Source organism: Pan paniscus, chromosome 7, assembly GCF_029289425.2.
Source record: "Pan paniscus chromosome 7, NHGRI_mPanPan1-v2.0_pri, whole genome shotgun sequence".
NCBI lineage: Eukaryota > Metazoa > Chordata > Mammalia > Primates > Hominidae > Pan > Pan paniscus.
In genome coordinates, this window is record NC_073256.2 from 103,587,518 (window position 1) to 103,659,524 (window position 72,007).

The window sequence follows — 72,007 nt, forward strand, 5'->3', positions numbered from 1 at the left end:
AAGTGAAGTGGCACAATCTCAGCTCACTGCAACCTCTGCCTCCCAGGTTCAAGCAATTCTCCTATCTCAGCCTCCTGAGTAGCTGGGACTACAGGTGCCTGCCATCACGCTGGGATAATGTTTGTATTTTTTAGTAGAGAGAGACGGGGTTTCACCATGTTGGCCAGGCTGGTCTCGAGCTCCTGATCTCAAGTGATCCACCTGCCTCACCCTCCCAAAGGGCTGGGATTACAGGCGTGAGCCACTGCGCCCAGCCAAGATATATCATGTTTCTTATATGATCCATTTCCTTGTCAGAATTAATTGGTAGTTAATCTAATCCAAATTGGTCTAAAGAATCCATACCAATGAACCACCTGAATGAATGAGGAGTAGCTAATGTACTCAAATGAGCCAGTTTCCCCACCATGGGATTTTTAGATTTTATACTGGAGAAATACCAAATCAATTTCATTTCAGTGATTGAAACTATAAACTGTAAAATTCGTTGGCAATCATGTTTTCCATCATGTTTTGAAAAGCAACCTGCAATGAGGAAGACAAATAAAAATATAGAGAAATGCGAAGATGAAAGACTAACAGAAAGAAAGATGAGTGCTAGCAACATTTCGATCCTTACTTACTTCCGATTGTTCCTGAGACCCAGAAACATTATTTCTCTCAAGATCTGAGATAATCAGTATTTCTATAATAAAATTTCTCTTTCTGCTTAAATAAATTGTAGCTGAGTTTCTGTCATTTACCATTAAAAATGTCTGATTAAAACTGAGAGGAACATGTTTATATGTTTAGAAAAAAGTCAGAAGAAAGGTTGAAGATACAAAAAGACTGAGAATTTGAGAGTATGTATATCCAAGATAGCAATCCTGTTTCTGCTTCCCTCTGAGGTAACAGTCCCTGCCCCAAATCACTATTCTCTTTATGACCTCAATCCCTAGACATAGCTGTTTGAATCATGAGAGGGCACCTGCCTTCCTTCTACATCCTAGATGAACTGGTCTGAGCATGTTCTTCTGTGAAGTTTATAATTGAGATGTGTGGACACTAAGCTCATAAAGAATCAGGGCTAAGACTATGATGGGTCATATGCAAGCTGATGCTGAGGAAGCCCACCATAAGAACGGAGAATGGAGCATTCTGCAGAGAGCAGAGGTGACTGGGCCTCTAAAGGGGGTGGGGGTGATTGAGGGAGTAGACACTTTTTGTTTTTTTAATAGAGACAGGGTCTCACTCTGTCACCTAGGCTGGAGTACAGTGGTATGGTATCATAGCTCACTGCAGCCTTGAGCTCCTAGGATCAAGTGATCCTCCCATCTGAGCCTCCCAAGTAGCTAGGACCACAGGCATGTACCATCATGCCCAGATAACTTATTTTATTTTATTTTTGTTTTAGAGACACGGTTTTGCTATGTTGCCCAGGCTAGTCTTGAACTCCTGGCCTTAAATGATCCTCCTGCCTTGACCTCCCAAAACACTAGGATTACAGGTGTGAGGCCATCATGCCTGGCTCCTGGGAATAGATGCCTTGATTCATGCCAATCTGTACATTGTTCAAGGGTAGGAGCTTTGGAATCACTTAAATCTATCTCTGAGCCCTGGCTCCCCTATCAACTTGTGTGACCTTGAACAAGTTACTTAACCTCTTTAAAACTCATTTTTCTCATCTGTAAAATGAAGCTAATAGTAGTATCGTTCTCACAGGATTGTTAGAATCAGAAGAAAGATGCATGTGAAGTGCAGAGCAGTGTCTCACAGTAAACTCACAGTTAATGCTAATAACATAGCATAATCATATCCAATGCTACATGTAATAATTATAATCAAATACAATGACATAAAAGGTAAGCTCTTTCCAGTTCCAATTCTCATTAATCTCAGATACTGTCTTCATTTCTCAATGAAATCTGCGTATCCTTGAAATATCTTTTCTTTCTATTTGCTCTGGTTAGACTAAGAATTTGTTCTTGACAAACACAGTGAGAATGTTTGCATCCCAATCCCCAGGGTGAGCTTGGACAAGTTACTTCCTTACCCGACATTCAGCAACATTGCCCCCTCCATCCGTCCTGAACGCTCTCTTCTCTTGGCTTCCGTGACCAAGAGAAGCCAAGGAGTCTCCTGGCTTTCCTCCTACCCACTGGCCATGGTGTCCCTCTTATCCTGGCTCAGCCTCTTCTGCTTGTCTTTAAATGCTGCATATTCTCAATAATCATTCCTAAGTGTCCTCATTTTTCTCACTTTGTATTTTCTCCCTAGGCTATAATATCGGTGCATGGTATCAATTATCATGTAATTGAAACTTTGACTCCCAAAAGGTTATCTTCAGCCCAAACCTCTCCTAATCTCCAAATCTGCATATCTCACTACCCACTCAACATTTTACCTGGAGATCTGAACGAAAGATTCATCAAAATCTACAAATTCAAAACTGATCTCATGATCTTTTCCTCTAAAACTATTTCTCCCGACCCAAGGGTTTTCTATCTTGATACCACCACCCATCCACTCTTCCAGTTTTGCAAGCCAGAGACCTGTAGACATCATCTTCTGCCTTGCGTCTTAGTCCATCAAGACTTGTTGATTTTACCATCAAATTGTTTCTTGACTTTGTCAACTGCTTATTCTCTATTGCCATCACTCTTATTCTAGCCATCATCATCTTTCTCTTGGACCCTCACACTGTACTCAGAAATTGTCTCATTGCATCCCATTTTAATCCATGCTATAGTCAAAGTTTTATTTTAAAAATAAAAATATGTTCAATGCAATAGCTTTCCATTGCTCTTTAAGATAATAATCAAACTCCTTATGGCATGCAAGGATCCTCTGTGATCTAGCCTCTCGGGAAGAAAAGGAGTGCGTTGGATCTGGCTCATACTGGCTGGCACCTGCATGCAGATGGTTAAATATTTTGGAAATTTGCAAGCTGATTGCTGAATCATGGGATGTGGGGAGAGTATGTATCCTGTGGAAACTGGCAAATGCTACAAAGGGTTTTCCCCACACCTCCCCTCTCTCCTCCATGCAGGAGAACCAGTTTAACAGCACTCGGTTCTCTCTCCAGGCTTAACCGTTCTTTCATTCCGTACTTTAACCACATTGACCAACTTTAAGTTTCTCTAACATGTCATAGTTCCTTATATTTAAGAACTATCAAATATATTGGCTGCCTTTCCCGGAAACTATAAACTCCAAGAAGTCAGTGACTCTCTGTTTGCCAAACATTAAATCCTCAGTGCTTTTCAGTGCCTGGCGCATAGTTGGTGCTAGGTAAGTACCTATTGAATAAGTGCCTGCCCTCACATGGATTTTACAGATCTCAAAACAATGTGATGTCTGTGATAATGCCCTAAAAATGATGAAATAATACATAGATATGATTATGGATATTAAAATGTTTCCTGAACAAATAGATTTTTTCTATTTTTATTAGTTTTTTCTATTTTCCACTTAAGATGGTATCACAATTTATTTTCTAAATGATGAAATGTTTGTTTCTCTAAAGCATCATAATTGAATCATGATATTAACATGTATTTAACTTGAATTAGATATGACTTTTGTTATAATAAAATTATGTTCCCTAGCAAGAAGACTCAGGCAAAAAAAATGTTTTTAATTATGTCAGAGTAAATGAGGGTGATATTTTCAATGGAGTCTTTAAAAATTCTTCTTTCCTATTTTAAAATTAGCTTTCCAGAAATGCACACTCTATTCTTTATATGCTGATACAGCTAAAACATAATAGTAAACTATTTTCTCACGAAGAGATTTGTTTAAATTATCAGAACTCTCTTGGAAAACACTTCCAGTAACTTATTTAACTTGAATTCTAATGAAGTGAAAATTGCATCATCATCATAATTATTAAGATTATATCCACTGGCAAAATTTTTCATTTATATGGAAAAAATATGTTCATTGTTATATTGGTATTTTTAACCATTCATACATTTTTCATTCTTCTCTCTTCTCCTCCAGTGAATATTTTTTTGGTCTCTACGGTACTCAAGGCAAATTATATTTAGTTTAACATGTGAACTAATTAGTAAAGGCAATACTTTTTGCAAATATCATATTTTACTTGGTATATCTATTTCTCCCACATTATTGCATCTTAATTTGGGGATACTAAAATTCTCCACCATGGGATAATATGGGCTAAGAGTTGCTACTATTTTCCATAATTAGTGGTTGTTGTTTTTTAATTTTTATACAAGGTGTGATTTAGTAGATATGTTTTAGATTGACTTTGAGGATCTAGTCAATCTCCCATGGTTTCAAGTCCAAATTATCTCCATATTAGGCATAACAGAAACAAAGATGCTACATAGAATAATCAGACTAAGTGGTCAACTCTCAGTTCATGAGTTGGCCTCTCCCACTGGTTTTCTTATTCTTGTATCTGGATGTCATCCAGTGATGCAATGTTCCTTGCTTGTAAAATTGCACATTTATGCATCACCTTATTAAATTTGCTTGTGTGTCTATCATTCTGAAAGTGCTTCTTGTTCTTTAGTGAAGCATTGTTCTAGTTATGTGTTGCCTTTTCCTGTCAGTACACACTATTTGTTGTAATTAGTCTCTGGCTTCAAGTCTATACAAAATGAGCAGACATTTGCACAGTCTTTCAGTTGCATCTGATCATTGTGGACAATAAGCCAATGATTTAGACAAAAAATAACCTCATTCTTTTCCTTAATAAAAGAAATAGTTTGTACTTTTTGCTTGGATCTTATTTGTACTTCATCTGTCCTCATGTTTGTCTAGATAGATTTACCTTATATAAACATTTTTCTCTTTTATTTATTTATTTATTTTGAGAGAGGGTCTCACTCTGTCACCCAGGCTGGAGTGCAGTGGCACAATCTCGGCTCACTGAAACCTCTGCCTCCTGGGTTCAAGCAATCCTCCTGCGTTAGCCTCCCGAGTAGCTGGGATTACAGGCATGCACCACCATGCCCAGCTAATTTTTGTATTTTCAGTAGAACAGGGTTTCACCATGTTGTCCAGGCTGGTCTCGAACTCCTGATCTCAGGTGATTCACTTGCCTCAGCCTCCCAAACTTCTGGGATTACAGGTGTGAGCCACTGTGCCTGGCCTCCACCTTTTATTTTTAAACCAAGCATTATAATATAAATACCAGTAATGTTGTTCTGTTCAAAATTTAGTATTTTTCCTTTTTATGTGACTTACAACTTGTACATCTTATTAGACTTTCTCCCTCAAGCTCATGCACTACACCAGGCAGAGAAATTCATGAAGATAAGCATTTAGGTAATGGCCCTCAAAAAACAAAACTGGCTTAATGTAAAATCGTTGTTGTTGTTTTTTTTCTTTAATCTTCCCCAATTTAAATCTTTTAATTTAAAAGTAAACTTTACTGTCGAAAACGCAAACTTGGGGAGGGCAGAAAGATCACACACAAGGCTGCCACTTCACACCTGGAGGGTTGCACGGCAGCCAGGCAGAGGCGCTCCTCACTTCCCAGTTGGTGCAGCAGCTGGGCAGAGGTGCTCCTCACAATGATTTTTTTTTTTTAATTATCATTAGGTACATGGTTCATGTTTGTAATCCCAGCACTTTGGGAAACTGAGGCAGGAGTATCACTTGAGCCCAGGATTTCAAGAACAGCCTGGGAAACACGACAAGACCTTGTCTTTACAAAAATTAAAAAATTAGCCAGGCATGATGACACGCACCTGTAGTCCTAGCTGCTCAGGAGGCTGAGGGGAGAGGATTGCTTGAACCTAGGAGGTTGAGGCTTCAGAGAGCCATGATTGCACCACTGCACTCCAGCCTGGGTGATAGAGTGAGACCCTCATCTCTAAAAAAATTTAAAAATAAATAAATAAATAGTACATTTTCAAATACTATGTCCAACACACCTCTGGCATTTACTCCACTCTTGCTTTCTCCAATATTCCCTAAGCCCCTCAGATTAGGCCAAATCTCTTCGTTAAATGCTCTTATAATACAATTTTCTTTTCTTCTTTTTTGAGACGGAGTCTCACCCTGTCACACAGGTTAGAGTGCAGTGGCATGATCTTGACTCACTGCAACCTCCACCTCCCAGGTTCATGTGATTCTCCTGCCTCAGCCTCCTGAGTAGCTGAGATTACAGGTGTGCACCACCATACCCGGCTACATTTTGTATCTTTAGTAGAGATGGGATTTCATCATGTTGGCCAGGCTGGTCTTGAACTCCTGGCCTCAAGCAGTCCACCCGCCTCAGCCTCCTAAAGTGTGGGCTCATGTCAGCATGAGCCACTGCGCCTGGCCCTTACATATGTAACTTTTAACTCAGTTTGTAATTATATATTTATTTTGAGATCAGTTGATTACTAAGTTTCCCTGTAGACTGTAAGCTCAAGGAAGGCAAAGCTTGCATTAATTAAGGTACAGGCTAAAATGCTTTAACAAATAGAACTCCAAATAATGTCACTTATACAAGCTGCACATATATAATTTTTTCATATAACCTTCTAGCACTGATGGGATTGCTCTGCTGCCCTCAATATGTAGCTTCCATCTCTCAGTCAAGCTGCCAAGTTCTTGCTACCTCTTTGTCAATAAGAAGAGGAAAAGGATGAGAGGTGCATAAGTTGAATACTTTAAAAGCTGAGCTCTCTAAAGTAGCAAACACTGCTTCCACTCATTACATTAGCCACAACTTGGTCACATGAGTACACCTAATAGCAAAAGAACCTGCACACTGTAGGCTTTAGCTGGCAATTATCAATACTAGGGAAGGAGAGGAAATTAAATATAGGGAGACAGGCCAAACACGGTGGTTCACGCTTGTAATACCAGCATTTTGGGAGGCTGAGCCAGGCAAATCACCTGAGGTCAGGAGTTCAAGACCAGCCTGGCCAACATGGTGGAGGTTGCAGTGAGCCGAGATTGCACCACTGCACTCCAGCCTGGGTGACAGGGCGAGACCCTGTCTCAAAAAATAAATACATAATATAAATATAGGGAGACAACTAGCTGTCTGCCACAGATCTGTGTCTTATTCATGAACACAGTGTCTCTGGAGCCTACCACAGTGCCTGCTCCAGAGCACCTGCTCAACAAATACTCATAAGATGGATTGATGAATGGACCTCACATCTTCATGCCATCACTGACATCACCCATACCTTATTCTCACCCCTTCCCTCTCCTCTACCCAAGGCAGCTGTGGATCCAGGAGACCAGGAGACCCAGGAGATTTCCAGAAGCATGAGAGTAACTGTATGTACAGGTTACAAAGTGGCTTTCTTGCAAGGGTGAAGCTGGTGAGGTTGACTGGTATCCGTGCTATGAGAATCTTTACGGGTTTTTTTTGTTTTTGTTTCTGTTTTTTATTTTTTTTTTATTTTTTTGAAATGGAATTTTGCACTTATTGCCCAGGCTGGAGTGCAATGGTGCGATCTCGGCTCACTGCAACCTCCACCTCCAGGGTTCAAGCAATTCTCCTGCCTCAGCCACCCAAGTAGCTGGGATTACAGGCATGCACCACCATGCCCGGCTAATTTTGTATTTTTAGTAGAGACGGGGTTTCTCCATGTTGGTCAGGCTGGTCTCGAACTCCCAACCTCAGGTAATCCACCTGCCTCAGCCTCCCAAAGTGCTGGGATTACAGGCGTGAGCCACCGTGTCTGGCTGAGAATCTTTAATTCCTGAAATGAAGTGAAGACTTTTCAGAAGATATCCAGGTGGGTGGGTTTTCCAGGTCCAGTCATCTTTGCCACATCATCCACCAATCTAAGTTGAAAGTGTGGCAGTTTCCTCTTCTAGTTGAACAGAGAGGTTGTTGAAATGAAAACACACACATCTCCAAAAACCCAACATTAATTCTGAGTGATGGTCCTGTGCAAATTCAGAAAAAGAGAAAAAAATTTTGTTTTTCACAACTGAGCTACACTTCTCATTATCAATGAAAACAGATGGGAAATAGGACAATGACTCTTCAAGGAAAATGTAATTGCGACTGTCTCTATGCCCACCTAGCACTTTCCATAGCACTTTTCATGTGGTATTATAGTTAATGACATTGTGAGATATTTGTGAACTGAAAGCATATCTTGTTTTTATTTATATTTTCCCAAGCATTGAGTAGCACATATTAGTACTCAACAAAAGTCTGTTGAATGAATCAGTGAATGAATGGAGAATTAATGAATAAGTTAATGAATCTCCTGGGTTATTGTGTTAAAAATGTAACTGCAGGAATAAGAGGTAACTAGAAGAATAAAACTTCTGCCTCCCTCCTCTTGAAAGAAACTGATCTCAGCAACTTGGCAGGGCCTTTGGGAAGAAAAGGCGTTGGCCATTGTAAGAAATATTTGGAAACAAGGGAAGAAGACAAAACTATTTTTTTGCTTAGCCTAAAAAATGTGAAATAGTAATTCAGTTATGGAAGAAAAAGACATTTCCCAACTTCCTTTTAGAACTGGAATTCACTGTCTCTCAGGATTAACATATAGCTTTGGAAGGTGGTGTGTGTGTGTTTTGTGTGTGTGTATGTGTGTGTGTATGTGTATGTTTTGTCTGTGTGTATTGTGTGTGTTTTGTTTGTATGTGTGTGTGTTTTGTGTGGTGTGTGTGTGTGTTTTGTGTGTTCCTCACTGCACAGTTGGAGGAATAAAGTGCCCTTCCTTCCACTTACAGTGTTCTCACAGGTTTACTTCTCCTGGGGAACTCATGCCCACCGTGGATATTGCCAAGCTATCTGGGGAGTGTCAGCACAGGTTATGGACTGCCCTGTTGACAGGGTCTTTGGCTCTGTCACTGCCCCCCACCCCAAGAACATTACTTCAAAAGCAAGGACTCTGAGTTAGGAAAATATACTTCTGTGGAAGAGAATAGCATGGAAACAGATCAATCTCTCTGGCTAAGAGGCATCATCTCTGTCTTAGCCCACGTGGGCTGCTTATAACAAAATACCATAGACTGGGTGGCTTATAAACAACAGAAATGCATTTCTCACAGTTCTGGAGGCTGGGAAATCTGCGATCAAAGCACCAGCAATTCAGTGCCTTGTGAGGGCCTGTTTCTCATTGTATCCTCACATGGTGGAAGTGGCAAGGGGTCTCTCTTGGGCCTCTTTTATAAGGGCACTAATCCTATTTACGAGGGCTCTGTCCTCATGATGTAATCACCCCTCAAAGTCCTTGCCCCCCAGTGCCATCACCTTGTGTGCATAGACATCAACATATGAATTTGGGAATGGGGAACATAAACATGCAGAACATAATGTTTCCCAAAACAGTTTCCCAAAAGGAGGGTAGAAATCTGCAGAGCAGAAGTCAGAAACATGACACATGGGGTGGAAGAAGCCAGGTTAGGAACAAGAATGAGCTCAAGAGGAGTTCCTTTATGAATGTTGTAGCTTCTTGGGTGCTGTCCCTATGGCAGAGGTCCCCCATCTTTTGGGCACCAGGGATTGGTTTTGTGGAAGACAATTTTTTCAGGGACTAGGGGCGGGGTTGATAGTTTCAGGATGATTCAAGTGCATTATGTTTATTGTGCACTTTATTTCTATTATTATTACATTGTAATATATAATGAAATAATTATACAACTCACCATAATGTGGAATCAATGGGAGCCTTGAGCTTGTTTTCCTGCAACTAGATGGTCCCATATGTGGGTGAGGGTAGACAGTGACTGTGCTAGTCCATTCTCATGCTGCTAAGAAGAAATACCCAAGACTGGGCAATTTATTAAGAAAAGAGTTTAATTAACTCACAGTTCCACAGGGCTGGGGAGGCATCAGGAAACTTACAATCATGGTGGAAGGGGAAGCAAACACATCCTTCTTCACGTGGGCAGGAAGGAAAAGTGCCAGGCAGAGGGGAAAAAGCCCCTTATAAAACCATCAGATCTCATGAGAACTCACTCACTGTTACGAGAACAGCATGGGGGTAACCACTGCTATGATTCAATTGCCTTCCACTTGATCCCTCCCACAACACGTGGGGATTACGGGAACTACAGTTCAAGATGAGATTTGGGTGGGGACATAGCCAAATCATATCGTTCTGCCCGTGGCCTCTCCCAAATCACATGTTCTCACATTTCAAAACAGAATCATGCCTTTCCAACAGTCCCCCAAAGTCTTAGCTCATTCAAGCATTAACCCAAAAGTCCAAGTCCAAAGTCTCATCTAAAACAAGGCAAGTCCCTTCTGCCTATGAGCCTGTAAAATCAAAAGCAAGTTAGTTACTTTCTAGATACAATGGGGTTACAGGCATTGGGTAAATACATTTCAGATGGGAGAAATTGTCCAAACAAAGGGTCTACAGGCCCCATGCAAGTCTGAAATCCAATAGGGCAGCCATTAAACGTTTCAAAATGCTCCTTTGACTCTATATCTTACATGCAAGTCACACTGATGGAATAGGAAGGCTCTGAAAGCCTTGGGCAGCTCTGCTCCTGTGGGTTTGCAGGGTACAGCCCTGCTCCTGGCTGCTTTCACAGGCTGGTATTGCGTGTCTGCAGCTTTTCCAGTGCAAGCTTGCACAATGCAAGCTGCTGGTGGATCTATCATTCTGGGGTCTGGAGGATGGTGGCCCTCTTGTCACAGCTCCACTAGGCAGTGCCCCAGTGGGGACTCTGTGTGGGGGCTCCAACTCCACATTTCCTTTCTACATTGCTCTAGTGGAGGTTCTCCATGAGGGCTCTGCTCCTTTGGCAAACTTCTGCCTGGACATCCAGGCATTTCCATACATCCTCTGAAATCTAGGTGGCGGTTCCACAACCTCAATTCTTGACTTCTGTGCACCTACAGGCCCAACACCAGGTGTAAGTCCCCAAGGACTGGGGCTTGCATCCTCTGAAGCAACAGCCTGAACTGTACCTTGGCCCCTTTTAGCCACAGCTGGAGTTGAAGTAGCTGGGATGCAGGACACTATGTTCCAAGGCTGCATAGATTGGGGTGCCTTGGGCTCAGCCCATGAAACAATTTTTTTCTCCTAGGCCTCCAGGCGTGTAATGGAAGGGGCTGCCGTGAAGGTCTCTGACATTTTCCCTGTCATCTTGGTGATTAACATCCCACTCCTTACTACTTATGCAAATTTCTGCAGCAGGCTTGAATTTCTTCCCAGAAAATTGGTTTTTCTTTTCTATCACATCGTCAGGCTGCAAATTTTCAAAACTTTTATGCTTTTCTTCCTCTTGAATGATTTGCCACTTAGAAATTTAGGGTATCTCCACCAGATACCCTAAATCATCTCCCTCAAGTTCAAAGTTCCACAGATGTCTGGTGCAGGGGCAAAATGCCACCAGTCTCTTTGCTAAAGCATAGCAAGAATCACTTTTGCTCCAATTCCCAACAGGTTCCTCATCTCCATCTGAGACCACCTCAACCTGGACTTTATTGTCCATATCACCATCAGTATTTTGGTCAAACAAAGTCAACAAGTCTCTAGGAAGTTCCAAACTTTCCCACATCTTGTCTTCTGAGCCCTCCAAGTCTCTAGCAAGTTCCAAACTTTCCTACATTTTTTATCTTCTTCTGAGCCCTCCAAACTGTTCCAACCTTTTCCTGTTACACAATTTCAAAGTCGTTTCCACATTTTTGGGTATCTTTATAGCAGCACCTCATTCTCTGAGGTACCAATTTACTGTATTACTCTGTTCTCACATTGCTATGAAGAAATACCTGAGACTGGATAATTTATAAAGAAAAGAGGTTTAATTGACTCACAGTTCCTCATGGCTGGGGAGGTCTTAGGAAACTTACAATCATGGCAGAAGGGCAAGCAAACACGTCCTTCTTCATATGGTGGAATGAAGGAGAAGTGCCAAGCAAAGGGGAAAAGGTCTTTTATAAAACTATCAGATCTCATGAGAACTCACTCACTATCATGAGAACAGCAAGGAGGTAGTCACCCCCATCATTCAGTTACCTCCTACAGGATCCCTGTAGGATCCTGGAGATTATGGGAACTACAATTCAAGATGATATTTGGGTGGGGACACAGGCAAACCATATCAGTGACAGATCATCAAGCATTAGATTCTCATAAGGAGCACACAACCTAGATCCCTTGTGTGCAAAATTTACAACAGGGTTCATGCTCCTATGAGAATCTAATGCTGCCATTGATCTGACAGGAGGTGAAACTCAGGCAGTAATGCAAGCCACAGGGAGCAACCATAAATACAGATGAATCTTCACTCTCTTACCTGCTGCTTACCTCCTGCTGTGTGGCCCAGTTCCTAACAGGCCACAGATCTGTACCTGTGGACCCCTGCCCTATGAACTTGGGAACAGTCACATTTGAAGTATATTTGATATCACTCTTGAATTACACTGAACAATGTAATAAAGTTTGAGGAAACTGTTCTGTATACTGCAATGGCGGGTGGCGGTACAGGAGAGTGGGCCTTTACTTCATTAACCTTGTCTACCTTGGTGCCCCTGGATAGGAGCTTATAGCTTTTTACCAGGCTTGCAATTGAGCCAGAGTAGGGCAGGTGTGCTCTGAGGGGACCACTCTCACACAGAGGGGAGTCAAGATTTCAAATGGAAAATAGCAGCTCCCTTCCCCAAAAGGCAGATAATTTTTTTCTGACCTACTCCTTAGTTGAATCTCTTTGGGTTAACTTGACAAAGAGTTAATAGACACCAGAATCCTTAAAAGAATCATATCTGTAGTTAATCTTGTCTTTCATATTCCCATTTATAAAGAGTTTGCCTATAAGTAAGAGGCCAGAAAGCCTACAGATATTATGTAACTTAAGTCTGTCATTGTTATCTGAGTGGTTCCAGTGATTCATGGGACCATTGGTGGGAATGAAGGTGGCATAATGACTGTATTTAAAGAACATAGTACCTTAAGTACATGAAACAGTTTTATAACTGAGTCCTTATTAAATAGCATTTATCTCATAAGCTTAATGTTAGTTAGGTAACTATTGAAAAAGTGTATACAATGCTTTTATAACATATTGTTTCCAATATAAACAGATTATAACCTGTTCTCAATTTGAATGTATCATCTCCAATCTGAACACACTAACTCAAAGCTAAAATAGCCATTCAGCTGTTTATATGGACATGCTTTTATATATAATTTTTATGTTTAATATGTGACTGCTGATTTCTCTGTTAAATCTTCCAGAAATTATCCACCCTTTTCCATGGTTTACAATAATTCCAGATTTCCTATTTAAATAGCATCCACCCAGCAAGCACTCAAGAATTACATATTAATGACAGCCATGCTAGCAGTAATGTAGAATGTAAGGTGGACTAAATTAAACATTTTTTAAAACCATCCATCATGCATTAGATTTTTTTTCCCATGACAGAATTTCAGTGGCAATGATGAAATCTCAGGGTTTTCACAGGGAAATTTGCCCCTGATTTTGTCTGCATCCCCCTTCCTTTTGCACCACATCTTCTCCCAGGGATTCCTCCAGTAAGCATCAATATTTGGCCCTAGCACCCTGCCTGCCACTCCTCAGCTGCTGTTGGGAGTGGAACAGCCACCTACAGCAGTCGCCTCAGGACTCCTCTTCCTCTCAACAGACCCTGTGCGGGAGTGCCTCTCCAATCTCCTCCAACATCCATGAGAAACAGCTTCCAAGACTCTTGCTGTAGAGGTGACATGTGGCCCTAGCTCTTTGGAATGTTCTCTGGCCCTTGAAGTGATTAGGAAGATAAATTAATGCAGTGCCAACACTGATTACAATGAGAGGAATGCAAACCAAGTTGCCCACGGAAATTGCCATTTTAATACCTGACCTGGTCTGCACGTCTGTCAATCATTTGGCAAAAAGTCAGTTGTGAGAAGTTTCCTGGACCAGAAACCAGTTAATCTGAATTTTCCTCTGAAAGCCTAAAGTCAGTAACCTTGGACTGTCTTTTAATGAATTAATTAAGAATATTCATTAATTAAGTAATTTTAGCTGGACTAATTATAGAGATTAGTTTGGTCCTACATAGGCACAAAACTGACCTGGTTTCTTTAGTGTCTTTAAGCTCAACTGAAACTGCATCATGTAAATTCTACGTTGATTCATAGCCTTTCTTTCAGGTACCAGGAAAGCATCTCTGTGTAGAGATGATTTATCACGGTAAATGGGCCATGATGCTGCAGCTTCCTACTTATTAGATTATTTTCCATTTCCACTCTCAGAATACATTTCAAGTCCTGAAAAGTTTTTCCTGGCAAATAGTAGGCATATAAATATTCCTTGAATGAAAAAATAATCTTAGTTTCCTTTTCAATTTATAAGACAAAAATTTTCAATAAACTTCTCATGTATTATTTTATGTGTCCGTTTTCCAAAACGTGTACTATTTGTTAATGAAATCCCTATAATAGTACTACCTGTCAAAACAAATAATACACAATTTGGAAAACCTACACATAGTACTACCTATCAATATGTATACACATACATATATACATATTACATATATATATATATAACATGTAATATATATATATATTACAATTTTTACTAAAGAGACAGGTCTCATTACATTGCCCAGGCTACTCTCAAATTCCTGGGCTCAAGTGATCCTCCCACAATGGCCTCCCAAATTGCTGGGATACAGGTGTGAGCCACCATACCCAGCCTATTAAAGGATTTCTATTGTCAAATGCTTTTTAGAAGGTTTAGATAAAATATAATTAAGATTAGTTTACTCCCATTCTGTAGGTTGCCTGTTCACTCTGATGGTAGTTTCTTCTGCTAGGCAGGAGCTTTTTAGTTTAATTAGATCCCATTTGTCTATTTTGGCTTTTGTTGCCATTGCTTTTGGTGTTTTAGTCATGAAGTCCTTGCCCATGCCTATGTCCTGAATGGTACTGCCTAGGTTTTCTTCTAGGGTTTTTATGGTTTCAAGTCTAACATTTAAGTCTTTAATCCATCTTGAATTAATTTTTGTATAAGGTGTAGGGAAGGGATCCAGTTTCAGCTTTCTACATATGGCTGGCCAGTTTTCCCAGCACCATTTATTAAATAGGGAATCCTTTCACCATTTCTTGTTTTTCTCAGGTTTGTCAAAGATCAGATGGTTGTAGATGTGTGGTATTATTTCCGAGGGCTCTATTCTGTTCCATTGGTCTATATCTGTTTTGGTACCAGTACCATGCTGTTTTGGTTACTGTAGCCTTGTAGTACAGTTTGAAGTTAGGTAGCGTGATGCCTCCAGCTTTGTTCTTTTGGCTTAGGACTGTCTTGGCAATGTGGGCTCTTTTTTGGTTCCATATGAACTTTAAAGTAGTTTTTTCCAACACACCAGGGCTTGTCGTGGGGTGGGGGGGAGCAGGGAGGGATAGCATTAAGAGAAGATATACCTAATGTAAATGACGAGTTAACAGGTGCAGCACACCAACATGGCACATGTATACATATGTAACAAGCCTGCACGTTGTGCACATGTACCCTAGAATTTAAAGTATAATAAAAAAAAGATTAGTTTACTTACTGAATTATTTGGGAGAACTAAGTTGTTTGAGGTACTAACAATCAAAATAACATATTTTGGGAATGCCCAGAGCATAATTTATTTCATTCCCTAAAAATTGGTGTTATGTTTTATTAATCATTAAAATTAAATATGTCTTGGGTAAACTAATTAAAATTAGGTGAGTTGGGTTTGCCTACTCCCCGGAACTAGAAGAGTTCCTAAATAGTAATACTAAAATTGCTCTTAAGTTAAAGACCTGACAAGCTTAGAATTCATTAAATGGCCTAAAATTTAGTCGAAAATGTAACAAATGTACTTGTAGGAGTTACCTAATTGTGACTTTTTTTCATATTTCTAGTTTGTTTTATATTTTCTAAATAACAGTAATAATACTTATTCAGTGGTATATTGTTTTTCCAGTATAAGATTCACATTCTTGGCATTTTATGATAAATGAAGATGGGTAATATAAGGAAAATTTGTCACTGACTTGGAGATGGCCAGCAGAGACTACTTGGCATCCTTTCAGTGAATCCTGGGAGTTAGCAGAAAGATCCTCTGGAATTATGTAATTCTATAGGGATGTGACCTTTGATACTTTCAGGCTGTCTATGCTTTTGGCAAATCTTTGAGGATAGAAGTTAAGTTGTAGAAAACTGATAACAATGTAAATCATTCCTGTTCATGATGATGTAAATTAATTTTGTCCCATAAGGAAAATAAATCTCTATAAGTCACATTTGAACCTGTTTTAGCATCATACTAGTTCTCTCACTAATTAATGACATAATCTTTGATAAAAGTTTATTTTACATTTGTATAAGAGTCATGATTTTACCATTTTGAAACTTACACTTTAACAATAAAATATGTTCCTGCCTCTTAGAAGTCTGTAATCTGAAATGAGGAAATACATATGCATCATATCTATAATACATATCAAAATTTGTTAAATTCTCTGTAGGAACTTGAGAGTTCATTAGAGAGAAGACTCCTACTGTTTAGAGAACAGAGATTTCAAGGAAGGATTAAGGCTGGCATCCTGATAGCAAAGGTGGAGACAAAGGAAAGCATTCCAGGTGATAATATTATACACAAATAGACTGAAATGAAGAAGTGAATTGAATGTTGAAGGAACAATTAATCAGTTTAGTTAGTTTAGTCAGAACGTATACCGGGAAGTTGTAAAATTTAAGGCCAGAAATGAGGAGATGGCTGTTTATCAGAAGAAGAGATAGGAAAAGGAGGAGCAATTATTTCTCTTGGGCACTTCCTCTAAAACCGTTATTTTAGTTTTGAAGTTAACATGGCCACATGATGATTTTTAAGGCTATAATAAAAATATATTAGAGAAAGAAATATGAAGCAGCAGCTTGAGACACTTAAAAGTCAATGATCAGTGCCGTTTTTATACACAACATGCCCCTACCACCACTCTTGATTCCTCCCCACGGACAGTGCATCTCTCCCTCCATCTGGCCCAGGCAGTCTCTACCTGATGGGAGACTTTGACTATCTCTAGGTGAAAGGTAATGGGATGGTGGAAATAGTATGAGTGTTGATCCAGACAGATTTGGGTTCAACTCTTGGCGCTGCCACTTACTAACTCAGACTTACCTAGGCGACATCCCACACAGTCAGAATAGGCATGTCTCAGCCATGACTTACATGAAAGACTTAGGAAATTTAAGTGCATAGTGGTGCCAAAACAGTAAACAAAACTAGAATATTTAGAACAAGGGAAGTGATAGTTCTGCTCTGCCCTGCCATAGTCTGGAAAGACTGCATTGTTTATAACATTAAAAATTAAGAAACTTTTGCATTAAAATGGGCCTGGCCAAGGGTGGAGGGTCTTCTTATGGAAGGTAGTTGTATCTAGGTCATATGGCCCTGACATTGGCTTTGGGGGTGGGAAGGTTTGGGTATAAGGTGGCTGGGGAAGGAGAAGATGGGTAGGGAATTCAGTGTTCTTACAGAAAAAAAAAAAAAAAAAAAGAGTCTCAGGTACCTAGTATTGCATTGGCCCCTGGAGATGGTAAGGAGTTTGTATGACTTCACACAGGAAATTTCAAGCAAAGTTCGAGACTCCCTATCAAGATCTCAGTGATAATCCAAATAACACAGACTTAGGGAGGAGGGGAGCATTTTAACCTCTATTCTAGTTATATGAGAATATGGAGTTGGCCAAGTATTTGTCACAGAAGAATGGATAAACAAAATGTGATATATACACACAATAGAATATTATTCAGTCTTAAAAAGGAAGGAAATGTAGATACAAGCTACAACATGGATGAACCTTGAAGACATTATGCTAAATAAAATAAGCCAGTCACAAAAGAACAGATGTTATGATCCCACTTATTTGAGGTACCTGGAGTAGTCAAATTCATAGAGACACAAATTAGAATGGTGGTTGCCAGGAAACAGCAGCAAGGGGGGATGGGAATTAAGTGTTTAAAGAGTACAGAGTTTCACTGGGGGAAAATGAATAAATTCTGGAGATGGATGGAGGTGATGGTTGCACAACAATGTGAAATATACTTAATGCAGCCGGGCACGGTGGCTCATGCCTGTAATCCCAGCACTTTGGGAGGCCAAGGCGGGCAGATCACTTGAGGTCAGGAGTTCAAGACCAGCCTGGCCAATATGGTGAAACTCCGTCTCTACTAAAAATACAAAAATTAGCCAGGCGAGATGGAGTCTCGGTCTGTTGCCCAGGTTGGTGTGCAGTGGTGCAATCACAGCTCCCTGCAACCTTGACTGCCTGGACTCAAGAAATCCTCCCACTTCAACCTCCTGAGTACCTGGGATCACAGGTGTACACCATTACCCGTCGCTAAAAATGATGGACATTTTAAAGATTAGAATGATATGTGAATATTGTGGAAGAACTTTAAATGCTGCTCTAATCTTAGTGAGATAACACATTGTAGTATTTTGAACAGGAGAATGACATGTTCGTAGCTCTTAGCCAGGAGCCTGTAATCCCAACTACTCGGGAGGCTGAGGCAGGAGAATCTCTTGAACCCGGAAGGTGGCAGTTGCAGTGAGCCAAGATTGCGCCACTGCACTCCAGCCTGGGTGACAGAGTAAGACTCTGTCTCAAAAAAAAAAAAAAAAGAAAAAAAAGAAAAAAATGAAATATATTCAATGCTACAGAACTGTATACTTAAAAATTGTTAAAATGTTAAATTTTATGTTATGTGTATTTCATCACAATTAAAATTATATACACGCAATTTAACTACCCAGGTCTTCCGGGTATCTTCAAATGAATATTTCCTGTGTCAACAGATTGTCCTGCATTGACCCTCTCTTATGTTCCTTATCCTCTTATCACCTCTCCGGAAAGTTTCAACTTTCCCCATCATGTTTTCCTCATCCCTTCCCCAATCTGGACACTTCCATTCCCCCAGCAGCTAGAATTCTTAAGCTTTCTTTAGTATCTGAAATATTGCTTGCTCCTAGCATAAGGTTTGGTGTTTTGCTCCCAGCATAAGGTTTGGTGGGTTTTTTTTGTTGTTGTTGCTTATTTGTATTGTTTTGTTTTGTTGGTTTTTTTGATGGAGTCTCACTCTCACCCAGGCTGGAGTGCAGTGGCACGATTTCGGCTCACTGCAACCTCCACCTCCCGGGTTCAAGTGATTCTCAGCCTCAGCCTCCTGAGTAGCTGGGATTACACACATGTGCAACCACGCCCAGCTAGTTTTTGTAGTTTTAGTAGAGACGGGGTTTCACCATGTTGGCCAAGCTGGTCTCGAACTCCTGACCTCAAGGATCCACCCACCTCAGCCTCCCAAAGTGCTGGGATTACAGGCATGAGCCACCATGCCCCACCTCCTAGCATAAGTTTTGAATCATAGTATTTCTCCCCTTTCCCTGTGTTCACTGAAGGGTGAGAAAGAAGAAGAAGATTCAAGTCTCAGGGAGGAGAAGAGGAAGATCATTTTCCAATGGGGTTGGAGTTTGGGTGTTTAGTTTGTTTTTCTTTGGTTATCCTTAAGAATATAAAAGCAGTCAGATAGCCTCCCTCCATGAATCTACATAAGAGATTCATATCTCCACTAGTAGCATAACTTCGGGTACTTAAGTAAAATAATAGCTATCTTCTTCTCTCCTTGGTTGTATTTCAAAACCCTCTTCCACTGAGTTAGCATGGGAGGGCTCCATGACCACCAGCACCTTCTCAATAGCTAGAATGCACCCACCGTCCACCCCTGTCCCACCCTGTCTCAAGGTGTAAGAAACAGCTGATAGAGTCTTACCACATTGGTCTAGTAATGAGAAATAAAGCTAATACAGGTGAAGCCTCTAACAGTTCCTAACACAGATGCTTAAAAAATGATGGACATTTTAATTTTTTTTAATAGAGATGGAGTCTGGCTCTGTTGCCCAGGTTGGTGTGCAGTGGTGCTATCACAGCTCCCTGCAACCTTGACTTCCTGGACTCAAGAAATCCTCCCACTTCAACCTCCTGAGTAGCTGGGATCACAGGTGTACGCCATGATCCGTGGCTAAAAATGATGGACATTTTAAAAATTAGAATGATATGTGAATATTGTGGAAGAACTTTAAATGCTGCTCTAATCTTAGTGAGATAACACATTGTAAGATTTTGAACAGAAGAATGACATGTTCATAGCTATGGTTCAGGAAGATGAAACTAGCACCAATGAGAAAGATGGATTGGAAAAGAATGCAATTAAATGCAGGATGAATAATTAGGAAGATATTGCAGTAACTGCTAGAAAAAGATATTAAGGACTTTTCTAGAAAAGCAAATGTGGCAATAGAAAGGAGAGGATCAGTGCAAGAAACCTGTCAAGGTAGAACAAATGGAATTTAGATCACCAACTGACTAAGGGAGAGGGAAGAAGAGAAAGCTCAAACGTGACTGTCACCTATGAGTCTACACTGCTAGGAATATATTGGCCACTAGCTGAGAGGTGAAAGTCTACACTGCTAGGAATATATTGGCCACCAGCTGAGAGGTGAAAGTAGAGGAGATTTGGTAGAAAAGATGTTCAATTTTGTACATGCTGAGTTTGAAATTCCAGTGAAACACTTCAGTGCACCAGCTCAAGCAGGCAGGTGAAAATGTCAGGGTTCAGTTCGGTAACAATTTTATACTGTATTGAAAGAATCACTTCATGGAGATTAGATCAACCAACATAAAACTTAGGGACATGTTGACATTTTATTCTCTCCATCAGATAACTTTCAAAAGAAACTCAAACATTCAGAAATCATTTTCACTACCAAGAAAGCAAGTTAAGAAAAATAGTTATTTCCAAGGTAAGAGGAAAATATAAATTATAAATAAATCCCTGAAGGTCTTGCCTTTAGAAACTGTATAGAAAATGTGCTTTTACTGACCTCTAAGCCAGAAAATGCTTTTATCTGTGTAGTATGCTAATTATATTTCTGTGTCTGAAGATTGGTTTCTATTTCCTTTGCTTCTTCATATAGTTTTAAAAGGCTTTCTTTTCTTTCTGATTTTTCTATATTCTAAAATGTACCCTTTCAAAATACAACAATAATACGCAGCTTAGCAATTTCCTTTAATATGTACAATCAACTTTTTCACATGTAGCTGACTGTATCTTATCCTTGTTTGAAATATTGAAAAGATGTGATAGAAAATTGGCAAAAGACAGTGAGAGAGGGAAGAGGTTGTGAGACAGGCGAGGCAGGCAGGTTATTTCTGTACTGTCTCAGACACATAATTTGGCAAAAAGCTCTGATTCTAATAATCAGCATTATCATTTTCATTCAGCTTTACTGAAAATTTTCCAGTAATTTTTTGAGGAGCCTTGATACTTGTAGGATAAAAGATAATTCTCTCTTAAAACATCAGAAATTATTTCATCCATTCTATCTTGTTATAAAAATAAGAATCAGTAAGGCATGGATGTCTGAGATTGAATGGCTGACTTGCTCATTTTATAGTCACCTGATTTGGAGTAGCATCTGAGATAATCTATAGAGATATTGTCTCTGTGCAATAGCTATTTTGTACAGCACATATAATAATGATACCCACTAACATTTCCTGAGCCCTTACAATAGGCTAAACAATTGCTACATATAATTTTATTTGAGCCTCACAGCAATCCTAGGAGGATGACGGATTGTCACAGACAACTCCATCGTCACTGGGACCCTGCAAACGAAAGCTCCATCTCCAGTGCAGAGAGTGATAATTGTCATTCTCAAACTTTTCATATACCCAAGTTTAGAAACACTTTGACTGGATATCCTCTCCGACTGGAGTTTGAGCCTTCATTTTACTACTGTCACCAGAACTGGAAATTTCTTCAATGCGGTCAGGTTCTACCCAAACCAGCCACCCTTTCTCTTCCATCATGACTGATTCATGAATTTGTGAATGAACGTGTGCCTTCGTCAAACCACAAGCTGAGTCTTCCACTGAACTTGAAGCCTACTCATCCCTTGAGACTCAACAAGAGCCATTTTTTCAGCTCAGATCCAAGGTAAAGAAAGCATATGGCACTGTCTCATTAGTGGCTTTTTTCTCTCAACCACATATGTGCCCATAATCTTTCAATAGCTTTCCAGAAGAACAACCAAAGAAAATAGAGCATTAATTCTTCGATGGCATTGGCTTTTTAAAACCATAGCTTTAAGATTCAGCCTTTGGGCTCATAAAGTATTTAGAAATAAATCATTTACTTCTTTCAGAAAACTTTACACAAATTTAATAAATGGTTTAAGTCACTTTCTTTATATTGACCTGAGGTAACTTGGATTCTGTTGAATCAGCATCAAAAACACCACGAAATTTTAGCTCTTGCCTTTTAAATGCTGATTTCTACAGAACTTGGAATCAGGCTTTTAAAAAATTCCAAAACAAGAATGGGCTTTGAGTTCAGATGTGACGTCAAGAGGTATGTGAGCCAGAAGTTTTCAATAAAAAGCACAATGCATGTTTCCTGTGAACAACAGAAAATCGTATTATTTTTCAATGTTATGTATTTCTTTTAAAAATACAAACTGTTGTGATAAGATTGGGACCAACAGATGATGAAATTCTAGCTAGAATTCTGCTTGGTGCCCAGAATGAGCCCATCAGTTCAGAAAAGAAAGAGAATTATAGAGGCCACAGGCTTCTATGAGGAACACCTTGTTCTGTAGAAACCTCTCCAGCACATTTCATTTGTTTTATTGAGTCTTGTTTATGGCAAAATGCTATACATGTATTATATAAATTGAAACTTGATGCTACACAGGCATGTGAGATTCCCAGATAAAATCCTAGAGAGAGTGAGAGACAAGGTCTGCCTTTAATACAACTCAGAGAGATTTCCCATGAGGGGCTCCAGGATAATTTTCCACAGTACAATGCACTACTTTATCAGTAGTAAGTGACACTACACAATGCCCTACGCAGGGTTTATATTTTGCTACTTTTCATGCTATCCTGTTTTCCAGAGGAACTGTATCTATTATGTTTTCCACAGAATTTATTTGGATACCATGCTACTGTTTCTTCAAGCTATTTAAAGTAATCAAGTTACTTGAAACTGTTGACACTTATTAGTTCATTCACTTACCCATCTATTCTTTTATGTATTCGTTTAGTAAAAATGTATTGCATAGCTACTATGTTTACTTGTTTTTAAAATTTTATGGAGTACTTACTATGTGCCAGATTGGGCATGAAAAATAAGCTGTGTATGTATCTAATTTGCATACACTCATTAGGCCAAATCATGGGTGTTATGAAGACAGTTATTAAAATCTTAAAAATAGAAGTCTTAATTTAAAATAATTGTTAACTACCATTTCTTTAGCGTGCCAGACACTGAGAAAAACACTTTTTCTCTCCTTTTTAAATGTTTCCTTTTTTAAGCCAGAGTCTTGCTTTGTTACCCAGGCTGCAGTCACAGCTTACTGCAGCCTTGACCTCCCAGGCTCAAGTGATCCTCCTGCCTCAGCCTCCTGAGTAGCTAGGACTACCAGCATGTGCAACCATACCTAGTTTTTTTTTTTTTTTTTTTTTTTTAGAGACGGGGTTTCCCAAGTTGCCCAGGCTGGTCGTGAGCTCAAACAATCCGCCCACCTCAGCCAAAGTGCTGGGGTTACAGGTGTGAGCCACTGCACCCCACCCCTTTTTTCATTTTTAACATGTTATCTCATTTAGTTTTCATTTTTAAAAAACCCTAAGTGCTAGGTATTAACTCTAATTCGTAGAGGATAAAACAGGTTTAAAGACATTGACTAGCTGGGTGTGGTAGTGCTTGCCTATAGTCCCAGTCACTCAGTAGGCTGAGGCCATCAGAGTTCGAGTCCGGCCTGGGCAACATAGCAAGATCCCATTGCAAAAACAAACAAATAAACAAACACAAAACTATTTTTGGCTTGAAATAGAAAAGTTGAGCAACGGTGTCTTAAACCATAGCCATATTTAATTAAGTTACATAATAAAAAGTCTGGAAGCAGGCAGTTTCAGAATTGGTTGTTTGCAGCAAAACAATATGTTGGCCCTGTCTGTTTGTCCCTGGTTCTCCTAACTTTCACCTCAGGGTCACGAGGTGGCCAGCATGGCTTCAAGTATCACATCTTTACATGACAAAATCCAAGAAAGGAAAGAATAGAGAACTTTTTTGGATTTTTGTCTTTTAAAGGTAGGGGAGGACAGTCTTTCTTATAAACTCACATTAGACTCCTCTTTACATTTTACTGGCAAAAACTGGGTCCCATGCCTACACCAATCACAGGCAAGGAGCCTAGGGTTACAGTGATTGGCTAAGATCATTTATGATACATCTCCTTAAGATAGGAGTGATTTTGCCTTTTATTTGTATAAAATCAATTTTCTCTTCTCAAAGGAGAAAGAGGCAAACAATAGGGTCTCCCTCATCCACTAAAGTTCTCGTAGCTGCCATGTGATAAAGAATTTTCTTGCTTGCTATGGACAGCCTTCTTCCATAATACTTTAACTCAGAAATTATTATATTTTTGTTTTAGAACAATTTGGATCACTGAGACAGAGATTTATAAATCAAGTCTCTTTCAACATTTTTCCTTTAAACTTTATTGAGAGTAGTTAGTATTATCAATCCAGATTTCTTGACTGGCATTTTATTTGTTAAAAAAAATTTGCAACATTTTAAACATTCTTAAATTATTCAAACTTTTTAAACATCCACATTAAGACAGTAGATTGAAGAAACATCTATTTTAGCCACCCTTCTGGAATCCCACAAAAATGGTAATAAAGGAACTTTTAAAATAAATAACCCCACAAAGAAGAGAGCAACAAAATATTGGAAACTAGAAAGTGAATGGATAAAAGGTAACTGATTAAGCAGTCTCAAGACAGTGGATCCTTAAACTAAAAATAAGACAAACTGAGAAACAGCTGATTTATACCACACAATGCTCAAATGCATTATACACCTCGATATTAAGCATACCTGGGGAAGGCAGAGAGGTTGCAATATTTAAGAAGGATTGGGGGCCAGGTACAGTGGCTAACGCGGCTGTAATCCCACAACTTTGGGAGGCCAAGGCAGGCAGATCACTTTGAGCTCAGGCTCAAGACCAGCCTGGGCAACATAGCAAACCCCGTCTCTACAGTGGTGGTTTGTGCCTGTAGCCCCAGCTACATGGGAGCTTATGTGTACTGATTGCTAAATGCCAAGACTGCCCTCTCTAGCCCCATTCCTCAGCCCAGCTCCCAGCAGCCAGCAGTCAGAGCCTTGTCCTTCAGGGAGAAGATTAGAAAGCTTCTCTGGGCAGCATGACCAGCCAAGATAAAAGATTTACAGATACTGACTTTGGAGGTTCCTTAGCAATCGGCCCACCCAGATTGCCATAGAGTCCGTTTTAAAGTCCATAAGCCTAATGCATACATTCAGAGTTTCTCATCAACTTTTTAGTCCCTTACTAGTACTCATGAGTGGATCACTAAGGATTACAAAACTGCTGAGGATAGCCTCTAATCCAACATGGAAAATAGAAGCACAGCAGTTTAAAAGCACATTGGCAGAAACAGAGACCATGCATTTTTAAACACTGAAAAAAAAATTTTTCTCCTCAAAGAAAAGGGAAGATATTGTATCCAAGAGCCAAAAATAACATGCTGTTACAAAGTAATACAAACAAGACCTTGGAAATTAAAAGTATAATTAAAATGGGAGAGAAGGGAGCCATGAGGAAATCTCCAGACAGTAAGAGAAAAAGGAAAGAAGGAAGGAAGGGAGGGAGGGAGGGAGGGAGGGAGGGAGGGAGGGAGGGAGGGAGGGAGGGAGGGAGGGAGGGAGGGAGGGAGGGAGGGAGATGGTTTGGATGTTTTGTCCCCTTCAAATCTCAGGTTAAAATGTGATTCCCAATGTGGAGGTGGGGGCCTGGTGGGAGGTGTTAGGGTCAGGGGGGCAAATACCTCATGAATGCTTGATAGTGTCCTCGCAGTAATGAGTTCTCTCTCTGTGAGTTCTCGTGAGATCTGGTTGTTTAAAAGAGCCTGACGTTTCCTCCTCAAGCTCTTGCAATGTGATGCTCTTATTTCCCTTTCACCTTCTACCATGATTGGAAGCTTCCTGAAGCCCTCACCAGAAGCAGATGCTGACATCACACTTTCTATACAGCCTGCTGCACCATAAGCCAAAATACAACTCTTTTCTTATAAATTATTCAGCCTCAGGTATTCCTGTATAGCAATGCAAATTGACTAATACAGGAAGGAAGGAAGGAGGGGAGGGAAGGGAAAGGAGAGGGGGGGGGGAGGGGAGGGGAGTCGGGGAGGAAGGAAGGGAGGGAAATTAAAAAGAAGAGAAGAAAGATAAGAAAATCAGAAGACCAGTCCAGGAGGTCCAACATAAAAGTAATACAAATTTTAGAAAAAGAGAGCAACACAAATAAAGAGGAGGAATTTATCAAGGAAATGACTCAAGAAAATTTTCCCAAACCAAAAGAGAATATTTTCCATTTTGAAAGGGCCCACTGAAGGTCCAACACAATAGGTGAAAGTAGAGTCACAGAAAGTTGCAGTATTATGAAATTTCAAAATACTGAAGACAATAAAGTTTTAACCCTGAAATTTTAAGACCAGATGGAAAAAAGAAATTACAGGCCATCTACAAAAGGTTAGGAATCAGAATGTACTAAAAGGTCTAACTAGAGCAATTAGACAAGAAAAGTAAACTTAAAAATTAGAATAATTTTGATTTTCTCAAAAAAAGTTAGATGTCAGTGGAGAAATGCCTTTAAAATTTTGAAGAAAAAATATTTCCAAAGAATTGTATATGTTGCTCAAGTAGCAAGATAAAATAGATACTTTTTTATATATGGACTATCTCATAAAATTTGCCTCTCATTTCCTTTTTTATGACGTCACAAAAGAATAAGCTTTTTTAAAACAAAAGAGTAAAGCAAAAAGAGAAATACTTGGGACAAAGGAAACAGGAGAAGGAAAGGGAATTCAGAGAATCCTGGCCAAGGAAGAACCCAGGATAATTGCTGTGCTTGAAGCATAGAGAGTAATCAATTCAGATTTGATTATGTTAGAAAAAAAAAATTTTTTTTTGAGACAAGGTCTCACTCTATCACCCAGGCTGGAATGCAGTGGCGTGATCACAGCTTACTGCAGCCTTGACCTCCCAGGTTCAGGTGATCCTCCAGCCTCAGCCTCCCAAGTAGCAGGATTATGGGTGCATGCCATCACACCAGGCTAGTTTTTCTATTTTCTGTAGAGATGGGGTTTTGCCATGTTGTCCAGGCTGGTCTTGAACTTCTGACCTCAAGTGATCCACCTGCCTCAGCCTCCCAAAGTGCTAGGATTACAGGCATGAGCACTGTAATCCTGGCCTACCTTATTTTTTAAAAAGATAACAATAAGTTTGAGTGGTTCACCTTGGACCTACTAAATTATATTTTCCAGGGGCCTCAAATCTATGGTCTTCAAAGTCTTCCTTCATGATTCTAACAATAGGTTGGGTTCTGGAGTCACAGAGTTTGGAGACTGTTTCAGCAATACAGATAAGAAATGATGGTTGTCCAATCAATACTATGTCAGTAAAAATGGAAATAAATGGGGAGATTAAAAAGGTATTTATTTTACAGAAGTGGAAAGAAGTGCTCATTAACACATCCATTAAGTAAACACTAACTTATTATCTAGTATCAATAATGAAGAGTATGAATGAGCATAATATCTGGCTCTTACATGGCCTATATGAACTACGCTCTTTTAATGTTGCACTTAGCAATCCAGGTTCAAGAACACAGAATGCTTGTCATTTGTTACACCTGCAATTCAGGATCAAGAATGCTTGTCTTCAAACTATACATAGGGCTATAATAACCAAAACAGCATGGTACTGGTACAAAAACAGACACGTAGACCGATGGAACAGAACAGAGAACCCAGAAAAAAGTCTACATATGCACAACTATCTGATGGTCTTCAACAATGTTGACAAAAACAAGCAATAGGGAAAGAACTCCCTATTCAATAAATGGTGCTGGGATAACTGTCTAGCCATATGCAGAAGAATGAACCGGACCCCTACTTCTCATCATATATAAAAATTAACGTGAGGTGAATTGAAGATTTAAATGTAAGTCCTCAAAGTTTAAAAATCCTAGTAGAAAACCTAGGAAATATCCTTCACGACATCAGCTTTGGGAAAAAAACTTACAGCAAAATTCCCCAAAACGACTGAAACCCAAACAAAAATTGACAAATGGGACTTAATTACACTAAAGAGCTTCTGCACAGCAAAAGAAACTATCAATATAGTAAACAGACAATCTACATTATGGGAAAAAATATTGGCAAACTATGTATCTGACAAATGTCTAATATCCAGAATCCATAAATAAACCAATGAACCAGAAAAAAAAATCCAATTAAAAAATGGGCAGAGGACATGAACAGACACTTCTCAAAAGAATATGTATGGTCGGGCACAGTGGCTTACACCTGTAATCCCAGCACTTTGGGAGGCCCAGGCGAGTGGATCATCCAAGGTCAGGAGTTCGAGACCAGCCTGACCAACATGGCGAAAACCCATCTCTACTAAAAATACAAAAATCAGCCGGGTGCGGTGGCATATGCCTCTAATCCCAGCTATTTGGGAGTCTGAGGCAGGAGAATCGCTTGAACCCAGGAGGCGGAGGTTGCAGTGAGCCGAAATCATGCCATTGCGCTCCAGCCTGGACAACAAAAGTGAAACTCCGTCTCAAAAAAAAAGAAGAAGAAAAAAATGTACACTCAGCCAAGGAACATGGAAAAAAATGCTTAACAACACTAATTATCAGAGAAATGCAAATCAAACCACAAGTACCATCTCACATTAAGCAGAATGGTGGTTATTAAAAAGTCAAAAAATAACAGATGCTGACAGGGCTGTGGAGAAAAGGGAACGCTTATATACTGTCGTTGGAAATGCAAACTAAGCCACTGGGGAAAGCAGTTTGGATATTTCTCAAAGAACTTAAAAGAGAACTGCCATTCAACTCAGCAATTCCACTATTTGGTATATACCCAAAGTAAAATAATTCATTCTATCAAAAAGACACAGGCATTCATATGCTCTTCACAGCACTATTCACAATAGCAAAGACATGGAATCAACCTAAATGCCCATCCATGATGGACTGGATAAAGAAAATGTGGTACATATACACCATGAAATACTATACAGTCCTTAAAAAGAATAAAATCATGTTCTTTGCAGCAACATAGATGAAGCTACAGGCCATTATCCTAAGCAAATTTATTCAGGAACAGAAAACCAAATGCTGCATGTTCTTACTTATAAGTGGGAACTAAACAATGAGTACACATAGACATAAAGATAGGAACAAGAGACAATGAGAACTACTAGATGGGGAGGGACAGAGGGGAGCATGGGCTGAAAAACCACCTGTTGGATACTATGCTCACTACCAGCATGATGGGATCATTTGCACCCCAAACCCCAGCATTATGCAATATACCCATGTAACAAACCTGCACATGTACCTCTTAATCTAAAATACAATTTGAAATTTTTTAAAACAAGAAGAATGCTTGTCATTTGTTACACCTGGGAAGGATCTGAGAAATTACCCACTTTTGCTTTACAGCTAAATAAAGGGACACTTATTTTTTTCTTCACCTTAAAGTAATAGAAGTCCATTACTTAGAAATACAATTCTGAAACTTTGCTCCCTATAAAGTTACTGTGACTTCTCTACATTCAGGTAGTTTGTTTCTCATGTTTGAAAATAAGCATATATGCTGTATTCTGGGAAATACTCCAGTATTCCCAACCCTCTGGCACAGAGCTGACACTTAAGCAAAGTGACTTTTTTTCTTCCTACCAGCTTCATATACGAGATACTGAACAAGCAGCAACTCAGAAAAGTCATCTGAGAGAGGCCTGGGCCTAATGGAAAGATGTGAACCGATTCATTGCAGAACAGTTATTTCCTTCACAACCATATCATTAGTCAAGATAAGAAAACATGATGTAAAGAGCAACATCCAGGTTCTTGCTTGTCAAGAATTCCCAATACTCTCTCTTTGTTTGCTGGGATGCCCTGGCATCAGGATCAGAATAATCCAGCTCTGGAGATTACCTGGCTGTTTCTCAAGTCTAGTTTAAGGTTTCTTTTGAAATACTGATCCCATCTTTTTGGCAGACATTGCTAATAATGGAGGCTCATAGTACTACATCTTGGGATGAAGTTTGAGACTTTTCCAGATTTCGTATTTTAGTTCCAACTCCAACATGCAGATGAGTTACTACCTACAGAGAGAAGCAAAATCAGGGTGGCCTTCTTGAACCAGCCTCTATAGCTGGAAGAGGTCACCACACGAACTGGGAATGGAATTGGATAATGAGGAGGACCTAGCTTCATGGGTTGAATAATGGCCTTCTTAAAAACAGATCTACAGGGAACATCAGAATGTGACCTTACTTGGAATAAGGGTCTTTGCAGATGTAAGAAGTTCAGGATCTTGAGACAGGAACATCCTGGATTTGGAGTGGGCCCTAAATCTAATGACTGGTATCCTTATGAGAGAAAGGAGAGGGAGATTTTTTTATTTTAATTTTATCTTTTTCTTTTTCAACTTTTATTTTAGATTCAGGGGGTACATGTGCAGGTTGGTTACCTGGGTACATTGCATGATGCTGAGGTTTAAGGTACAAATGATACCATCGGCCAGGTATTGAGCATAGGACCCAGTAGTTAGTTTTTCGACCCTTGCCCTTCTCCCCGCTCCCTCATCTAATAGTCCCCAGTGTCAATTGTTGCCATCTTTCTGTCCACAAGTCAAATCAGCATCTTCCCCGGCCCCACCCACCTCACACAAAAAGGACTCAGGAAAGATGAAGAGAAGGAATGCTTTTAAAATTTTTAGTCATTCACTTTTATTATAGGATCCCCACAAATTCAGTAGAAAAGGGGTGGGATACAGAAAAAAAAAGTGAGAGAATGGAAGTTGTATGATCACTCTATCAAACTACGCAAACCAGGACTTAAGTTTTTTACCATGCGAAGCAGAGCTTTTAGCAATTTCTTAGTGACTCTGAAGCCAGGTACTGTCTTAGGCACTTTTGTATACATTACTTATTTCATTTGAGAAAAAAATATTTACCATAGGAATTTCACCATGAATGTTCTATCATGTGTTTAACCTTGATTTGGAATCTGATATATGTTTTTTAGAAGGCCATTTTTTTAAGAGTTTGCACTTCCAACATCTATTCCTCAGACACATCAGGGAGGCAAATATTAAATAGTAATTGTAAATAGCAAGTCATCTTCTCAAACCAAGCCAATCTTATTTTAAAATGTATTAAAGGTATGTAAAATAGTAATCCGCTGAGAACTAACAGAAGCACGTAGACATAATGCACATTTGGAGACTTTACCAATGGTATCACAACCAAGCCCATGTCGATGACTATTGTTGCTAATGGAAATGGCAAAAACACCTGAAAAGAGCAAAGTTTGAAAAAATATTAGATATGAACATCCATGAATGATACCTGCATATTTATATAAATAAAAACGCAAAGATACAAGCTAATTAAAGAAAACAGGCTAAATTAGCTGTAAAGTTGAATAAATCTGGCTTAGAAGTCAGATAAATGCCTGAGTGAAAGGAGATGTTGAAGACTGTCATTGTCAGGTTGGAGGGAATGGGCATCTAGCATTTGACTGCTCATGAATGGAAATAACTAGAACCATTTGCTGGTAAGATCACTATCTACTGATCTGGGTACCATGAATCTGTTAAGAGGGAGTTTCTAAAGCCCAATGGAAGTAACAACAATCTTCTCTGGAAAATATCTCAAGGCAGTAAGAAATTCATGACAAAACAGAAAGACTATCCTCAGACTCTCTGTTACACAGGTAAATACTGACAGGTAAATGTTGTAACTTTATAGGCTCAGCATATTAAAAAAAAATCAAGACAAAAATTTTAGCTAAAACAATTTTCCCTGTTTTATGTTTTGTTTTTGCTTTGCCAAAAGCCCTAAAGACCAGTCCCTGGTACCTGCTTTGTGTTAGAATTGTAAGAGTTATCTACAACATTACCCAATCTAGGGAGAAAATCGATATAAGATATAACTGATATGAATCTATATTCCCCAAAGATATATATTACACAGCTAGTCATAATTTACGAAAAAAACCCTTTAATTAGAGGATCATTTGTTGGGATTTAATCATTAAGAATGTCTTCTTGGCCGGGCACAGTTGCTTATGCCTATAATCCCAGCACTTTGTGAGGTCAAGGTGGGTGGAACACGAGATCAGGAGATCGAGATCAGCCTGGGCAACATGGTGAAACACCGTCTCTACTAAAATTACAAAAATTAGCTGGGTGTGGTGGCAGGCACCTGTAATCCCAGCTACTTGGGAGGCTAAGGCAGGAGAATCTCTTGAACCCAGGAAGCAGAGGTTGCAGCAAGCCAAGATCATGCCACTTGCACTCCAGCTTCTCCAGCCTGGACGACAAGAGTGAGACTTTGTCTCAAAAAAAAAGAAAAAACAAAGAATCTCTTCTTAGCTTATAAAGTGTCCCAGAAAAAATACTTTATCATCTCATGGCTCAGTATCAGTTATCAAATAACTGAGAGAAAAGAAAAGAACACTCCTGGGGGCATACAAGACAAATTTCAGCCACTTGTACTTAAGGCTGCCCTTGCCTTCCTTTCTGATGCAAATGTAAGTTGAATAATAATATGAGCAATAATATCCATCAATGTCAGACCCTGGATTGTTTGCATGCCTTAGCTTACTTAATACCTCCAACGTTAATATGAGGTAGGTATTATTTTTTCCCATTTTAGATCTGAAGAAACTGAGGTTCAGAGGTTCAATAACAAGACTAAACTCAGCTACTAGCCAAGCAACTGGACTTGAGCCCAAAACTCTTAATGATTATCTTATACTGTTATTTGTATATAACAAATTTATCTTCCAGTTCATAACTTCTTTATAATTGTATCTATTAGGGTCAGTGATCTAACAAAATGTGGATCAGAAAACAGCAAAAGACATGTTAAAAAGATGCAGCATGTGAAACTATACAGAAAGCAGACATTAGGGAGGCACCTCCAAGGGGGGCTATGGCCATCAGCCCTGCTCTAGATTAGATCTCTCTCCTTATGTGCTCTCTGAGCATCCTCTGCAGACCACTAGGTAGCAATCGTCACACCGTGATTTTTGGTTTACATGACTGTCCAGATAGATTATAACCTGCCTAAAAGCAGGAGCCAAGTCTTAATTCTTTTTCTACTCAAAGTACCTAGCAAGGTGCTTAAAATATAGTTGCTTCTTGACAACTAATACTCAAACACACAACAATTAAGAGATGACTGGATGGAAGAAGTTGGAAAGAAGACTGGAAAGGAAGGACATAAATCAACCATAGTTGGTGATGAGAACATTGCTTTCTTTCTCTCAGCAGTTCTTCCTTATATTTTGTATTTAGCAAGAGTTAAACACTCCAAAGAGACTGCCTAGATTTGAATCTTGACTCTAATCCATGCTGTGTGAGCTTGAGCAAGTGACCTAACTTTTCTAAATCTGTTTTCTTATCTGTAAAATGGAAATAACAATTGAATCCACCTTTTTATTACTAAGAGGATTAAAGGTGATCACCCAAGCAAAGTTTTGAACATCCTACCTAGGCAACTAAGATTATTTTATTATTCTGATAATCAGACCGTCAGGGCCGTCTTTCTCCAATAACGTTCTTATGCTACCAAGTTTTGCTGCTTATTTCCTCTTCTACAATTAAGTGGTTGTCTCCTCTCCTGTGAAAAGTTTTTTCATCCAGACTGAAAGTCAGTTTAAAATAAGTAAAGTTGAAAAGATGTAATTTGCCAACAAAGTAAGTTGATGTTTCAGAACAGTAGATGTTATCACTTGTGACCTCACCTTGCCTCTTCTGTTTCCCATCTGCTAAATCTGGCCCTGACTGTGGAAGACATTCATATGCATGACTAGTTACATAAGTAGACAAAATAATATCTGGTCAAAAGACTCATAATGATCTGTCCAAACACCCAGAGAACTATTTTTCTCTCTAATAAACCGTTAAATGGAATCTAAGAGATTTTTATATTGAATAACCTAGCCAATAAAAATGAAAATTAAAACCAAGACTAGATTATTCTCATGTGTTTCACAGTAACTGAGTATTCAGAAGATCTACTTATAGATGCTCTGATTATAATCTTAAATACAGTTATACTCAATATCTGTTATTTCACACAGAAAAGAATTAGAAATCCAATTTTACCTTATAAGGTATAGATAGATTGGGTTCCCGGTATCTCCGCCTTAGTATTCCTATCATTAATAATATAGACCATAATGAACGCGTGAAAAAAATATAGTTTATCAAATCAATTAGACTTGTTAAGATAATTGCAAGGGATCCCAAAGTGACAAGTAGTAGCACAGCTGTAAATGGAGAGGAGTGACTATTAAGTGTATTAAATAGCAAAGGCAGCTGGCCCTCTTGGCTTGCAAGATATATTGGTCTCGATGATTTAAATATAGAAATCAGAAGGTTGCTGAATAATGAGGTAGAAATAGCAAAAGGCATAATCCATGCTAATGAGGGTAAAGCTCGATCAGCCCATGTGATAGCTACAGCATCTGCAGAAAAACAAAAATACACAAAAGAAAATGTGTTAAAAGAGAAATACTAATGATAAACCTTTTATTATTTCAAAATGAAAACAGAAACTTAAGTAATTAATAACATTTAGTTTGCTTAATTTTATCATTTATTTCCTTAGTTACACCTACATAACACCTTATAAAGGTGTCTATTTGACTCCATGACACTGTATTGTAAATGGTTATCATTTTATATGTCTTCCCCAATAGACCAAGAATGTTTTTGAGGGCAAGGATAATCCATTTATTTTCTATAAAACTAGTGGATCACTCTGTGACAGACATCCAGTAGGCTTTCAATAAACACTTGTGAAATAAATTGATTTTGTTGAATGGATGATTGAATCCATGGTTATTTTCTAAAACTAGTTTATAGAGTCTTGATAGTTACATTCAGAGTCCAAAAAGCACAGTGCAACACTACTGACACCAGAATGAGACTTTCCCACATCATGGTGCAATTTGAAATACTTAACAGAAAAAGGAACCATGTAGATGAAGAAAATAAGTTACACACCATTAAAAATATGTATGACATTTGGGACTTTTCTATAGACCAGTAGTTCTCAATTGGAGTTAAATTTACTCCTCAGGGTCATTTGGCAATATCTGGAGACTTTTTTGGCTGTTACAACCGGGGAGGTAGGAGGTTGCTGCTGGTATCTAGTGAGTAGAGGCCAAGGATGTTGCTAAACATCCTATAATGTACAGGACAATTCTCTACAACAAAAAATTATATAGTATAAAATGTTCATGGTACTAAGATTAAGAAACTAACCATTAGAGAATATTCTACTTTTTTTTTTTGCTTAAAGATAAAAGATCTTATGAGTACTAACTTAATAAAAGTCCACAGGAAAAAAACACAACTGTGAAGAAAAGCATCCATTGTTTGTGAGAACCCACTTGATTCAGTTCATATTATGTGGATATGTGCTAGGACAGATCACTCAGTCAGAGAGAAACAAATTCTCAGTTTTTCAATGGAATGAGCACAATGGGGCCTGAGGTCCCTGGGGGTAGATGTCCTTGGAGCCTTTGTTCTTGTGCCAAGGTTGGTTTCCAGGGGTACTTTTGGGACATCAACATACTGGCTTATAACACAAGGTAGGACTTCCCAAATGTGACAAAATTAAAATATCATTAATAGCTCTTGTTCTTAAAGATATTTATTTTTTGTAACCCTTTTTAAATAGCCTCAACTGCCATTTCACTTTTTTCCTTAGTGCTATTCTACAACTTTGGATCTTTCTTAAAAATATCTTGTCTCATTTATTGTTCTTCTCAGGAAGATATTGTTGGTTGTTTCTCCTGGACACCCATACCTCCACAAATTTCACATTTTCAGTCACATTTCCAAAATATTTCTTTCTGGTAAGGCAAAGGAAATTCCCCTTCAATTTCCCAGTGTGCATTCTACAAATGTGGTTAGTTATAACTTGAGGAGGATCAGGTGCAGCTCTGTCAGTGCTGGCTGGCAAAAACTATACATCTTTCTACATCATCTTTAGCTCTATGCCACAAGGGATGTTTTTTCTTTGTTACTGTTTCCACATGTTATTTCTTTTCTTTTAAAAATGATTTCATATATGTTTTAGGTGAAAAGTAAAATAAATGGCACTGAAGCACATGAAGTGAAAAGTAAATGTCCCTCTCCTCACCAGCCTCCCATTCATGCGGAGCAATGTAACTACCATTAACAGCTGTTTGGATCCTCTTCTAGAAATTTTGCATGAATGTATAAACATCTATTAGGGTTGTATATGAGTGTGCATGTATGTGTATGCTCACTTAGGCTTGCTTCTTCACGTTCATCTTGCTCTTATTAGTACATTTGCATGCATCTAATTATTCTAGCAAGTTCTCAGTATTCCATTATATAACTGTCATTGCGTTTATCTACCCATTTCATACTGTTTTATTTGTAGCTTATTTTCAATTTCTTGCTCATATAAAAGGGGCTTTAATGAAAACACTCATTCCTCCCATTCTTGATAGTTGTTCAAGTCTCCTTAGAGTAAATTCTTAGAAGTGGGACTTGTGAGCCCAGAGGTATATACATTTTAAAATAAGGATGATATTACAAAATTGCCCTCCAAAAATAATTGCATCAATTTACCAATAAGCGATTCTAAAATTCTCACTTTCTCTTCAAAATTCTTTTATTATTAATTTATTTATTTATTTATTGTCTATCATTGGCTATCTTATCAAAATTTTTAACAACATCTGGGTACTTGGGACCAGCTACTTTTAGGCTGCATCTTGACAGGGAAACCTCAGTTTCTGCTTCCATAAAATGTATTTACCGTTTTAGATTATCTGATCCTATGCCAATTTTCTCTAGTTTTAAATATGGCATGGAACTCTCAAGAAAATCAAATGTGAGCACCCCTGTCAGCAGTGTGTGGCAGGACTTTAGGAACAATGAAATCCTCAGTTTTCAAAGCTGGGACAGGGCTGCTCACTAAGGCATTTCCATACACCTTTTTCTAGAAGAACACCCTTCCCTTCTCAGTTGTGAAACTTATTCATAATAAAGGCTATTTTATTTCCTAAGAGAAAAATAGGTGAAGAAACAAGTCAGAGCTCTGACACGGACACAGACAAAAACATTACATGATTAATACCATTCTTTCTTTTTCTATCTAAACCACAAATATTAGAATCTAATATTTATCACAGCCTGGTGTAATTCTTTCAATGTTCCTTAAATAAAATGTAGTATCCAATTCCTGCCACATCATGGATGCTCTATATTCATATGGAAACTTTTCATATTTTTTACATATGCTTGTTTGATTGAAAAAATGCATCCCTTAATCGTTAAAATTTCTTAATTTAAGAAACTATATTTGGGCCTAGTGGCTCACGTCTATAATCCCAGCACTTTGAGAGGCCAAGAGGGAGAATCACTTGAGGTCAGACCAGCCCGGCCAACATGACAAAACCCTATCTCTACTAAAAATACAAAAATTAGCCAGGTGTGGTGACCCATGCCTGTAATCCCAGCTGCTCAAAAGGCTGAGGCACAAGAAGCGCTTGAACCTGGGAGGTGGAGGTTGCAGTGAGCAAGATTGTGCCACTGCACTCCAGCCTAGGCAACAGAGCAAGACTCTGTCTCAAAAAAAAACACTATTTCTTTTGCTTGTAACTTTCCCCCTTATTACACAAATTTTGCACTTTAAAGAAAATTTGAAATATTCAGTGCAAACAATAAAGTAAAGATCACATACAATATCATTCCCATTGATCACCATTGTTAACTACCTATTTACTGTTTTATATCATTATATACATCCTGACTTTTTCCTCATTATTGTCCCTTTTCTTCAAGTATCCATCAACAATATCATCTTTTACAAATCACAGAATGTTCTATTATATAGATTTCCCATAAATTTTCTATTTGTTTCAAGCTTATTGGATATTTTTATGGTTTTTAATTTTTTGCTATCATACATAAAGCTATGATTACTATACCTATACATACATTTTTTCATGTATGACTCTGATTATTTTCTTAATTTAAATTTCTTGTACAATAAACATGCAGATATTTGGACTTAAAAAGATTAATTTAGAATTTAAACAAAAAGTCTAAAGATGATATGCCTAAAAAGGTAAGCATCGTAGCCAAATTACAAGTGATGATGGTCAAAACACTTCACGAGTCTTCCATACATGCCAGAACCATTGTGCCATCTACAAAATTGCTATAATCATTATTACATCAAAGGAGATATTCATGATTTTTTAACAACCCGTATGGACGGAGCACTGGTAGTCATAACAGACGCCAGCTTCAATGAACCGTAACAACGGTGCTAGCTGACCAGCAGCCCCAACCACACCCACAATTAACTTTGTAAATTTATTCTTTATATAATCAAGGTAGTTAATAAATCACTCCTTGTTCTGATCTGAATTTGCATTTGGTTTTTTCCCACAGACACTTAGAAGCTTGAATCCATCTAGTTTATAGGTCCCTAAGATAGCTAGACCATTATGAATCAGCACTGATACCATATGGCATCACCCTGCAGGGCAGTAACATAAGAATTGAGGGAAAGTTTACCAGAATTTTATATCAAAATCTCCCTTAGGTTTGCATCCATGCCTCAAAGATTCACCAAACCAATAATAGCTGCTCAAAAGAGATTAGTCCTAAAGGTACTGGGTGATAGGTTTATCTTGTGAGGTCGTTTAATGCTGGCTTGAGGAAATTACTAGTCTTCCACTTTCCCTGTTTCTCATTTCTTTCCAAATTTCCTTTTATTCCTTGATCTGTTACTCATTTTTCAATGTATATTTATTTAAAATTTTCTCATTCTTTTATTCTTTATTCTACAATTTGGTCTCTAAGATAGCTATTTTTTGGTCAGATTTCCAATATGTTCAGGACCCTTTGCCACCATAAATTTTAGAGTTGTTCATGGTAAACCATATTATTTTAACATCAATATTAATTATATGCATCAATTGAACATTAGCATCTACTCTTTTAACTGCCAATATTCTATACTTCAAATTGATCATTTTTTGTGACACCTAGAAAAACATTGAGACTCAAACATTTTGAAAGTTTTAAAATCGACGTAAACAGTGATTACTCAGTGTCACTCTGGTGAGATGAGATCATGAAAGGAATACTAATATTTTGAACCTGATCTACACCATATATCAACATTATATACATCTTTCCATATTATTAGAAAAGGCATAACCATGCTTAAAGATGAATCTCCTTTCTAAGATAAATCATTCCCTTTGGCCCTCTGTTATTTTAGAAAATTATAAGTTGATTCTATATATAGAATAATGAACAGTAAACAGTGGTCCTGACTGGTGAAATGATAGTTATGTTGAAAGGACCAGCACTTTATTTATTGCTTTAGCCATTTGCATACAAACCTGAAGAGAGAATTTCCCTGGGTGTCAGAACAGTCAGATAGGAAATGTTAACCAGTAAATAAACTACAGTCACCAGAGGTAACGCAGTAAATATGCATTTGGGAATTGTTGTTCTGGGCTTCTTCAGCTCCCCTATAACACAAAAGAGGACACAACCATAATTGGTAAACATTATTTCTAAAATTCATTATTTTTAGATTATTATTTTTGTATTTGTATAAATTAATGGGGTACAAGCATGATTTTATTACGTGGATAGGTTGTGTGGTGGTCAAATCAGAGTTTTAGTGTATCCATCACCTGAATAACATACATTGTACCTATTAAGTAATTTTTCATCATCCACCTGTCTACTCCCTCTCCCTTCCAAGTCTCTGTGGTTCATCATTTTACTCTCTACATCCATAAGTACACATTTTGTAGTTAATTATGAGTGAGAAGGTATAATATTTCTCTTTCTATTTTTGAGTTATTTCACTTAGGATGATGGTCTCCAGCTGCATTCATGTTGCTGAAAAAGACATGATTTCATTCTTTTTTATGGCTCTGTAATATTCTGTGGTATATTATACACACACACACTAGTGTTGTGATAAACATGAGTGCAGATATCCTATTAATTTATTTTCTTTTGGGGAGATACCCAGTAGTGGGATTGTTGGATCAAATTGTAGTTCTATTTTTAATTCTTTGAGAAATCTCCATACTGTTTTCCATAGACATTATACTAATTTACATTCCCACCAACATTGCTCCGTGTGCCAACAATTGGGCTAGGCTCTTCTTATTCATTCAGCCACCACCACTACACATACACTAAAATGCACACACACACACACACACACACACACACACACACACACACACTGGTGGACTGCTACACACCCACCTGCCTAATATAGCTAAATGAAGAAAAATATGAAATATGCTTCATTTTCTCCATAGATGGCAAAATTTCTGAAGATAGACTTAAGAATGAAAAATGAAATCGGAGCCCATAAGTCCTGTACCATTTGAAGCCCACTTATGTGTTTAGCCTCATCTATTAAGTCCTAGGCACTGAGTTTGGATAGTGGGAATACAATGGTGAGCAGAAACTACATGAAATTTGACCTCAAGAAGAAGAGCTACACATGAGTTAAATAATTGCATAAATAAAAGGTTAAAATACTAGTGACTATGGTAAGTGTCTATATGAAAAGAAACAAGGTGCTATGGAGATATATTATGTGACAATGTGATAGTTTCTCTTGCTATCTGTGTTTTATATATAGACTGACTGGCCTTTGCAGTTCCTCAACAATGTCCTATCCCTTCTTGCCATAGGGTCTACTCTCTTATGTGGAATGTTCTTTCCTAGTTGCCTAGTTGACCCTACCCTTCCTTCAGATCTCAGGAAAATAATTACTTCTGGGAAACTAGGAAAGGAAACTCTCTCCCTGGCTAGCAAAATTTTCCTATTATACATTTCTCATACTGTATATTGAAAGGAGTTAAAGAGCCCATCATAAATTATCTCTTCCTGTATGCTCTTGACCATTCCTTTATGCCAATATTAAGTGCAAAAAAAGGCCAAAAAAGTTGATATTTAGCATCATATAGAGTGGATTCTCTAGGACAGTTTTATTTTTAAATATTGTTCCATTCATCACACCATTTCCCCAAATTTTGTCCTACCCTGAGAATTGCTCTGTGGCATGAAGAAATGATCATCTATAACCATAATATACAATGGCACCCTGTGCCCTGCCCAGTGGAAAGGAACAAAGAACAGACATCCGATCCACTGGAAGCCAATGATTTTCGGTATACAAGAAAATTTATCTCAAGAATTTGAAACAAAGTTCAAGAGAAAAGCAACGTAATGGTGTTAAAAAAGAAAGGAAGATGAGAAAATTTGGTTTTTTTTTATTTCTAGAACTTCCCTATTTTTTTCATATTTATTTATTTATTTTATAGAGACGGGGGTCTCGCTATGTTGCCTGGACTGGTCTTGAACTTCTGGCCTCAAGCAATCCTCCAGTCTAGGCCTCCCAAAGTGCAGATTAAAAACGTGAGTCACCATGTCCAGTCTGCTTCCCTATTTTTTGTTGCTTCCTAAGATGTGTTGCACAAATCTTCCTTAAAATATAGCATTATCCTTCCAGTAAGTTCCCCTTTTATTGTTTAAGTTAATGTATGTGGGTTTCTGCTACTTAAAACCAAATCCCCTTTACTAATAAATATCTATCATTTGACATATCAAATTTCTTCCATCTGTGTCTGCCCAGGGGTTGGATCTAATGCCCGTGGGGAACACTAATCTGAGCTGATTAAGAACTTGATTAGTAAAAAATTAGAAGGTTTTAATTTTAACCCTGCCTGCACCACTTTGGCTGTCAAGGTTTCAATCTCCTTATAGTGAAAACTGTAGGGACAACAAAATTCCAATCCTAGTGTTTAGCATATAATAAGTGCTGAATAAATGGTTGTTGTTAATTACTATAGTTATTAAAGCTTTGGGACAAACAAAAGGGCAATTTTTTGGATTATCTGTTCTTTCTTCTGAGCCTTTTACTTGTTCTTATTATGTACTTGATATGTAAAGAGGAGATGGAGATTACAATTTAATTTATAATAAAAAGTTATAATAGCCAGACAAGCGACAAATATCCTTGACTCTTGAACTTAAAAGTTGGGTATTCCAGCCGGGTGTGGTGATTCACGTCTGTAAACCCAGCACTTTGGGAGGTCAAGGCAGGTGGATCACTGGAACCCAGAAGTTCAAGGCCAGTCTGAGCAACATGCCAAAACCTCGTCTCTGCTAAAAATCCACACACAAAAAAACTTAGCTGGGCATGATGGTGAGTGCCTGTAGTCGCAGCTACTCAGGAGGCTGAGGTGAGAGAATCAATCAAGCCCAGAAGGTCAAGGCTGCAGTGAACTATGATTGCACAGCTGCACTCCAGCCTGGGTGATAAAAAATAGAAATTTTTTTTTAAAAAGATGGGTATTCCTACACCTTGCAAAGTCGCCTGTCTACAAATCACTATTTTGCAGGTAAAAGGGTTACTTAAAACTTAGATGTACTTAAGACTTATTTTGTAAATTAACAACTCCAGCACACACTGAAATTCCTCCAACTTTTGTTCACCACTAGCGGCTTGTGAGGAACTCCATAATAGTTTATAGGTTAGGAAGAATAAATTCTGTAAATATATTTTCAGCTGACAATAATTATCTAACAATGAAACATCTCTGCAATGGGATACAATGAAACTGGCTCAAATAAAAATCCAGAAATCTTGCTTCTAGCCTTGAAAGCAAGAAACAATGAGATTTGCTCATTATGCCAGCTGCTGAAATTGGCCCATTTAATCACAAGCCATGTAAAACAGTAATCTCCTCATAGCTTTCTTTTCTCAATACCTTATTTTTAACTCAATGCAAACTGACTTCCTCTCATGTTCAAAATTCACCAATGACTTCTTACATTATCAATGATGGCGCACCAACCAGTCCTCATGATCCTTGACTTCTGAAGCATTTAACCAGATAGATTATTCCCCACTTTTTGAAACATATTGTGATTTTCCTCTATACCACTCTGAGCCTCCTCTGGCTTCCTCACTGAATCTTCTTTCTCTACCTCCTGCTTAAAAGTTGGCATTGTCCAGTCATCTGTTCCCCTCCAACCCTATGCCGTTTCATCCTTCGTCTCTATGTACTTGCCTTAGTAATCAACTCTATGTATTTTGTCCTTCGTCTCTCTATGTACTTACCTTAATAATCATATCTAATACCAAGACTCTCAGATGGAAACCATTTTGTAGTCACCTGAGGTTGCATGCCTTGTCTTATATCTACACTGCATTGCTTCTATTCTCCACGGTTTCACTCATATTTTTCTGGAATTTTGTGGATTCAATTCAAATTGCCACTTTTCCACTCAGTGACAGCAAAAAGTGACCTTTCTATTGATTTCCAAGGTAATTATATTGTTCCATTATAGCTATCTATTAAATACTGTATCAAATTATTTGTTTATAAGGCACAGAATTATAGTCATTTTAAACCATGATATACATTTTGCAGATAATAAAAAAGAGGCTAGAAAGGAGAAAACACTTGCTATAGTTGGTAATGGCAGACCCAAATCTAGGTATTGCCTCTTCTACTACACTGTAAGCCTTTTTGATAAAGACTATATCTTACTCATCTTGAGGCACCAGTACAGGGTTTTAAAAATAGTCTTTGAAAAGATAGTGGCTACTCAAATGATTTCACAAATGATAGATAAATTAGTGGTGGGGGACCTGAGATTAGAAAAAGTTTTGTTCAGTAGTTAAGAGTCTGATACATATATAAATAACAAGGAAAAGAACTGATTTTTTAGAAAAGATTGAAGGTGAGAAAAAATGAAATAAAAGAATGTGAAAAGTCCTTAAGGGGATGGGAGGGAAAAGATAAAGAATTCAAGGGAAAAGACCAACTTTGAAAATGAAAAGATGAAAACTTCTGTCTAACATTGAAGGGAAGTGTATACAGCCTCAGAGCAATCTAGAATATCTATGCTTCTCTGCTCTTTAAAGATACTAAAGAACCTACAAAGAACAAAAAACAGAACTACCATTTGACCCAGCAATTCCACTACTGCGTCTCTACCCACAGGAATAGAAATTGTTATATCAAAAAGACCTCTGCACTTGCATGTTTATTGCAGCACTGTTCACAATAGCAGTCATGGAATCAACCTAAGTGTCCATCAATGCATGATTGGATTTTTTAAAAATGTGGTATATACACACCATGGAATACTACACAGCCCTAAAAAGAATGAGATCATGTCTTTTCCAGCAATATGGATGCAACTAGAGACCATCATCCTAAGAGAAACAATTCAAAAACAGAAAATCAAATACTGCATATTCTCACTTATATATGGGAGCTAAACAGTAAGTACACACGGATATACAGAGGAAATTGTGACACTGAGGATTCCAAAAGTGGGGAGAGTGGGTGGGGGGTAAGGGTTGAAAAATTACCTATTGGGTACAGTGTTCATTGTTAGGGTGATGGCTACACTAGAAGCCCAGACCTCACTATTATACAAATAAATCCGTGTAACAAACCTGTACATGATCCCTGAATATATAAAAATAACAATGCTCAAGAGCACAGTAAAAGTGCAAGGCAAAATCCAGCACTTGTTGCTCTGCTCTGATGTTCTGAGTGAACCAAGAAGATGCTGTTCCACTTCGGCACCCACTTCAGTCAGCTGCCCAGTGCTGTCATTGCAGACAAGGGGTCTGAACTGCTGGAGAATTTCCTGTTTCGGGTGTCCAGGGAGTACTTGTCTGGAGGGTAGGGAAAGGAAGTGAGCCTCTTTCGGGCTCCTATAATCCTGGTTACAGTATCTTCGCATTGTTGGCTAATTTATTATTTATTTATTTTTCTTGTTTTGAGACAGGGTCTCACTCTGTAGCCCAAACTGGAGTGCAGTGGTGCAATCATAGCTTACTGCAGCCTCAAACTCCTGGGCTCAAGCGATCCTCCCACCTCAGCCTCTTAGTAGCTAGGACTAAAAGTGTGCACTTCCACACTCAGATAATTTTTTAAGAAATCTGAGGAGGTGGGCAGGTGCAGTGGCTCACGCTTGTAATCCCAGCACTTTCGGAGGCAGAGGCGGGTGGCTCACATGAGGCCAAGTGTTCAAGACCAACCTGGCCAACATGGTGATAGCCTATCTCTACCAAAAATGCAAAAATAAGCCAGGCATCGTGGTGCACACCGGTAGTCCCAGCTACTCTGGAGGCTGAGGCAGGAGAATCGCTTGAACCCAGGAGGAGGAGGCTGCAGTGAGCTGAAATCATGCCACTGTACTCTGGCCTGGGCAACAAGAGGAAAACTCTGTCTCAAAAAAAAAAAAAAATCTGAGGAGAGGGATCTCACTATTTTGCCCAGGTGGTCTCAAACTCCTAGCCTCAAGTAATCCTCCCATTTTGGCCTCTCAAAGCATTGGGATTATAGGCATGAGACATCACACCCAGCCCTATTTTAACTTTTAAATGCATCCAAGGTTGCTGTAGGGTGACTGCTTTTATAATGCACAGATGAAAATTATAGCTTTATCATTAATTAGAATGCTTGATGTGAAAATGGTCAAGTGCAAGTAAAATCAATTTGTATTATTACATTCATCAATGAAAGGAAAAAATTATAATAAAATATAAAACATAACTCCAAAAGTAAGTAAATAAAAATACTTAGAGCCTCAATGCGTCATACCTACCTACAACACAAACATAGTCTGGCATTGGATCATTCCTGGATTTACAGTTTCATGGGTGGGGAATATTTTCACAACCCCAGCATTCATCCATTAACAGAAAGGAAACAGATTAACACAGAAGTCCCATACCTGTGGTCCCAGAAAGGAAAGTTGAAAAAGAGAAGTTGTTCAATCAAATAAGTACCTTAGCATAAATAGGAAAATAATTAAGAGTAGGTAACAAGTGCCAGGCTGGCATGATCTGATTCAGAAAGTCACAAAGAAGAAAGAAACATTAAATCATTTAAGACTCAAAATACAACAAATGATATGCATTTCATATTGTATGCAATAAGTCATGATTTTAGATTTTTTTTCCTCAATGGATTGTTACCTGCTATAAGTGTAAAGCATGCCCCGCCTGAATATGCAAAATATCCTTGGAAGATGGCTTGTATAAGGTGAGACATATCTGGAAGTTCAGCATCAAAAGCATTCTGAAATCGTTCTACATTCTCCTTTTTCCCTCTTATCAGGAACACTACTCCAGTTAGGGAAATGAAGCTAAGTATGGACACTTTCAGCACTGAGCTAGCTATCTGAAGCCAAGTCACTTCTTTCACACCACGAGAAGTCAGAATTCCTACAATCCACAACATGGCCAATGCCAGACATTTCTTAGGCAGCTTTGGGACAGAGCAGCTGGGAAAAAAAGGCTGGATGCTGTACTCAGCGAGGAGCAGAGCTTGGCCAGCAACTACCCCTGACCCCAGAAACAAGGATGTCCAGAGATTCAAAAAAGCAACCGTGGAGCCAAAGTATCTCTTGAGAAAATAGTATTGAGCTCCACTGCATGGGAAGCTTATACTTATCTCTGCAGAGCAAAGAGTTGATGTCATGGCCAGTATGGCACAGCCAGCCCAAACGCATAGGGAGACTCCCACGTTCATGCAAGAGTATGCCAACACACCTTTGGGGGACACAAAAATTCCTGCACCAATGATATTAATAAGCAAAAAACTTGTGCCCCACCAATATCCAAACACTCTCTTGAGCTGTATTTTCTCCCCTCTATCCATTGTAATTGAAGAGTTTTAAAATTCTATATAAATTACAATTTCTAGATTTTCCTGCCTATGTAGCTGCAAAGGATGTTGATGGATTCCTGAAATAAAATAATTCTGTCCTTTCTGTTCCATTTTCATTAAGTATAGCCTGGTTTTAATAATTAACAAAATAGAGGTGGAAGGTGGGGACAAAAAATAATAAGTAACAAAATATATGTGACACATTCAATAAAATAGACCAAGATGTAGAAGGGTTTGGTCTGACTTGTCTTTCAATTATTATCAAAAGAATGCATTCAGATTTTTTTTTTTTAAAAACAAGGAATTTCCAAGAAGACATGGATTACAGTGCAAAGTTGGGGCTTCCTACTCTACTTCACTGCTTCCCAAATGCCTTCCCAGTTCCCTGCTCTGGAAACAATCATTTTATTTTACTTTATTTTATTTTTTGAGACAGAGTCTCACTCTGTCACCTGGGCTGGAGTGCAGCCTTGACCTCCTGGGCTCAAGTAATTCTTCCACCTTAGCCTCCCAAGTAGCTGGGACTACGGGCATGAGCCACCACACATGGCTAAGGTTTTTGGTGGTTATTGGTTTGTTTTTGGTGGCTGTTGTTTTGTTTTTGGTAGAGATGGGGGGGGTCTCACTTTGTTGCCCAGGCTGGTTTTGAACTCCTGTGCTCAAGTGATCCTCCCACCTTGTCTCCCAAAGTCCTGAGATTAGAAGCCAACCATTTTAAGGTATGTATGGTTTTAGATCTTTTTGGTGCTTGTCTTCATAGCTCTAAATAATATAAAAAGACTTTTATTTCTAAATATCTCAACTTTAGAAAGCAAATACTGACCTCTTTCCATGAACACTGAGGAATTAGTTCACTGTCCTTTTACTGCCTTGACTCCCTCTTCTTCACATTTTTTTAAATCACTAAGCTTTCAGGAAACAATTTTATCAGGCTTATATTACCAGAAGCTAATTAGCAAGGCAAGGGAGGGAAATGCTCTGAAACATAAGCCTGTCTTTTAACCAGTCACCTATCATTCTGGTAGCCTTAGTCACATACAGAAAATTGTGAACAGAAAGTACAAGAGAAAGAAGACCTGGCCCCAGGGGCAGAGGGAAGGAGGGTCCTAACCATCTTGTCCTAACCTACAAGTCTAGGGCCTTAGTAGTTCCCACATTTGTCGACTTTATAATGCAAAGCCCTGTCCTGAGAATTTCCAAAGTCTCATAAACCTGGAGCACATATAAGCCTAGGAAATAAGTATTTCTGTCTCTCTGTCTCTCTCTCTCTCTGTCTGTCTGTCTCTTTTTTAAGTTGGGACTAGAGGGGTGTGCCATGACACCCAGCTAACTTTTGTGGGTTTTTTTTTTTCAGTAGAGATAGGGCTTTCCCATGTTGGCCAGGCTGGTCTCAAACTTCTGACCTCAGGTGATCCACCTGCCTCTGCTTCCCAAAGTGCTGGGATTACAGGCATGAGCCACTGCGCCCGGCCTAGTAAAGTATTTCTCAATTGTCCCCTCAGAGTAAGTGAAAGTGAAATTGCTTGGTTTTGCTTTGGTTTGGGAAAACTGGCTATTTTCTGGCAGATTGCATCCAAGAAAATTCACTGATAATACTACATAGTGATATAGGGCTGAGTGCAGTGGGTGGCTCATGCCTGTAATTCCAGCACTTTAGGAGGCCAAGGTGGGCGGATCACCTGAGGTCAGGAGTTTGAGACCAGCCTGGCCAACATGGCAAAACCCCATCTCTACTAAAAATACAAAAATTAGCCGGGCATGGTGGTGCCCACCTGTAATCACAGCTACTAGGGAGGCTGAGGCAGGAGAACTGCTTGAACCTGGGAGGTGGAGGTTGCAGTGAGCTGAGAGTGGGCCACTGCACTCCAGCCTGGGAGACAGAACCAGACTCTGTCTCAAACAAACAAACAAATAGAAAACTACATAGATTTCGGTAAACACAACTAGATCCATGTCCCAAATAAAACCATGCCTTGTTTCTTCTCTCAGAGAGCAAGGACCTGGGAGTGTGAAAAGAATACCAGAAAGTTCTCCATAAGATAGTGTTACTGAACCAGGCCTATTTTGTTCACAGCACAGTATGCCAATGACCAAGATGATGAGTTTTCCGAAAAAGAAAGGATTTATTCCTTTCTTTTTAAGCCAAGTGAAGAGATGGGAGTTCAGGTCTCAAATCTGCCCTCCTAAAGATGGGGTTTAAGAATATTTATGGGACTGAGGAGCAGGGTGGTCTGAGGCATGGAGAAAGGTGGCTGGGGATAAGGAAAAGTGAGATAATTGATGTTCTGCACAAGCACAGTCAAGCTTCATGGCTCCTCATAGGATGGATGTTCAGAAAATGATAATGTTATCATGATATGAGGGTGGAGCTTATAAATGGCACTCTGATGTCAAAAGATCACACGTCGGACATTCGTGGAGGCTCACCCAGGTGGAGGGGTGGTGGTCTCACCTGCTTTAAACTGGATAAGAGTTGACTCTAGTTTCCTGAAAAACAATGTAGGCAACTGCTACCATTGTGACCCATACGTACATCAGAGATGGTATCTACAGGGAAGCTCAAGGGAGTCTTGTGATGTATTGCTTAGCTATGTGACATCCATTTAGAGTTAGTAATCTTTTAAAACAGTGAAACTAGCTAAAAGCAAGCAAAGTGGGTTAAAGTTTGACAAACCTAGTCAGTTCTGCCCTTGGCTGCAATAGAGACAAAATAGAAGCATGGGACAAAGGTGGCCATTGTCCCACCAATAAATTCCCCACCTAACAATCTACTTTTAAGGAAGATAGTGAGGCAATCCACTACCCAAGCCTTGGATCTCATGACAGGAAAATAAATAAGTCCGGAAGAACCAGGGCCACCAAATGGGAGTGTGGTCATTTTGTAGTTGTTACCTTGGCTAGACTGAACCACATTTTCCCAAATTCTCAATTAGAATGTACCATCAGGAAAATGTTTGTGTGAGATTTGGAGTACAAAAGTGAAACAGCAGTTGTATTGGTAGTTCACGCTGATAAGAAATTTCCCCATGACCAAACTTCAGTCAGGCTCCTTTGAGCTCTCTTCCTGACCAGGCCTCATCCTTGGTCAGCTGAGCTCAGCTTAGCAACTATCTCCTCACTCTTCATATGTAATCAAGCTCCTCTTGGTAACTGTCTATCCATTAACCCCCTCATTCTGTTCATTGGCTACAAATCCCCAGCTGTCTTTGCTGTATTTGGAGTTGAGCTCAGTTCTATACTGAAGTCTCTCTCCCTTATTTCAGCAGCTCAAATGAAATCTATTTTACCATTTTAAACAAATAGTGCAGGTTTTCTTTTACAACATTCATTGTTTAATATGTGATGGCCCACATAATTGCTATCATTGTCGTGTATCTGCTAGCTTCCCTCATTAACGTGGGGTTGTGACTGAGCATACAATTCCTCCACCTTCTGTGAGATTCTCCTTCAGCTTTTCCAGCTCCTGGGTCAAGTGTGTATATTTAGTTCCATGATAATGGACCTCAACTTCTGCAAGATATCCACACCACTGAGGCCAGAGATAATGAGAACTGGCACAGATTTCAGTCCATCTTCCTGGTCTTCAACTCATGCCTATGAGTTCCAATTTGTTTTTGCTCTCCCTCACTTTTGCATACATTGCCCTTTCTGAATTACTTGAACTTCAAGTTCCCAGCATCAGACTTGAGGACAACAGCCTTGTAGAGACTGCCCAACTACCTCCCATAGTTGCTTATGGTCAAATCTCTGTAACAGAGTAAATCCTGTTAACTTTTATAAATACCTAAAAAGACGATAAAGATAGAGATGATTCAGATATAGGTATAGACATAGACATAGAAAGACATAGATTTAGATTTAGAGACTCTGCTTCTAAATCTCCTTGATTCCTGACTAATATATGGAGCAAAAGGCTATGGCATGTTCTGCATCCCTGGTGCACTACTGTATTCAGGTAAGTCCATGACTCTGAAAATGAAGAATGTAAGTAAAGAGATAGGCTGGGAGATCAATCCCCATTTCTGTTCACTTTCAAGAATATCGGAGATTCTCCAAACTCAGGAGATATATTCCTTGAAGCAGTGCCCTATAGTCTAAGGAGGATATTCTTGGACATTCTGTGTGGGGCTACTATTATACATCAAAGAGGAAGATGTGTAAGTTATCCAATATTAGACTCAGCTGCGTAGTTCCTTCAGTGCCCAGATGAATATCTTTCACACAGCATGTAGGTATGTCCAGCTTTTGGACGGGAACTTTAGAAAGCTAACTGAAAAACTGTCATGTTCGTATCATCTTGTAAATGACTTGTGAAACAGGAGACTGCAAACAAAAGAGAGGAGACATATTGAAGGGCATTAAGTGTGCCACCTGAAGGTTTACAATTATATTTCTTTTTATCTTTATTTTTCTCTTTCTATAATTAAAGTACTAAGAGAAGAACTGTCATGATGACAGGCCCGAAAGTGTCAATCTTAGAGAGTGTACATTACTAACTTAATTGTACAGCTATGCAAAAAAATGTTTAAGGGTTTTAGGGAACTTGTCTATTTCATCTCTCTTGGAAGTAGAAGAGCCAGGATTTACATCTAGTCCTGGGTTATCCAAAGCTCATGGTCTTTATAGGTATACCTCAAAAATTTTGCAGGTTCAGCTCCAGACCACCACAACAAAGTGAATATTGTAATAAAACAAATCACAGAAATATTTTGATTTCCCAATGCATATAAAAGTTATGTTTATTCTATATTGTAGTCCTTTAAGTGTGTAATAGAATTATGTCCTTAAAATGTACATTCCTTATTTTTAAAATGCTTTATTGCTAAAAATATGCTTATGATTATCTGAGGCTTCAAGAAGTTGTAATGTTTTGCTGGTGGATGGTCTTACCTCAATGTTGATGGCTGCTGACTGATCAGGGTGGCAGTTGCCAAAGGCAGAGGTGGCTGTGGCAATTTCTTTTTTGGGTTTTTGTGCGGTTTTTCTTTGTTTGTTTGTTTTATGTGTTTTGTGCTTTTGGTTTTTATTTTTATTTTTATTTTTTTTTAGACAGAGTCTTGCTCTGTCACCCAGGCTGGAGTGCAGCGGCGTGATCTCGGCTCACTGCAACTTGCCTCCTGAGTTCAAGCATTTCTCCTGCCTCAGCCTCCCAAGTAGCTGGGATTACAGCCACGCTCCACCACACCCAGCTAATTTATGCATTTTTAGTAAAGACAGGGTTTCATCATGTTGTCCAGGCTGGTCTCAAGCATCTAACCTGAGGTCATCCGCCCGCCTCAGCCTCCCAAAGTGCTGGGATTACAGGAGTGCACCACTTCACCTGGCCAGTTATGGCAATTTCTTAAAATAAGACAACTATCAAGTTTGCCTCATTAATTGACTCTTCCCTTCATGAAAGGTTTCTCTGTAGCATGCTATGCTGTTTGATAGCATTTTACCCACAGTAAAACTTCTTTCAAAATTGGAGTTGATCCTTTCAAACATTGCTGCTATTTTATCAGCTAAGTTTATGTAATATTCTAAGCCCTTTTTCATCATTTCAACAATGTTCACAGCATCTTCACCAGTTATAGATCTCAAGAAACCATTTTCTTTGCTCATTCACAAGAAGCAACTCCTCATCTGTACAAATTTTATCATGAGCTTGTAGCTCCACTTCTAGTTCTCCTGCTATTTCCACCACATCTTCAATTTCTTTCTCCACTGAAGTCTTGAACCCATCAAAGTCATCTATGAGGGTTAAAATCATCTTCTTCCAAATTCCTGTTAATGCTGATATTTTGATCTTCTACCATGAATCACAATGTTCTTAATGCCATTTAGAGTGATGAATTCTTTCCTGAAGGCTTTCAATTTACTTTGCCCAGATCCATTAGAGGAATCACTATCTATGGCAACTATAGTCTTATGAAATGTAATTCTTAAATAAGAAGACTTGAAAGTCAAAATTCTCTTTGATCCATAGGCTACAGAATGAATATTGTGTTAGCAGGTATGAAAACAACATTAATCTCCTTGTACATCTCCATCAAATTTATTGTGTGACCAGGTGTATGATCAATGATCAGTAATCTTTAGAAAGGAATCTTTTTCTTCTGAGCAGTAGGTCTCAAGAGTGAGTTTAAAATATTGAGTAAAACCATGCTGTAAACAGATGTGCTGTTGTCCAAGGTGTGTTGTTTCATTTGAAAAGCACAGGTAGAGTAGAGTTAGCGTAATTCTTGAGGGTCCTAGATTTTGGAATGGTACATGAACATTGGCTTCAATTTAAAGTCACCAGCTAAACTAGCCCCTAACAAGAGTCAGCTGTTCTTTGAAACTTTGAAGGCAGGCCTTGACTTCTCTTCTCTAGCTATGAAAGTCCTATATGACATCTTCCAATAGAAGGCTGTTTCATCTCCATTGAAAATGTGCTACTTAGTGTAACTGCTTTCATCCATGATCTCAGCTAGATCTTCCAGAAAACTTACTGCAGGTTCTATATCAGAATTTGCTGCTTTACCTTGCATTTTTATGTTATGGAGATGGCTTCTTTCCTTAAACCTCATGAACCACCTTTTGCTAGTTTCAAATTTTTCTTCTGAAGCTTCTTCACATCTCTCACCCTTCACAGAATCGAGGAGATTTAGGTCCTTGCTCTGGATTAGGCTTTGGCTTAAGGGAATGTTGTAACTGGCTTGATTTTCTATCCAGACCACTTAAACTTTTTCTGTATCAGTAATAAGGCAGTTTTGCTTTCTTTTCATTCATGTGTTCACTGGAATAGCACTTTTAATTTCCTTCAAGATCTTTATTTTTGCGTGCATAACAGAGCTAATCATTTGGCTCAAGAGGTCTAGCTTTCAACCTATCTCAGCTTTCAACCTATCTCAGCTTTCAACATGCTTTTGTCACTAAGCTTCATCACATTTAGCTTTTGATTTAAAGTGAAAGACATGTGACTCTGCCATTCACTTGAACACTTAGAGCCATTGTAGTGTTATTAATTGGCCTAATTTTAATATTGTTGTGTCTCAGGGAACACGGAGACCTGAGGAAAAGGAACGAGACAGGGAAATAGCCAGTTGGTGGAGCAATTGGATCACACACATTTATCAATTAAATTCACTGTCTTATATGGGCACAGATCATGGTGTAAAATGTAGGTGTAGTTAAACTATAACCAGCCATTGTTCTGAAGATCACAAGATTCGTAACTTCTCCAATTACTCCTGTAAATAACATCACTACTAGAACCTAAGATTGTCCTTTTGAGGTGTCTTTTCAGACTTTTGCATTTCTGATGACTGAATGACTCTACCTGGAGCTGGGATTCATGATTCAACTGGTCCTGTGACCCTGAGCCAGAAGTGGATTTGGCACACTAGGACCATTTTCCACACTCTGAGGTCTGTCCCATAGACCCTGGCCAATGAATGAAATGAGTACTCAGACACAGGTAGGTATGCAATGTGAGAGCAGCTGGGTGACTGCCTGGCTCTAGTGGCCAGAGAGCAGCCCCAAGAACCTGGAGCTGCTGCTTTTATTCAGTGCAGGCACAATGCCAAAAACCTGGAACAAACACAACCTGCAGGTAATTAACATTTATTGCTCCCCTTTCAGGGAACATCACACACACAGATGATCAAAGGTCAGTTCCTGATCAATATAAATAAACAAGCTTGTTTAAACAAGCCTGTTTAAGATAAATTCCCCTATACTCCCTTGTACCTACTCTTTGCCCTCTGCATCAGGGTTATAGAACAGCTGCCTTCAGCTATTCTCCCCCAGGGCTCTGCAAAACCTTCCAACCTTTCAGAAGGTTTGCGTCCTTTCCCTATAGTTTTTCCCACCACACCAACCGATACCCTACACCACACCCCTATGATTGCATTCCCAACCAATCAACAGCACTTATTCCTTAACCCCTTGCCTGCCAAACTATCTTTTTGAAACCCTAGCCTCCAAATTTTCAGGGAGGCTGATTTGAGTAATAATAAAACTTCGGTCTTCTGTTTAGTTGGCTCTACATGTACTAAATTCTCTATCACAATTTCCCTGTCTTGATAAATTGGTTCTATCTGGGCAGCAGGCAAGATGAACTAATTGGGCTGCTAGAAAACCAGCAGTCTCTCAGCCACTAGAAAGTGGCAAACCAGGAACTTCTCAAAAGATCCCATTTCCAGAGCATTTCTTTTCAGGGCAGATCTCACTCTGCCACCCAAGCTGAAGTATAGTAGTGCAATCTTGGCTCACTGCAGCCTAGACCTCCAGGGCTCAGGTTATCCTCTCACCTCATCTTCCTAAGTAGCTGGGACTACAGGCATACGCTACCACATCTGGCTAGTTTTTTGTAGAGACAGGGCTTTGCCATGTTGCCAGGCTGGTCTTGAACTCTTGGGCTCAAGTGATCTTCGCACCTCAGCCTCCCAAAGTGCTAGGATTACAGGTGTGAGCCACTGCACATAGCCAATAGCATTGTTTTTATTTAATGTATCTCTTAGCTCTTTGAAGAAGTCCCATTTGCAGGGCACTGTTGTCATTTGACATGACTCAGATATTGCTCTGTGGGAAAAATTCCTATATGCAGAGCATTTGTCTAAAACAGTCAGTTGTGATTATCTAACATAGCAATTGCCTAAGGCAACAATACTAGTATACGAAAATAAAATCCCAGCCTGGAATATCTGAAGGAAAGGATCTTTATAGGGCCTTTGAAAGGCCCTGGCATATCCCTGAAGACCTAGAAGGCCATGTGCATGTTCAGCACTGTGCAAATGCTCAGGAAAGAACTGAAAGGGCCCCAGTATCTCACCTCTGGCTTACTTGAGACCCTGTGAAAACAGGAAGTGAAGCTTAAGGCTGACTGGAAAATTGCCTGAGCATCAGAGTGGCTCAACACAAACACAGAGAGCTCTTTGGCAAACAATGGAAGATTTATTGATTCAAGGTATTTGTGGAAATCTCTAATCAGTCAATAGCTGAATACTAGCCCTTCTTAGTAGAGAATTCAGAGGCTGCACACTACAGAAAATATAGATTGTATTGGTTCAAAGTGCCAAAAACTAGGTGGCTTTAAACAAAAGAAATTTATTGTCTCACAGTTCTGGAGTCTAGAAGTTCAAAATCAAGATGTTGTCAGGGCCATGCTCTCACTGGCAACTCTAGGTGAGAACTTTTCTGGCCTCTTCTAGCTTCTAATGATTTCCAGCAATCCTTGGGCTTCTTTGGTTTATAAATATACTACTATGGTCACATTCCATTTTTTCTCTGTGGGTCTTCATATTTTCTTCCCACTGTGCCTATATGACTCTGTGTGCAAATGTCCTTTTTATAAGAACAACACTCATATTGAATTAGTGTCGACCCTAATGACCACGTTTTAACCCAATAACCTCTGTGAAGATCCTATTTCCAAATAAGGACACATTCTGAGGCACTGAGGATTAGAACCAAACATATCTTTTTGAAGGGACGCAATTCAACCCATAATATAGACTTTACAAATTAGTCCAGGAAAGTGATTGAATGAACACAGACACACACACACACACACACACACACACCCCAGCAGCAGCAATAAAACAGTAACAACAACAAATTCTGGGGAGAAGGAACCTGATTTTGAGAGTCACCATATTATATTACCCAAAATGTCCAGTTTTCAATAAAAATATATGTGGCTCATTTAAAAAAACAAAAAAATATGGCCCATACACAGGAAAAAGGTAGTCAATAGAAACTCTCCCTAGGGAAGCCAAGATGTTGAACATAGCAGACAAACATTTTAAATCAGGTCAAAGAATTAAAGGAAACAGAGTATAAAAAATTAAAGTATGACAGTGACATCTCACCAAATAGAGAATATTAAAGATAAATCATTATAAAAAAGAACCAAATATAATTTGTGGAGCTGAAAAGAACAATAACTAAAACAAAAAACTCACTAGAGGAGCTCAATAACAGATTAGAGCTGGCAGGAATAAAAGAATCAGTGAACTTGAAAATAGATCAAATAAGATTATCCACTTTGAGAAACAGAAAGAAAAAAGAATGAAGAAAAATGAAAAGACCCACAGAGACCAGTGTGATACCATCAAGCAGATCTAAATAAAAAGACATTTCATGTTTGCTCATTAGAAGAATCAATATTGTGAAGATAGCAATTATCTCCCAAATTCATTTACAGATTCAACACAATCCCTATCAAAAATTTCAGTAGGCTTTTTGTGTGTGTGTGGAAATTGATAAATCCTGAAAATTAAGTGAAAATGAAAAACACCCAAAGTAGTCAAAATAATTTAGAAAAATAAGAACAAATTTGGAGGACATTCACTGCTCAGTTTCAAAACTTATTATAAAAGCTATAATCTGATACTTGTACATAGACATATAGGCATATGGATTTTTTATTTTTTTCATTTTTAATTTTTGTGGGTACATAGTAGGTGTATATATGGGTACATGAGATGTCTTGGTACAGACATGCAATGTGAAACAAGTGCATTATGAAGAATGGAGTATCCATCCCCTCAAGCATTTATCCACTGATTTGCAAACAATCCAATTACATTTTGTAAATTATTTTTAAATGTACAGTTGTTATTGTTGACTATAGTCATCCTGTTTTGCTATCAAATAGTAAGCCTTATCCATTCTTTGTATCCATCTTAAGTAAGCCTTATCCATATTTGTATGCAAGGATACAAATCAGCTAGAAGTAAAAAGATGAATAAAAGATATATAATGCAAACAGTGCCCAAAATAGAGCTGGAGAAGTTATACTAATAAAAGACAAAAGACATACACATAGTAAGAGTACCAGAAAGAATGGAGAGGAAGGGATAGAAAGAATATTTGAGGAGATAATGGCTGAAATCTTCCCAACATTGATAGAAAAAACAAATGAACCCCAAGTAGAAAAACTCAAAGAAAGTCACACATAAATACATCATAGTCAAACTGTAGAAAGACACAAAGAGGGAATCTTGAAAGCAATAAGAGAAAATCAACTCATTATGTACAAGAAAGTCTCAATAAAATTAATGCTGACATTTCATCAGAAACTATGGAGATCAGAAAGTATCAGGATGACATAACTGAAGTGTTAGGGGAAGGGGCAACCACTGACCAAAAGTTCTATATCTAACACAACAATTTTCAAAACTGCGGAAGAAATATAGTCCAAGTAAACAAAAGCTTACAGAATTTACAACCAGCAAATCCGCCCTAAAGGGCTTCCTTCAGCGTAAAATGAAAGACAAATAAAATTATAATTTTTGTACTGCTTTTCTTCTCTGAATTAGAAGACAAGTGCATAAAGGAATAAATATAAATCTGTGTTGATGACCTAATGTATAAAGATGTAATTTGTATAATAATATTACATAAGAGGAGGGAGGGAATGGAGTGATACTGGAGCAAAATTTCTGTATTTCTGTGTACTATTGAAATTAAGTTAGTATTTATCCAAACTAGTTTGCTTTAAGATGGCAGTTGTAATCCTGAGGATAACCACTAAGAAATAACATTTTTAAAAAGAGTAGAAGAAACAACATGGGAATTTAAATGATAACATTGAAAACATCTATTTAACACAAGAGAAGTCAGTAATGAGGAAAGAGACGAACAAAAAAGACAAAAGACACACAGGAAACAAATAGCAAAATGGCAGACATATATCCTACCTTATCAGTAATTAAATTAAATGTAAATAATTAAATGCTCCAATCCAAAAGGCAGAGGCACGTTGAAAGGATAAAACTATATGATCCAATTATATGCTGTCTACAAGAGAGAACTTAGATTCAAAGATACAAATCAGCTAGAAGTAAAAAGATGAATAAAAGATATATAATGCAAACAGTAACCAAAATGGAGTTGGAGAGGTTATACTAATAAAAGACAAAATAAACTTTAAAAAATTGCTACTAGATGGGAGACATTTTATAATGATAAAAGCATCAACTCAGAAGGACTACATAAAAATTATAAACACCTAATAACTGATCCCTAAATATACAAAACTAAAACTGGTAGAATTCAAGGTAGAAATAGAAAATTCAACAATAGTAGTTATAGACTTTAATATTCCACTCTCGAAAACTGATAGATAAGTCTCAAGCCTAAGCAACAAAGAAAAAAACTGATGGAACAAGTAGAAAAAAAATTCAGCAAGACTACATAAAACTTTAAAAACATTATTAACCAACTTGACCAAAAGCCCATCAACACCAAGAATATACATTCTTTTCAAGCACATATGGGATATTCTCCAGGATAAATCATAAGTTAAGTCATGAAATAAGTATTAATAAATTTAGGAGGAGGAAAATTATACAAATAAAGTTAAATTAGAAATTTTTTAGAAAAGAAGGAAACTACAATAACTGAGAAAGTATGGTATTGGCAAAAGGTTAAAAAAATAAATCAAGGGAACAGAATAGACAGCCCAGAAATAGATCGATACAGATATAATCAATTAAACTTTGACAAAAGAGCAAAGGCAGTTCAATGGAGAAAAGAGAGTCTTTTCAATAAATGGTGCTAGGACAACTGGAAATTCATATGCCAAAAAAAAAAAATGAATCCAGTCACAGACCACACACTTTTCACAAAAATTAACCCCAAGTGTATTAGAGACCTAAATTTAGAACAAGAAACCACAAAGTTCTAGAATGTAACATAGGATAAAAGCTAGGTGACCTTTGGTTTGTTGATGACTTCTTAGATACAACACCAAAAGCACAACATATGACAGCAAAAATTGATGTCATACTTCATTACAATTAAAAATTTCTGCTCGCAAAAGATCACTCTTATGAGAATAAAAATATAAGCCACAGACTGGAAGTAAATATTTGCAAAATACAAATCTGATGAATCATTATACCTAAAATATAGATATAACTATTGAAACAAAACTCAGCAATAAGAAAGTAAACAACCCAATTAATTAATAAGTGAGCAAAAAAAACTGAACAGACAGTTCACCAAAGAAAACATGGAGGGGGGAGGGACAGCATTGGGAGATATACCTAATGCTAGATGACGAGTTAGTGGGTGCAGCGCACCAGATAGCACATGTATACATATGTAACTAACCTGCACAATGTGCACATGTACCCTAAAACTTAAAGTATAATTAAAAAAAAAAAGAAAACATATAGATAGCAAATAAGCATATGAAAAGCTGTCCTACATCATATGTCGTCAGGGAATTGCCAACTAAAACAACAGTGAGATCCCTGCCTTCTCAGGGATCTTGTGTTAGTGATCATCATCCAGCGAATGACTACAGCTTCTGCTTGCCTGTAAATAATACTCTCTTTCATCATTAAAAACAATCCTCGGCCGGGCGCGGTGGCTCACACCTGTAATCCCAGCACTTTGGGAGGCCAAGGCGGGCAGATCACGAAGTCAGGAGATCGAGACCATCCTGGCTAACACAGTGAAACCCTGTGTCTACTAACAATATAAAAAATTAGCCGGACATGGTGACAGGTGCCTGTAGTCCCAGCTACTCGGGAGGCCGAGGCAGGAGAATGACGTGAACCCAGGAGGCGGAGCTTGCAGTGAGCCGAGATTGCGCCACTGCACTCCAGAGCCTGGGCGACAGAGCGAGACTCCGTAAGAAAAAAAAAAAATCCAGAACATTTACAGCACCAAAGGCTGACAAGGATGTGGAGCAATGGAGTTTCTCATTCATTACTGGTGGGAATGCAAAACTGGTACAGTAAAATTGAAAGAGACAGTTTGGAAGTTTCTGACAAAAATAAACATAAGCTTACCACATGATCCAGCAATTGTGTTCCTTGGTATTTACTCAAATGAGCTGAAATATATACACAAAAACCTGCACATGAAGAATTATAGCAGCTTTATTCACAATTTGCTAAAACTTGGAAGCAATCAAAATATCCTTCAGTAAGTAAATAGATAAACAAACGGTGGTACATCCTAGCTGTGGTATATTCCAATATACAATGGAATATTATTCAGCAATTACATGAGCTATCAAGCTACAGTAAAACATGAGAAAAACTTTAAATGCATATTGTTAAGTGAAAAAAGTTAAACTAAAATGATTACATATTGCATGATTTCAATCATATGGTATTCTGCAAAAGGCACAACTCTGGAGGGAGAAAAAAGATGTGTTTTCTGGAGACTTGAGGGAAGGAGGAAACAAATGAAGTGCAGGAGATTTTTTCTTTTTTTCTTTTTTTTTTTTTTTTTTTTGAGACGGAGTCTTGCTCTGTCGCCCAGGCTGGAGTGCAGTGGCGCAATCTCGGCTCACTGCAAGTTCCGCCTCCCGGGTTCACGCCATTCTCCTGCCTCGGCCTCCCGAGTAGCTGGGACTACAGGCACCCGTCACCATGCCCGGCTAATTTTTTGTATTGTTAGTAGGGACGGGGTTTCACCATGTTAGTCAGGATGGTCTCAATCTCCTGACCTCGTAATCTGCAGGCCTCGGCCTCCCAAACTGCTGGAATTATGGGTGTGAGCCACCGCGCCTGGCCGGGGATTTTTAGGGTAGTGAAAGTGTTCATATATGATACTGTAATGGTGTACACACATCATTACACATTTGTAACAACCCACAGAATATACGCTATGGAGAAACTCTAATGTAAATTATGAATTTTAGTTAATGACGATGTATCAGTTTTGACTCATCAAGGGTAACAAATGTACCATGCTAATGCAAGATGTTAATAATAGGGGAATTTGGGTAGGAAGCATGAAAGGGGAGTGGTAGTGGGTAGAGGGAAAATGTGGACATTCTCAGTAGTTTCTGCTCAATTTTTCTGTAAACCTGAAACTGCTTTTAAGATAAAATCTATTGCTTTATTGCAAGATACAAGATAAGTATATAAAAATCAATTGTATTTCTAAATAAGAGTGAAATTGAGAATAAAATGCCATTCATAATAGCAACAAAAAGAATATAATAGGAATAAATTTAGCAGAAAAAAATATAAAACATACCCTGAAAATAACAAAACTTTGCTGAAGTCAATTAAATAAGATCTAAATAAATAAAAAGACATTTCATGTTTGTTCATTAGAAGAATCAATATTGTGAAGATAGCAATTATCTCCCAAATTCATTTATAGATTCAACACAATCCCTATCAAAAATTCCAGTAGACTTTTGTGCATGTGGAAATTGATAAATCCTGAAAATTATGAGAAAATGAAAAACACTCAAAGTAGTTAAAATAATTTAGAAAAATAAGAACAAACTTGGAGGACACTCACTTCTCAATTTCAAAACGTATTATAAAAGCTATAATTTGGTACTGATACACAGACATATAGGCATATGGATTTTTTTATTTATTTGTTTTCTTTTTCATTTTTAATTTTTGTGAGTACATAATAGGTGTATATATGGGTATATGAGATGTTTTGGTACAGACAGGCAATGTAAAACAAGCACATTATGAAGAATGGGGTATCGATCCCCTCGAACATTTATCCATTGAGTTGCAAACAATCAAATTACATTCTTTAAGTTATTTTTAAATGTTCAGTTGTTATTACTGACTATTGACTATAGTCACCCTGTTGTGCTATCAAATAGGAAGCCTTATCCATTATTTTTAACTATTTTGTTTTGTACGCTTTATCGTCACCTTTGCACCAATACCCCACCACCCTTCCCAGCCTCTGGTAATCAGCCTTCTACTCTCTATGTCCATGAGTTCAATTGTTTTCATTTTTAGATCTCACAAATAACGGAGAACATGTATTGTTTGTCTCTCTGTGCCTGGCTTATTTCAGTAAACATAATGATCTCCGGTTCCATCCATGCTGATGCAAATGACTGGATCTCATTCTTTATCATGGCTGAATAGTGCTCCCTTGTGTATATGTACATTTTCTTTCTTTATTCATCTGTTGATGAACGCTTATGTCGCTTCCAAATCTTAGCTACTGTAAACAGTGCTGCAACAAACATAGGAATGCAGATATCTCTTCAATTTATGGATTTAATTTCTTTTGGGTTTATACCCAGCAGTGGGATTGCTGGATCATATGGTAGCACAATTTTTAGTTTTTTAAGTAAACTCCAAACTGTTCTCCTTAGTGGTTGTACTAATTGACATTCCCACCAATGGTGTACAAGGGTTCGCTTTTTTTGCACATCCTTACCGGCATTTGTTATTTGGATAAAAGCCATTTGTCTTTTGTATATAAGCCGTTTTGATTGGGGTGAAATGATATCTTGTTGTAGTTTTGATTTGCATTTCTCTGATGATCAGTGATGTCAAGCACCTTTTTATATGTCTGTTTGCCATTTGTATGTCTTCTTTTTAAAAATGTCAACTTAAATTTTTTGCCCATTTTTGACTGAATTATATTTTTTCCTATAGATTTGTTTGAACTCCTCATATATTCTGACTATTAATCCCTTGTCAAGTGGGTAGTTTGCAAATATTTTATCCCATTCTGTGGGTTGTCTCTTCACTTTGTTGATTGCATCCTTTGCTGTGCAGAAGCTTTTTAACTTGATGTGATCCTATTTGTCCATGCTTGCTTTGGTTGCCTGTGCTTGTGGGGTATTGCTCAATAAATTGTTCTCCAGACCAACGTCCTGGAGATTTCCCCCAATGTTTTCTTGTAGGAGTTTCATAGTTTGAGGTCTTAGATTTAAGTCATTAATCCATTTTGATTTGATTTTTGTATATGGCAACAGATGGGGATCTAGTTTCATTCTTCTGCATATGCATATAGTTTTCCCATCACCATTTATTAAAGAGATTCTCTTTCCCCAGTGTGTTCTTGGCACCTTTGTCAAAAATGAATTCATTGTAGGTGTGTGGATTTGTTTCTGCATTCTCTATTCTATTCTATTGGTCTATGTGTCTGCTTTTATGCCAGTACCATACTGTTTTGGTTACTATGGCTCTGTAGTAGAATTTGAAGTCTGGTAATGTGATTTCTCCAGTTTAGTTCTTTTTGCTTAGGATAGCTTTAGTTATTCTGGGTCTTTGGTGGTTCCATATAAATTTTGGGATTTTTTTTCTATTTCTGTGAGGAATGTCATTGGTATTTTGATAGGAATTGCATTAAATCTGTAGATTTCTTTGGGCAATAATATGGACATTTTAACAATGTTGATTCTTCCAATTCATGAATGTGGAACATTTTTCCCATTTCTGGTGTCCTCTTCAATTTTTTTAATCAGCATTTTATAGTTTTCATTATAGAGCTCTTTCACTTCTTTGGTTAATTCCTAGGTATTTAATTTTATGTGTGGCTATTGTAAATAGAATTACTTTTTTATTTCTTTTTCACATTGTCCACTGTTGGCACTGTTGTGTTTCCACTTTTCTGAATTTGTGTATCAGTTCTAATAGTCTTTTGATGGCATCTTTATGTTTTTCAAAATATAAGATTCTATCATCTGCAAATGAGGATAATTTGACTTCTTCCTTTCCAATTTATGTCCTTTATATCTTTCTCTGGTCTGATTTCTCTATCTAGCTGGGACTTCCTATACTGTGTTGAACAACAGTGGTGACATTCTTGTTGTATTTCAGATTTTAGAGGAAAGGCTTTCAGTTTTTTTCCCATTTCGTATCATAATATTTGTGGTTCTGTGGTATATGACTTTTATTATGTTGAGGAATGTCCCTCCTATTTCCAGATTTTTTAGGGTTTTTATCATGAAGAGATGCTGAATTATATCAAATGCTTTTTTAGCATCAATTGAAATGATCATATGGTTTTTATCTTTCATTCTGTTAATATGGTGTATCACATTGATTGATTTGCGTATGTTGCATCCAACTTTGCATCCCAGGGATAAATCCCACTTGGTCAAGATGAATGATCTCTCTAATGTATTGCTGAATTCAGTTTATAGTATTTTACTGAGTATTTTTGCATCAATATTCATCAGTGATGTTGGCCTGTAGTTTTCTTTTTTTGGATGTGTCTTTGTCTGGTTTCAGTATCAGGGTAATACTGGCCTCATAGAGTGAGTTTAGAAGTACCTCCTCCTCCTCTATTTATTGGAATAATTTGAGTATGATTGGTATTAATTCTTCTTTAAATGTTTGGCAGAATTCAACATTGACTCCATCAGGTCCTGGAATTTTCTTTACTGGGAGACTTTTTATAACCGCTTCGATCTCATTACTTGTTATTGGTCTGTTCAAGTTTTGGATTTCCTCCTGACTCAATCTTGGTAGGTTGCATCTAGGAATTTGTCCAATTCATCTAGATTTTCTGATTTATTGGCATATAGTTGCTCATAGTAGCCACTAATAATCATTTGAATTTCTTCAGTATCAATTATAATGGCTCCTTTTTCATTTCTGGTTTTATTTACTTGGATCTTTTATCTTTTTTCTTAATTAACCTAGCTAAAGGTTTGTCAGTTCTGTTTAACTTTTCAAAAAAACAACTTTTGATGTCATCAATTTTGGGTTTTTTTTTTCACTTCAATTTTTTTTTTAGTGGAGTCTTGCTCTGTTGCCCAGGCTGGAGTGTAGTGGCACAATCATGACTTGACTCACTGCAACCTCCACCTCCCAGGCTGAAATGATTCTCGTGCCTCAGCCTCCCAAGTAGCTGGGACTACAGGCCCCCACCACCAAACCTGGCTAATTTTTGGTATTTTTAGTAAAGATTTAGTAGAGATTTAGTAGATTTAGTAGATTTAATAGAGATTTAATAGAGATTTTAGCAGAGATTTTTAGTAGAGATTTTAGAGAGGTTTCACCATGTTGGTCAGGCTGGTCTCTAACTCCTTACCTCAAGTGATCCACCCACTTCAGCCTCCCAAAGTCCTGGGATTACAAGTGTGGGCCACTGCTCCTGGCCTAATTCCAATTTCATTTATTTTTGTTCTGATCTTTATTATTTATTTTCTTCTGCTAATTTTGATTTTGGTTTGCTCTTGCTTTTCTAGTTCTTTAAGGTGCATCATTAGGTTGTTTATTTGAAGTTTTTCCTCTTTGTTGATGTAGGTATTTACAACCATAACTTTTTCTCTTAGTATTATTTTTGCTCTATCCCATAGGTTTTGGTATGTTGTGTTTCCATTATCATTTGTGTCAAGAAATTTTTCAGTTTCCTTCTTAATTTCTTCATTGACCCACTGGTCATTCAGGAGCATGATGTTTAATTTGCATGTATTTCTGTAGTTTCCAAAATTCCTTTTGTTATTAATTTGTAGTTTCATTCCATTGCAGCCAGAGGAGATGCTTGATGTTATTTCAAACTTTTTTGAATATTGTAAGACTTGTTTTGTGACCTAACATATGGTCTATCCTTGAGAATGATCCATGTGCTCTGGAAAAGAGTATATTCTGCAGCTCTTGGATAAAATGTTCTGTAAATATCTATTAGATCAATTTGGTCTATAGTGCAGATTAAGTCTGATTTTTCTGTGTGAAAGATCTGTGCAATGGTGAAAGTGGGATGTTGAAGTCTCCAGCTATTATTGTGCTGGGGGATGTCTCTTTCTTTAGGTCTAATAGTATTTTCTTTATATATCTTAATGTTCCAGTGCTGAGTGATTATATATTTATAATTGTTATATCCTCTTGCTGAATTGACCTCTTTATCATTGTATAGTGACCTTCTTTGTCTCTTCTTACAGTTATTTTACATGACTCAAGTAAGCATCAGAACTTATTACAGTTTTTGTCTTGAAATCTATTTTATCTGATATCAGTCTAGTGACATCTGTTCTTGTTTGTTTGTCTGTTTTATTTTGCTTCCATTAGCATGAAAACCAATAGAAACCTTCCCTTTATTTTTCAGTTTGTGTGTGTCTTTATCAGTGAAGTGTGGTTCTTGTAGGCAACAGATCTGTGGGTCTTGCTTTTTTTTCCATCCCTTTATTTTGAGTTTGTGTGTGTCTTTATAGGTGAACTGTGTTTCTTGTAGACAACAGATCAGTGAGTCTTGCTTTTTCATCCATTCAGCCAGACATGTCTTTTTATTGGAAAGTTTAGTCCATTTACATTCACTGTTATTATTGATAAGTAAGGGTTTACTCCTGCCATTCTGTTATTTGTTTTCTGGTTGTTTTGTGATTTTTCCTTCCTTCCTTCTTCCTTTCATTCCTGTCTTCCTCTAGTGAAGATGATTTTCTCTTGTGACGTGATTTAGTTTTTTGCTTTTTTATTTTTTGTGTATACATTTGTATGTTTTTTAGTTTGAGGTAATCATGAGGCTTGCAAATACTGTCTTATAACCCATTATTTTAGCCTGATAACAACATAACACTATTTGCATATACAAACAAGCAAAAAAGAAAACTAATAAAAACTTGCCTTAACTGCATCCCCCCACTTAACTTTTTGTTGTTTCTATTTATATCTTATTGTACTGACTATGTCTTGAAAATTATTGTACTTATTATATTTTATTAGTCCATCATTTATTCCTTCTACTTAGGATAAGAGTAGTTTGCACACCATAGTTACAAATGTTATAATATTCTGTGGTTTTCTGTGTGCTTAATGTTACCAGTAAGTTTTGTACCTTCAGGTGATTATTTATTGCTCATTAATGTCTTTTTCTTTCTGATTGAAGTACTCCCTTTAGCATTTCATGTAAGACAGGTCTGGTGTTGATGATATCCCTCAGCTTTTGTTTGTCTGGGGAAGTCTATTTCTTCTTGATGTTTGAAGGATCTTTTCACCAGATAGACTATTCTAGGGTAAAAGTTTTTTCCTTCAGCAGTTTAAATATATCAGGCACTCTTTCCTGGCCTGTAAGGTTTCCACTGAAAAGTCTGCTCCCAGACCTACTGGAGTTTCGTTGTACATTGTTTCTTTTCTCTTGCTGATTTTAGGATTCTTTCTTTATCCTTGATATATGGGAGTTTGATGATTAAATGGCTTGAGGTAGTCTTCTTTAGGTTAAATCTGTTTGGTGTTCTATAACATTCTTGTGCTTGGATGTTGATATCTTTCTCTAGGTTTGGGAAGTTCTCTGTTATTTTCCCTTTGAATAAGCTTTCTATCCCTATCTCTTTTTCTACCTCCTATTTAAGGCCAATAACTCTTAGATTTGCTCTTTTGAGACTATTTAGCATGCCTAAATCCTATAGGCTTGCTTCATTCTTTTTTATTCTTTTTTCTTTTGTCTCTTCTGATTGTGTATTTTTTTATTTTTAAATCTTTTTTAATCTTATTTTTAAAAATAAGCACTATTTTATTTTTATTTTATTTTTTAAGACAGAGTCTCACACTGTCACCCAGACTGGAGTGCAGTGGCATGATCTTGGCTCACTGCAACCTCTGCCTCCCAGATTCAAGAGATTCTCATGCCTCTGCCTCCTGAGTAGCTGGGATTACAGGCATGTGCCATCTTGCCCAGCTAATTTTTGTATTTTTAGTAGAGATGGGGTTTTGCCATATTGGCCAGGCTGGTCTCAAACTCCTAGCCTCAAGTGATACACATGCCTCAGCTTCCCAACGTGCTGGGATTACAAGTGTGAGCCACCACAACTGACCCATATTTGAAACTGTGTATTTTCAAATAGACCATCTTTAAGCTCACTGATTTTTTCTTCTGCTTGATCCATTCTGCTGTTAAAGGACTCTGATGCATTCTTCAGTATGCCAATTGCACTTTTCAGCTCCAGAATTTCTGCTTCATTCTTATTAATTATTTCAAGCTCTTTGTTAGATTTATCTGATAGAATTCTGAATTCCTTCTCTGTGTTGTCTTGAATTTCTTTGAGTTTCCTCTGCACAGCTAATTTGAATTTTCTATATGAAATATCACACATCATTGTTGTTCCAGGGTTGGTCCCTGGTGTCTTATTTAGTTCATTTGGTGAGGTCACATTTTCCTGAATGGTATTGATGCTAGTAGATATTCTTCTGTATCTGGGCACTGAAGACTTAGGTATTTATTTTAGTCTTTACTGTCTGGGCTTATTTGTAGCCATCCTTCTTGGGAAGGCTTTCCAAATATTTGAAAGTACTTGGGTATTGTGATCTAAGCTTTATCTGCTTTAAAGGGCATGCCAAACCCAGCAATGCTGTGATTCTTGCAGACTTGTAGAAGTACTGCCTTGACGGTCTTGGACAAAATCTTGGAGAAATTGCTGGATTACTAGGCAGAGACTCTTTCTCTTCCTTTGCTTTCTCCCAAACATACAGACCCTCTCACACCCCTTTAGCCACCACCACTGTGACTGTGCTGGGTCAGACCTGAAACCAGCCCACCACTGAGTTTCACCCAAGGCCTGCTGTAAACATGCCCTGGCTACTGCCTATGTCCACTCAAGCCCCAGGGCTCTACAATCAGCAAGTGGCAAAGCCATCCAGGCCTCTGTCTTTTTTTGCATGCTGGTGAGGTCCCCCAGGCCCCAGGTGGGTCCAAAAGGGCCATCTGGAAGTCAGAGACTAAAGTCAAAAACCTTAGAAGTCTACCTGGTATTCTACTGTATTGCAGCTCAGCTGGCATTCAAACCACAAGATGTAGTCCTTCCTACTCTACTCTCCCCTTTCCAAAGGCAGAGGAGCTTCACCCTGTAGCCACCACCCATGACCATAGGAGTACTTAGGCACATAGATTAATGGAACATAATTGAGAGCTTCAAAATAAAGCCTATATTTCATTAAACTGATTTTTTACAAAGTTACCACGGCAATTCACTGAGGAAAGTATAGTCTGTTTAACAAATGGTACTAGGACCATTAGATGTCCACATGCAAAAAGATGAACTTAGACTTTTGCCTCAGACCATATCAAAAATTAACTAAAAATAAATCATAAACTTAAAGGTAGGAGCCAAAATAATAAAACTTCTTTTAAAAGTTTCATTGCTTTGGCTCCTACATTTAAGTTTATGATTTATTTTGAGTTCATTTTCTTCACTAGTGGAAGAAAATCTTTGAGATATTGGGTTAGGCAAAGACCAAAAAGCATGGTTTGTAAAAGAACAGTATTAATAAATTGGACCTCAGCAATGTTTAAAACTTTTGCACTTCCAAAGGCACCATTAAAAAAAATGAAAAGATAAGCAATAGACAGAAAGCAAGTATTTTCAAACACATACTCATGTGGACACTGCCAAGGTTTATGGTTTTACCTTCCAGAGCAGTGGGTTGGGACATACTTGGGCCCACTTGAGCCACAGCTGAGGCAGCTGAGGGGCACTGCACCAGAAATCAGGGAACAGAGTCCCAAGGTGGTGTAGGGCAGTGAACACTGAGGTCCCACAGGTACCTCTTTAGCTATCTTGCCTTCAAAGTTCTAGCTTGACTCAAAGATCTCTAAAATGCCCTTGGGTCCGTCTTCCATTGTCTTGATGAATAGAAACTCCCTTCCTTTTATCCTTATTAATCTTTTTAGCAACTGCTCACTTGACCACACCCTTAATATACTCTTCTAAACATGCTTTTTGACTTTTTGCATGGCCAGGCTCAGAGTTTTCTAAATCTTTCCATTCTGCTTCACATTTAATTATAAATTTTGATTTAAATCATTTTTCTCCTCTCTAATTTTACTGTAAGCAGCCAAAAGAAACCATATAGCACCTTGAATACTTTGTTGTTTATATACTTCTTCTTCCAGATATCCCAGTACATCATGCTTAAGTTTGTCTTCAACAAATTTTAGGACGTGGACATAATTCTGCCAAGTTCTTTGTAACTGTATAACAAGATGGGCCTTTATTCCAGATTTCAGTGCTTTTTTTCCTCATATCTGTCTGAGCTCTCATCAGAAAGGTCTTTGCCATTTATATTTTTACCAACATTCTGATCACAACCACTAACATAATCCCTAAGATTCTGGCTTTCCCTGCAGCTCTTGTCTTCTGAGCCCTTGTCAGAATTATCCTCAGTGCTTCACTTATAGCAATCTAGGCTTCTTCTAGTGTTAAATAAAAATCATAGGAAGCCATTGTTTTAGATTAAGGTCCTGAACTAGGCCTCAACAGACCAGACTAAAAATCAAAATGGTGTCACCCATGCTAAAGTTTTAGATCAGCAAAACAAAATTAAGTTTTTATCTGACCTTCCAAGAAATCAGGAAAGAGATAGCCAATTTCCCAAACAGGCCAGTTTCAATCTTCAATCAGCATGATAATGAAGTTCCCTCTGTTTTAATCTTTACAACAAAAAGTAACCTGATGTTAACCAATCAGTTATTTTTCTATTGTTTGGTCTCACTGTCCTGTTCTTATAAGGAAAGTATTTTTGAAATGACCATCTGTTTTTATTCTTTGTTTCTACTTTCTTCAGCCCTTTTCCATCTAGAAAACCAATCCCTTCTGCTCAATTCATTGGAATACTTATTCTATTTTATAAAATGAAGTGTTGTCTAACTCTGGAATTGCAATAGAAGCCAATTAAGATCTTCAAGCTAAACTTGTAATTTTGTCTTTTGACATTAGCCTGCTCATCCAAATTCTTCCAGCCTTTTTCCAAAACTCCTTCCACATTTTTAGGTATTTGTTACAGCAACAGTCACACTTCTCAGACCAATGTTCTGTCTTGGTTCATTTTCTGCTGCTATAACAGAATACATGAGACTGGGTAATATATAAAAAATAGGGATTTATTTCTTACAGTTCTAATAGCTAGGAAGTCCAAGATTGAGGGTCTGCAGCTAATGAGAGTCTTCCTGCTATGTCATAACATGGTAGAAATCATTATATGGAGAGAGAGCACATGTGAGAGGAGAAAAAGAGAGAGGGAGAAAGAGAGTGATTGAACTCACAGCCATAAGCTCTTTTATCCTTGACATTGTAAACCAAACATAAAATTCTAAGTCTCCCCAGCTGACTTAATGGACAAGGACCTTGCTTTGGGCAAAGGTATCCCAAAGAATCCTGAAAAACTAATTTAGGACATGATAGGAAGGGTGCAGTGAGGAGGCAGGGTCAGACATGCCTCATTATACCCTTCTCTTTCTGGAGTTTAGGAATGGCTAGGAAGTCCAAGCCATTTAGTGTTATTAAAATAGAGATCATGGACTGACAAAACAGACTCTTTGTAACAATAAAATACCCAGCTCCCATCTGACTCTGGTACAACCTTACCACAGTGGCAGTTACATCTGCCCCTAAAACTTAAAACTCCAACCCAGGATAAAAGAGAGCAACAAAAGACTGAAAGGAGGAACATCCTGAATATGATTAAATTTCAAAATTAAATGACTGAAAAATAACTCAATTGACCTTTACTTAAAAATGACTAA

General features: G+C 38.1%; 2 protein-coding genes across 2 annotated transcripts; one reads left to right on the plus strand and one right to left on the minus strand.

The window, feature by feature from the left end:
* The first annotated feature begins 1,000 nt into the window (after positions 1-1,000).
* Positions 1,001-20,718, plus strand: LOC134730988 (uncharacterized). Its single transcript, XM_063606837.1, has 4 exons — positions 1,001-1,152; positions 7,177-7,236; positions 16,383-16,497; positions 20,635-20,718. The coding sequence occupies exons 1-4, from the start codon at positions 1,075-1,077 to the stop codon at positions 20,694-20,696; spliced, it is 315 nt and encodes a 104-aa protein (XP_063462907.1). The 5' UTR covers positions 1,001-1,074; the 3' UTR covers positions 20,697-20,718.
* A 9,359-nt stretch (positions 20,719-30,077) lies between these two features.
* SLC7A13 (solute carrier family 7 member 13) lies at positions 30,078-46,932 on the minus strand. Its single transcript, XM_003821159.6, has 4 exons — positions 46,144-46,932; positions 39,500-39,631; positions 34,200-34,561; positions 30,078-31,377 (listed from the first exon to the last, which is right to left on the minus strand). Exons 1-4 carry the CDS (start codon positions 46,826-46,828, stop codon positions 31,144-31,146), a joined length of 1,413 nt encoding a protein of 470 aa, XP_003821207.3. The 5' UTR covers positions 46,829-46,932; the 3' UTR covers positions 30,078-31,143.
* Positions 46,933-72,007: the final 25,075 nt, after the last annotated feature.

What these genes read in the sequence shown, in the direction of transcription:
- SLC7A13 (XM_003821159.6), bottom strand. Translation starts at nt 46,828, where the DNA reads ATGGATAGAGGGGAGAAAATACAGCTCAAGAGAGTGTTTGGATATTGG. An exon ending in ATGCTTTACACTTATAGCAG is followed by an intron (nt 39,632 to 46,143) that starts GTAACAATCCAT and finishes TTTGTGTTATAG; the next exon opens with GGGAGCTGAAGAAGCCCAGA. An exon ending in ATCTATCTATACCTTATAAG is followed by an intron (nt 31,378 to 34,199) that starts GTAAAATTGGAT and finishes TGCTCTTTTCAG; the next exon opens with GTGTTTTTGCCATTTCCATT.
- LOC134730988 (XM_063606837.1), top strand. Translation starts at nt 1,075, where the DNA reads ATGATGGGTCATATGCAAGCTGATGCTGAGGAAGCCCACCATAAGAAC. An exon ending in GCATTCTGCAGAGAGCAGAG is followed by an intron (nt 1,153 to 7,176) that starts GTGACTGGGCCT and finishes CCTCTACCCAAG; the next exon opens with GCAGCTGTGGATCCAGGAGA. An exon ending in CCAGAAGCATGAGAGTAACT is followed by an intron (nt 7,237 to 16,382) that starts GTATGTACAGGT and finishes AATTCTCTGTAG; the next exon opens with GAACTTGAGAGTTCATTAGA.